Below are 72,089 nucleotides of genomic sequence, written 5' to 3'. Positions count from 1 at the left end.
CCTCTCCAAAATATACCCAAAAACCTATCCAGATCCATATAAAAGTACATCATGTATGTTTCGTGGTTTTGTACTCAAAAGTACATCATGTATGTTTTGTGGAGGTGTGTGGTGGGGTGTGGAGGTGGTGGAGGTGTGTGGAGGTGGTGTAGGGGTGTGTGGAGGTGTGTAGTGGTGTGTAGTGGTGTGTAGGGGTGTGTGGAGGTGTGGAGGTGTGTAGTGGAGGTGGTGTAGTGGTGTGTGGAGGTGGTGTAGTGGTGTGTGGAGGCGTGTGGAGGTGTTGTAGTGGGGTGTGGAGGTGGTGTAGTGGTGTGTAGTGGAGGTGTGTAGTGGTGTGTGGAGGTGTGTGGTGGGGTGTGGAGGTGGTGTAGGGGTGTGTGGAGGTGTGTAGTGGAGGTGTGTAGTGGTGTGTGGAGGTGGTGTAGTGGTGTGTGGAGGTGGTGTAGTGGAGGTGGTGTAGTGGTGTGTGGAGGCGTGTGGAGGTGGTGTAGTGGTGTGTGGAGGCGTGTGGAGGTGTGTAGTGGGGTGTGGAGGTGTGTGGTGGGGTGTGGAGGTGGTGTAGGGGTGTGTGGAGGTGTGTAGTGGAGGTGTGTAGTGGTGTGTGGAGGTGGTGTAGTGGTGTGTGGAGGTGGTGTAGTGGAGGTGGTGTAGTGGTGTGTGGAGGCGTGTGGAGGTGGTGTAGTGGTGTGTGGAGGCGTGTGGAGGTGTTGTAGTGGGGTGTGTGGAGGTGTTGTAGTGGGGTGTGTGGAGGTGGTGTAGTGGTGTGTGGAGGTGTGTAGTGGTGTGGAGGTGGTGTAGTGGGGTGTGGAGGCGTGTGGAGGTGTTGTAGTGGTGTGTGGAGGTGGTGTAGTGGGGTGTGGAGGCGTGTGGAGGTGGTGTAGTGGGGTGTAGTGGTGTGTGGAGGTGGTGTAGTGGTGTGTGGAGGTGGTGTAGTGGTGTGTGGAGGTGTGTGGAGGTGTGTGGTGGGGTGTGGTGGTGTAGTGGGGTGTGGGTGTGGAGGGATAAGATGAGATGAGTTCTGTTCTGATGAGATGAGATCTGTTCAGATGAGATGAAATGAGTGGGGAGCGGACAGATGCATCTCCTGCAGGGACATCTCTCTGGAAAAAATAAATCAATTGGCAAATGTTACACAAACAACTCAGAAATCCAGCAAAAAAAATTAAGACATTGGGTATTTTACAAACACAATATGCAACTAAAAACAAGAAAGATGCAGACATACACAGAGTACACAACAGGAGAAATATAACATGCCATACATACCAAAATGTATGCTAATAGTATTATGCGTGTGTGAACGAATACATGCAGATATGTAGTTTACATCAGTACACAACACAGCAAAAATAGCATGTAGCTAACGTTAGCGAACTTGCTAGCAGGCTTGCTAATTTGCCAGACAAATACATAGGCAAGCCAATAATTTAGGAACGTACAAAAATGCATACCAATAGTATTATGCGTGTGTGAAACCATCCATACAGATATGTATTTACATAGTTTACATTACGAGCACACAACACAGCAAAAATACCATGTAGCTAACTTTAGCGAGCATGCTAGCAGGCTGGCTAATTTGCCAGACAAATACATAGGCAAGCCAATATTGTGAGAACATACCAAAGTACATACTAATAGTATTATGCGTGTCTGAAAACATAAATGCAGATATAGATACTTACATGTCATGTCTAGGACACAATCCAGCTGTTCCAATTGTGTCCATGGGCAAACTCCACGTGTTGTGTTGAATGCGCAAAGCTTGTGCTTGGAATGACTTCTCTGGCGCATGGAAAGTGCACCAATCACACCGTAATATTATTCAAAGACAGGCAATGGGCATACCATTGTAAACATGAAAATGAGTACTATTGGATAGAATATGTGTCAATCAGTTTGTAGTAACTGGATTGGAGAAACAGGCATTTTGAATGCGGTCATCTGTTACAGGAAGTGGTTGGTTTGTGGGCACTAGACATGAAAATTACGGTAGAACAAGGAATAAAATGTACTGTGGCCAATAAAAACTACACAGTTTCGTAGAAGAGATATATGGCTTTGATTATTCAGGTATGTTTAAAAAAAATATATATTTGTCATGGCCACGAGGAGCTCGAGAAGATTGAGATAATATGATATGGGAAATGGAGGCATGTTTTGTGCTGTGATGTGAGTACATAAATAAACCACAATAATATCCTCAGGTAAACTATTCAGTGTCATCATTTAGTTGTTTGGATAGATAACGATTTTTTCATGGCAGATAACAATACATTTTGGCAAAGATAGCATGTTTAAATGGACGATTAGTTTGAGGAGGCGTCAGGGGGTGGGGCACAGCAGGGGGCACACCAGGTTTTTCTTTTGGTCGTTTCTAATGAACTGTTGAACACAGGCATTTGATATTACGTGTGCCTGTGGCAGTTTTAGTGCTTTTTCAGAAAAAAAGTCTGTTTATGGTAAAATGTTTTTTATTTTTGTGGCTACATGCACGTAATTAAGATGTTATCAGCCCGGTTGCGCCGATGCTCCCGCTAGGGGGCGTGTCTGAACTAACAAGTTAAATGATTTAAGATACTTTATTTGAGTTGGGGCAGTTATGTGGCAGGGAGTCAAGTGCAGTTGAGAGGCGCTTGTCTCCAAGGCACAGATTACACTTAACTGTTATATTTTTCTCTTTTCACGGATACAAATAAAAAAGGCTGTGATTGGAATACGGGACTGGAGCTGTCCCTGACGGGACAAATCAAAATCACCCATAATATTTCGGGATGTCCCGGACAATTCGGGACGGTTGGCAACCCTACTTGCACCTAAGTTATAACATATTTGAGTGTGCTAACATTAGCAATAACGTCAGCTAGTTCGAGGTGTATGCATAGGCTAACCATTAAATTAGCAGCACATTTCCCGTATTTAACAATGATTACACATGGACTTACCTGAAAGTGATGCACGGGCATCATCTCGCAGTTTCTTTCTCTTTCGTTTGTCTGCCCCTGACTCCTGTTGTCTTTTTGAGGCCATTTTCGACAAGTTGACCTAGCCTACTGTCAAAGTTCGTCAGGCCACTGAGATAGGAAAGGGCACCCACGGCGGCGGGGGGGGGGGCACCAGCGTAACTTTTTTTAAGCAATTAAATATATCTCTTGCTCTGCCTGTTTTTTGATATACATGCCTAAAAGGTCCCTGATATTTCTATACTGAAATAATATCGGCATTATAATTATTATAACTATGATGATTTTTCAGTTGCCTATTTTTTGGTGCCCCCACAGGAGTTGGTGCCCTACGCACAGCGCGTAGTGTGCGTTATGGGAGCGGCGGCACTGCCCCCACCCCATATCGACCTACTAACGGATGGCGTCATACATGCGCTCCACTCAACCATTGACGCTGTTGCGCCACTAAAAAAGAGAATAAGAAAACTGAAAAGACTGGCCCCATGGTACACTGATCAGACTCGTGCACTTAAACAAACCACACGAAAACTAGAAAAAAAATGGTACTCCACCAAACTTGAGGTATTCCACCTGGCATGGAAGGATAGTCTTCTAAGCTATAAACGAGTACTTTCTGAGGCGAAATCGGCGTACTATTCTTCATTGATTGATAATAATAAAAACAACCCAAAGTTCCTATTTAACACCATTTCTAGGCTAACAAAAAACCACAATACAATCGAACATTCTGTTCCCATAAGCTTTAGAGGTAATGATTTCATGACCTTTTTCAATAACAAAATTCTAACAATAAGAGAACAAATTCATAGTCTCCTCCCCCTCTTTGACCTTACACCTCTTCCAAAATGCCCTATGGCTATGGCAACACCCCCTCAACCTGGTGCTCTCCTTGAATCCTTTGCACCCATTGACCTCCCTGAACTAAACTCCCTGATCCTCTCATCTAAATCATCGACGTGCCTACTAGATCCTATCCCCACAAAACTTCTTAAACATGCACTACCCTTATTAAGTGAGACATTACTTAATGTAATGAATAATTCACTAATTTCAGGATACGTCCCCAAATCATTCAAAATAGCAGTGATCAAACCATCTCTCAAAAAACCTAACCTTGATCCTGATAATCTAGCTAACTATAGACCCATATCTAACCTCCCCTTCTTGTCAAAAATACTAGCTACAAAAATAGTAGCTAAGCAACTTACTTCCTTTCTACACCAAAACAAAATCGAAGAAATCCTCCAATCTGGCTTTAGAGCCCACCACAGCACTGAAACGGCCTTAGTCAAAGTCCTGAATGACCTACTAATCGCATCCGATCATGGGTGCACCTCAATACTAGTTCTCCTAGACCTTAGTGCCGCCTTCGACACTATAGATCACCATATCCTATTACAGAGACTTGAACATCACGTTGGCATCAAAGGCTGTGCCTTATCCTGGTTTAGATCTTACCTCTGTGATCGCCATCAATTCGTTCATGTCCATGAGAAGTCATCCAATCACACTAGAGTAAGCTACGGTGTTTCCCAAGGCTCTGTTCTCGGACCACTGCTCTTTTCCCTTTACATGCTACCCTTAGGTGCTGTCACAAGGAACCATGGCATTAACTTCCACTGATATGCTGATGACACCCAACTCTACCTATCCATGAAACCTGATGAAATTGTAAATTTACCCAAGATAGAAACTTGCCTGCAAGATGTAAAATCTTGGATGGCTAACAACTTCCTGCTCCTCAACTCTGATAAAACGGAGGTTATGCTTGTAGGCCCCGATCAATTGAGAATGACACTATCTAGCCATCTATCCACACTCGATGGCATCCCAACACCCAATACTAGCATCAAAAACCTTGGTGTAACTATCAACCAAGACCTCCTACTTGACTCACACATAAAACAGATCTTAGACATCATTTTTCCATTTACGCAATATTGCCAAAATTAGAAAAGTCCTATCCCTCCAAGATGCAGAAAAACTTATCCACGCATTTATTACTTCCCGACTAGATTACTGCAATGCTCTCCTGTCCGGATGCAGCATCAACTCAATAAAGAGCCTCCAACTTATACAGAACGCTGCTGCCCGTACACTCACCAGAACAAAAAAATATGAGCACATCTCACCTGTACTTGCCTCTCTGCATTGGCTCCCTGTCAAAAGTAGAATTGATTTCAAAGTACTCCTGCTAACATACAAAGCCCTAAATGACCTGGCTCCAAACTACCTTAAGGAATTAGTTGTCCCCTACCGCCCTCCAAGACCGCTCCGTTCCCAGAGTGCAGGCCTCCTTGTAATTCCAAGAATATCAAAAACCACAGTAGGAGGCAGAGCCTTTAGCTACCGAGCCCCCCTCCTCTGGAACAATCTCGCTGCCTCCATCCGAGATGCAGACACCCTACCTATATTCAAATCAAGATTAAAGACATTCCTCTTTAGTGCATCCTATAGCCACAAGTAATTGCGTCAACAAACCCATCACCTGCTGGGCCAGCCAGTCAGCAAGCATAACTAGACATCTGAACACACAAGAAAAAAAAAGAAAAAAGAAAAATGTATATCACTGGGCTACAGACAGCGTATGTTGTACCCTGCAACCCTAACAAAGCTTACGACTAAAATCTCCATATGTACCAAACCAAACTAATTGCTAAATGCCAGCATAACTAAACATAACTAATGCTAAACCAAACTAAATGCCAAACCAAACTAAATGCTAAATGCCAGCATAGCTAAACACATCTAAACGCATGCAATACCCCCCTAATCAACAAAACTGGACTACAGACAGCGTATGTTGTACCGTGAAGGAGTGCGGAAGATCCAGGGTACAGCACACGGCGCGTTTTGCGACTGTCACCAGCCAACTAAATACCAAATAAATTCCCCATACACCCAGCCAGGCAGTCTCTCTCTCTCTCTCTCCTTTCTTATCACATTGCTAATGCCTATAATAACCCACTCACTCTTTTTTTTTTAAATTTTTTTTTTCTCTCCTAATCTAGACTATTTTTGCTATGGGACGTTGCTGTAATCTCTCCACCCGGTCTACCTGTAGAAACCCTCGGCCAATTGCACCCACCGCCACCGCACTGCCGTACACTTACTCTACCTCATACCCTATGCTAGCATTTATATACAATATATATTATTGCCACCATCGACATGTTTCTCTGTTCCTACTCCCCTTACCCCTGTAATAGTAACCCTATCAGCACAGTGTATACCCACTAAACTGGACTTGTCTGTATCATGTATTTACCACCGGATGTCTGTATAGTTCTGTTTTAGGACTAGGTCTTACAATCCCTGGTTGATTTGCACTCCTGAGATGTGAAGTGGGTTGACGCAGACATGCAAGGTGTTTCCGGGTAAGAGTCATGGTGCTGTCTGTGGGACAAAAGGGTTAGAAAGCCTCATTGGAGTCATCAGGTGGGCACCCTCCTTCTCCGGTGTTTCGATGATAGGCCCACAACACCTCCAGAGGGCTCATCGGCAGCACCTGGCGTCCCAGATGTGCCCCCCTCTGCTTTAACCCTTCTGCGCCACAGATGCTATTTTGGGGCCCAGGTGGCGTCTCTCCTCTTCACCCACAGCCACCGGCTTGCCCATTCAGCAGCTCTTGAGAGGGCTTTGATGGCTTGGCGTTGGGATTGGCCTCGAATTCCCAAATCCTTAAGCAGCCTGGTAGTTGTCTTACCCACAAAGCCTCTGCAGCCGACTTCCACTGGGCAAACTTTGGCCTTCCAGCCACGTTGCTCAGCATCAGCTGCCAGCTCCGCGTACTTAAGGCTCTTTCGTTCGTAGGCCTCCTCTACAGCGTCCTCCCAGGGCACAGTCAGCTCTACGATGTACACCTTCTTAGTTGAGGAGGACCAGAGCACGAGATCTGGTCTGAGGTTCGTAGTGGCGATCTCTGGTGGAAAGTAGAGCCTTGGACTCAGATCCACCACAAGCCTCCAGTCTCGCGCTCCTCCAAGCTGACCGGGGTCTGATGTTGTACTGGCCTGGGTCTTGGTTGGCTTTGCACCTTCACAGACGAAACCTCTTGCAGATCTAGGACGGGATGATGGAGGTAGGGCATTGATGGTCGTTCGTCTGGTCTCCAGCATAGCTGCAAGGCACTTCAGCACTTGGTTGTGCCGCCAGGTGTAACGGCCTTGAGTCAGGCCTGTCTTGCAGCCAACCAGGATGTGTTTAAGGTTGGCTGGAGACGGGCAGAGCGGGCACGTTGGGTCTTCTCCGTACCATTGTTGAAGGTTACTGGGAGATGGCAAGACATCATACGTTGCTCGTAAGATGAAGCTGGTGTGAAATGCTTCCATACTCCACAGTTCCTTCCAAGAGAACTTCCTTCTCTCAACTCCCTCCCACCTCATCCACTGTCCCTGTTTCGATTGGGAGACAGCCTTTGCGCACCTTGTTGCCTGCTCTTGCCGGCGCACCTCCTCAACGACCAGACCTCTTCGCTGAGATGGAGCTGCCTTGTGCCAAGATGGTCTGCTCTCTCCGAGGCCAAAGCCTCCTCTCCCCTGTTGCACAAGGCCAACGATGTCACGATGCCTTAGGTCTGCCTTTGCCTGCTGTGTAGCTGCGCTTGCAGTCCATTTCCTTCCGGTCGCCAGAGTAGGAGCTGTTTGGGCTACACATAGGTCACGGGATTCTGTTAGTGTCATTTCCAGCCTTACTTTGGAGCACTTGAATTCCTCTGTAAGACTGGACACAGGCAGCTCCAGAATGCCTCTTCCATACAGCCCTATGTTGCTGAAGCACCTGGGAAGACCCAGCCACTTTCTGGCAAACGAGCTGATCAACCTCTCCAGTTTTTCAACCTTTGAGATAGGGACCTCATAGATGGTAAGAGGCCACATCAGCCGGGGTAGAAGACAGAATTGAAGGCACCAGAGCTTTAACCTGCCAGGAAGCAGGGACTTGTCGATACTCTCAAGGCCGCAGATTGTGTCCTGCCTAAGCTGGTGCACTTGATCTTTGTCCTTGAGGTTGGCGTCGTACCAGCGCCCTAAGCTCTTCACTGGCTTCTCTGACACAGTTGGTATGGGTTCCTCGCCGATGAAGAAGCGTTGCTCTGACAGCTTGCCCTTGACGACTGATATGCTCCTGGATTTGCTTGGCTTTATCTTCATCCGGGCCCACTCGAGGTTCTCCTGGAGCTTTTTCAGCAGTCGTCTTGTACATGGCATGGTTGTTGTGAGTGTGGTCATGTCATCCATGTACGCTCTGATGGGAGGGAGACAAAGACCAGCTTTGAGCTGCTGGCCTCCTACCACCCATCGAGAGGCTCGGATGATGACCTCCATTGCCATGGTGAAGGCCAGAGGGGAGATGGTGCATCCTGCCATGATCCCTATATCCAAACGCTGCCATGCTGTGGTGTACTCCTCAGTTGTGAGGCATAGCTGGACATCCTGGAAATAGGATTTGACAAGAGTGGTGATAGCCTGTGGGATGCTGAACAGGTCAAACGCAGTCCACAAGAGACTATGAGGAACAGAACCAAAGGCGTTGGCGAGGTCCAAGAACACGTCTGTTTCTGCCACACCACCTTCGTTAGCTTCCAGAGAAAGCGTAACACATCTGGTGCATTTTTATAAAGCCGGTAAGGGACTCCGTTGGGCCCAGGAGAGGATGCAGCTCTTGCTCGACGAACAGTTCTTTCCACTTCACTCCACTTGGGAGGACATACGTCTAGCTGGTGTTCTGGAGGATGTATTGGTAGCATATCCGGTGGAAGGGTGATCTGTTCGCACCGGTGGCTGTCAGTGTGGATTCTCTTCAGATGAGCTTCAAGATCTCTCCTTGTTGTTATGAGTTTGCCGCTTTTCTCTTTCGTGAAAAGACTCTTTACAAACTTGAAGGGGTCTTTGAAGAAGCTCGATCTTGCATGCTCCTTCCTTTTACGCCTCCTTCTAAGATTCTCAGCTCTCCTCAAAGTTGACAGCCTGTTCTTGATTTCTGCCTGCAGCAGGTTTATTCCCTCCTTCTCCTCCTCTGGAGCTTTCCTCCACTGCTTCTTCAGCTGTCTTCTCTTCTTGACCAGGCGCTCAATCTCCTGCTGTCTCCTGGACTTTGTTGGGGTGGTTGATGTTTTTTTCCTTTTCTCTGTGATTCCAAAGCGCTCAGCACCATAGCTGTAGATCAGCTCTCCCATCTTCTCCAGCTTTTTAATCGCAGTTCCCCTCAGTTGTTCAAAGAGTTTGCTGATGTCTGTGTTTATCGCTTCCCACTCCTTTTTCTCACAGGATTTAGGCCACTTGATAAGTGGCTTTCGCCCTGGGATCTTTGTTTCAGTAGCGAGCTGAGGTAGGCTGGGCTCATGGGGCTCTGCTGTGCTTGGCTCCTCTTCCTCTGGACCCGGGGGATTGATGTCCTGCAGACTTTGGTTTTTGTCCTGCTGCTGAACTTCACTTGACTGACTCGACTTGCTTCGTAAGAAGTAGGGGTCGATGCGAGGTCCCTGTCCGACTTCCTTCAAGCACTTTTTTCGACCTTGATGTATTCTAAGGCCTGCATAGGATGTTACTTTCGCCCAGCCACAGCTGCACCTCTGAAGCTTGCTATATATATTATGTACATCTACCAAATGCAGGCTATGTACAACACCTGTTGTTTCCCTTCCCCTTCTGCCACACAACCCTCCCCCCATCCCCCCTTCCTATCTCCACCCGGCCGACCTCAAGCAGATGGGTTCCCCCTTATGTGCCGTGGTTCTGCTTAAGGTTCCTTCCTGACCAACAGGGAGTTTTTTCTTGCCCGTGTTGCCATTGTGCTTGCACTAAGGGGGTTTCAGGCTCTGGGCTCTGTAAAGCGCCTAGAGACAATTGTATTGTTATGGCGCTATATAAATAAAATTGAATTGAATTGAATTATTAGTTGCTAGAGTAATAAGTAAAGTGGATAAGGGTTTGATACCAGTCCGACTCATAAATATGACGGAAAGTGCTCACACTTGGAGGCAGGGAATGTCGTTGGGCACCTTCTGCCCTGATGTTTTCGTAGAGGAAGGACATATAGATAGAGCTGGAACTTCTACAACTCATACCGGTTGGTCTACAGAGTCACTTGTACAGACACTTGGTCTACACAATAGAGGTTTCAGTGAATGTGATATGCAGGATATCAATAGACTTTTGTCCACTCATTTGTCTGTTTTCAGTACAGATGACTCTGATTTGGGAAGGACTCATTTGATCCTTCACGAAATTGACACAGGGCAAGCCCCCCCTATTAAAATGGCACCTCGCCGTGTTCCATTACATCTTCAACAGGAAGTCACGGACCATATTAGAGAGATGCATGGGCATGGCATCATACAACCCTCTGTAAGCCCTTGGGCTGCACCCGTTGTTCCTGTTAGGAAGAAGGATGGGGGTTGCGTGGATTATCGCAAACTGAACGATGTCACAAGGAAGGATGCCTATCCGCTCCCACGCATCAATGACGCCTTAGATAGCCTGACACATGCAAAGTGGCCAGTGGTTACTGGCAGGTCGAGGTGGACCCCAAGGATCGACCCAAGACCGCTTTTGCCACCAAGAGTGGGTTGTGGGAGTTCAATGTTCTCCCCTTTGGCTTAACAAACGCACCAAGTTCATTTCAGAGATTAATGGACCTTGTATTAGCTGATTTACAGTGGACAACATGTCTTGTGTACCTTGACGACATCATTGTGTTTGGGCAGAGCTTTCAGGAGCATTTGAGTCGATTAGGTGAGGTTTTGAATAAACTGCAAACAGCTAATCTGAAAGTCAAGCCATCCAAATGCAATCTGTTCTCTACTAAAGTAAAATACTTGGGCCATATTATTTCCGCTGATGGCGTAATGGCTGACCCCGCTAAATTGGAAGCTGTACGTTCATGGCCAGAACCTACAAACCAGACGGAGGTGAGAAGTTTTGTTGGTTTGGCCTCTTATTATCGGCGTTTTGTAAAAAACTTTGCAGAGATTGCGCGATCTTTACATGCATTGACAGAAAAGGGGAGACGGTTCAAGTGGGATGAGGGATGTCAGAATGCATTTGTTGCTTTGAAAATGTGTTTGATTTTAGCTCCCATCTTGGCCTACCCAGATCCCCAAAAGTCCTTCATTCTCAATACAGATGCAAGTGATTGTGGGATAGGGGCCGTTTTGTCCCAAGAGGATAGCGGTTTTGAATGAGTCATTGCCTACGCTAGCCGTGCATTGACAAAAACGGAGCGTAAATATGTGACAACCAAAAAGGAACTACTTGCAATGGTAGCATTCACAAAGTTTTTTAAGCATTACTTACTTGGGAGAGAATTTATTTTAAGGACTGATCATGATTCCCTTCGCTGGCTACACAATTTTCATGGGCTAGAGGGCCAGTTGGCCCATTGGGTAGAACAGCTGGCCAGTTTTCAGTACTGCATTATACATCGACCAGGCAAACAGCATGGGAATGCTGATGCATTATCTCGACTACCTTCCTTGGTAATCAGTGAGGCTCAACGGACATCTGAGCAGTCAATGAGACCATCAGTAACCCCTACCTCTGTTAGGACACTACAAGAAACACTTGCGCAGGACCCCCTCCATGGAGGCTCCAGGGAGATGGCAGCTAGGCCCTCGTTAGAACCGGGAGCTCTTGGGGTGGTAAGGGATGAAGATTTAGGTGGAAAGGAGCTTCAGAGGGCCCAACAAAGGGACCCAGATATAATGCTCTTGATACAACTTAAAACCTCTGTGGGGGATGGGGGAATTGAGACCGTTTGCCCGGCAGAGCTGAGGAGATTTGCAGGGGTATGGAGACAGCTCCAAGCACCGGATGGGATGTTGATGCGAGTGCCAGTGGTGCAGGGGGCTACGAGTGCTGGGAATCAAGTGGTCCTTCCTAAACCATGGTGCCTTTTGACCTTTCACAGTTGCATAATGAATCGACGGGCGGCCATTTAGGTGTACAGAAATTGCGAGGCAAGGTGAAGAACCGCTTTTACTGGCCAGGGTGGTCTGGGGATGTTAAGTGGTGCCTGGAATGCAGGGAATGTGCGTCACCCAAAACTGTAGGCCAAGCGCCTCGTGCCCCTTTACAACCATCTGTAACATCACGTCCTCATGAGCGGGTTGCCTTAGACATTATGGGACCTCTACCTGAAACGCCGTTGGGAAATAGATACATCTTGGTCATTAGTGATTCTTTTTCTAAATGGACCGAAGCCTTTCCTATGAAGAACCAAGAGGCACGTACAGTTGCAAAAATCCTGGCAGAAGAATGGGTACGTCGGTATGGCACACCGCGTACCCTTCACTCTGATCAGGGCAGGAATTTTGAGTCACAGTTATTTAAAGAACTGTGTAGATTGTTGAGTATACATAAAACCAGGACTAGCCCATACTCACCTCAGTCAGATGGAATGGTAGAAAGATTTAATCGAACATTGCTATCCATGTTGGCCCTATTTGTAGACGCAAACCATCTGAACTGGGATGCTCTGTTACCCTATGTCACAATGGCCTATAGGAGCAGTGTGCACTCAAGCACTGGGTTTTCCCCCTTCCGGGTGCTCTTTGGTCAGGAGATTATTTTGCCAGTAGATAGTGTTGAATGTGGACAACCAAGAAAAGTTTCAATCTGTTAATGATTATGTTTCCAGAGTGAGTGATGTTTTATCCACTGTTGTGGAAGCAGTGAAGAAACATCAAATGAAGGCCTCTGAAGTCAAAGTTTCTCTTTTGGTTGCCAAAGTTAATTTCCAGTATTATTCTGTCGGGGAGTGGGTTTGGTTGAATGATAAACCCCGTTTCTTTGTTTTAAGTCCCAAGTTACAAAGAAAGTTTCGGGGACCTTATGAAATTGTTGAGTGCATTTCAGAAGTGTTGTATAGAATACAGCCAGAAGGGGGTGGTACAGATAAGGTTGTCCACTTCAATCGGCTAAAATCATTTGTGCCTTCTTCCTTTTCAGAGACCCCGTTGACAAGTGGCATAGAAAACCCGTCTGCAGCCACAGCCAGACCCTCCCAATCAGGCACCAGACCCTCCAAATCCGCCCCTGGACCCTCTCTGTTTAAAATACCGGTTTAAAAAAGGTGGTGGCAGTATCAATATCAGTAACCAGGCAGTTTCATTACAATATGTTCAGGGCTGCACTGTTTGTGTTTGTTGTTAGTGAAGTACCTAAATGATTCCATTGAATTTCATAGTGAATATTGAGTGACTTACAAGTTTGCATTCTGACATAATTGAAGTGTGTGTGAAGGAAACAGCACAGATCAAATTTTGCCCTTCTTGTTTTTCTTCTTCTTGCAGCAGCACTTCTTGACGATGCAGAAGCAGCACGAGACGCTGAGGAGGACGGCGACGATGACAATGGCCGCGATGGCCCAGGTGGGCACTGTGATGGAGAAAGAAAACAGACCACAGACCACAGACACAGACACTTGCTGGGAAACCAGTCATAGCCATTGCTCTCGGACATTTTAATTATAACCGCCTATACGTGTATTTGGATCTAAAGGTGTTATGAGCTCACCGTGAGGGAAAAGGAACATGACATTATATTTTTTTTAAAAATCATTACAAATACCATTTAAAGACAAATAAAAAAGCATCTCACTCACGTGGAATTTTTGTCATCTCATTGAGAAACTTGTTCTTGATATCACCGAACATGGCTTTGTTGACATCTGTGGAGATGACATCGGCTGGCGTGGAGCTCCCTTGGCCCGGGGCCACTGTCATGGCACCCGTCGGCTCTGAGGTCACCATGGCATCTGGCTTGTTCTTCAGCAAGTTGAACTTCATCTTCAGTGGTCAGATTCTAACTCGGTTCCTATAGAAACAGAATACAGCCCCATTATGTATATGGCCCGACATAGACAATAGTCAGGGTACAAACACTAAGCATTATTAACCATTCGTGGTCTGTTTTTGCACTTGCATTGGTATGCTTATTTCATGGCTTGAGAAGAGGTGTAGTAGGTATTGCTGTATCCCACTGATAAAGAGGACCACCTGGAGAGGTGCATGGTGATACTACAGGTCCATCCCAGCCATGTTCACTTCTTGATTTCATCCCATAGAAAATGTGTCCTGATCAATCATGTAGTGTTTTCAGTAAAGCTAGTCTGGCATTGTAATACACAAAATACAGCCATTGTCAGCATGGTTGGTAAAATGAAGGAGACAAGGCAGCTAAATCTCACATCAATGCATATGAAGGGTGTTTTTCTCCCTGAGTACTGGGTCATGCTCAGTTGAATAACTGTATAAATGAAGAAATGTGTGGCCCTGCAGGGAAGCTTTACACAGATCCCAGAAATTTCTTGACGGCCAGATTTAGCAAGACCACTTCAGCATTTAAATGCCCTAACTGAAACTAGTTTCATTTGGGAAAAAAACAGTGCAATATGGCAGAGATCTCATTTCAAATCTTTAATATAGCCAGTGGCTGTTCCTATCAGGTTAGATTAGATTTCAGTCCCCTTGGAATACACCAGAGAAAACATATTGATACTGTTTAATGCATTACTGTTTATTAACTGAGATGACAACTCATTTAAGTTTGACTGATTGGTTGGCACAGGCTTGATTATCCCTGGACCATGTCGGAAATACATACAACACTCTAGGCCCAGAAAGCCTATTCTACGCTGAAAATAGAAGTGTCATCTCAAGACAACCAATGAGGAGGCAATAACTGCAGCTCCCTATGCAGCTCCCTGTCATTGATTTGGGCATATGACCTAAAATCTCTCAGGAATTGGTACAGCCACTATAGATCAGCGTAAAAAGCCACATTTGTACGCTTCTCTTTGGGGAAACACAATAATCACTCTTGGAATTGGCTTGTGACGCAGCTGTTATCAGAGAGGGCCATTAGCAAGGCTGGGCGTTGCTCCTATTTGAATGTGACGCCCACCATGATGTATGCACCATTCACTCCTCCCTCTTTTGTCTGAGGGGGATTAATCAATCAGGGGAAGAGATAGTGACCAATCTTCATTTAAAGCTGGGAGAGGCCAGCCAAATGAGCATTACTTCTGCAGCAATGGAGATAGCTAAGAGTAGTGAAGGGGTTATAAGCACAGCTTGTTTTAGTATTGTTAACAAATTCATGGAGAACGCCCTGGTTGTTTGTGGAGAAACAGATTTTCTTAGTGGACCAAAGGAGGATTTCACGAGAGTAAAATGCTGAACGTTGTATTAAACATCAGAAACCTATTGACTAAAAGAACATTCCATACAGTCACAGAATTATAAGGAGAAGGCCTCAGATTAATGCATATTTCCTTCGGGATTAATAAAGTATCCATCTATCATCTATCTATCTATCTATATCAACTTTTTGGATATGAAAGTTCAAATTCACATAAACTTCCAATGCATTTAAGAAACCCAATGTATTTTGATCAGAAGTCAGAGGAGATTCAAGGCCTACAACACCCTCCCCCATAGTGAAAAGCTGCTTTCTCCATCAAGATAGATAGATAGATAGATAGATAGATAGATAGATAGATCCCCAAAGGGAAATTGCAGTGTTGCAGCCGCAATTCACATAAATCTCATAGGCCTATAATATATATATATTACAGCAGTCCCTATTACAGCTGAAAGAGCCTCCAACTGAAAACACACTGCTGTTTGATCAGTAGGTTGTGCAGGGTATGTGAAGTATTGTCTATTATGTTGGGCAGTTTGTGCAACATCCCTCTCTTAACAACCTCCTCTAGGGGCTCTAGGGGTCCGCAGCACAGAGCCAGCCTTCTTTATCAGCTTCTTCAGTTTCTTAGTGTCACTGGTTCTGATGCTGCTGCCCCAACAGATGGCTGCAAAGACAATTGAACAACAGCACAACAATTGCAACAATAGACTGGTAAAAAGAGAAGCAACATTTTGCTGCACACATTGAAGAACCTAATCTTCCTCAAATAGAGTCTGCTCTGTTCTTCCCTTCCAGGCCAGTCTGTTGTCAAGGTAAACACCCAGGACCTCCACCTATTCTCCAAGGATGGAAATGGTGTTCAGCTTCGTCCTGCTAAAATCCACAACCATCTCCTTTGCCACATTTAAGAGGAGATCCCACACCATGCCACAAAGTGGTCCACCAGGTCCCTATACTCAGTCTCTTCTCCACCACTGACACACCCAGCAAGTCAGTTTCTAGAGATGACAGCACTCTGTGTTGTATTATACAGGGTGAAGAGGGAAGGTGAGTGCTGCTGTGCTGCTAACCACCTGCTCAGACACACATCCCCTCAGTTTCACAAACTGTTTTGTCTGTCTGTCAATTAGTCAATAATCCAGGAGGCTGTGAATGTGTCTACCTACATTTTTTAGAGCTTCGGTAACAGCGGTAAAGGCAGGGATGTGTTAAAGAGCTTATGGATATTTCTTTATAAACTAACCACTGTTTATGGACAACATCTATAGGGTAATTACATGAGACGTTAAAATCATCAACACATTTCATTATTTATTTGTCTTTTGAAAACTGTTCCTACCGAAAAAGTGTTTTTTTGTTTAAGATTACTATGTTGGAACAAACACATATTACTGCCTTCTGTGTTTAACACAGAAATTTGACATGAATGCACTTCCTCAAATGGTGCCAGAGATCCCGGGAGGGACAGGGGGGACGTGTCCCCCCCTACCATAAAGTTGTCCCCCCCAAAAATCATTGTAAACACAAATAAATCATTTTTAATAATATAGTAATATTAAATAAAAGCCCGACAACACAAGCGGTGCTAATTATAAGCGTAAAACAATGTGTTTTTTAAGTGTTTAAAATCATTATCCCCCTACTCCTCAAAGTGGTTTGGTTCACATGCTATTTCCAACGGGCGGGACTACCGTCAGCTCCCTGTTTCAGTCAGTCCAGTAGCCTACACACCATGGGTCGGCAGCAGGCAGCCCCCGGACCAATCCTGTCCGTCAGCTTTTTTTTTTGGCCTGTCAGATTATTCCAATCGTAGCCGAGTTGTTGTTGACCCTGTTGACAGGCTCACACATTAGGCAAGCTGATGCTTAGCAGAAATGAGAGAGAACACCAGGGCACCATGATTTCAATTTTTTATTTCATCAGTCGTCTTTAACTGAACTTCAGGCCGACAGAAGTGTTGCAGCAAGATATTTGCGTTAGAGCGAAATAAAAAAAACATAGGTTTATGTTTTGCAAAATGCGACAACTTTGTTGAATCGTGGGTTTGTTTGTTTGACTGTTCTCCTGAAAAACACATAGTTGACATACAGAACCCCCTAGAAAATAATATTTCATGAGGAAACCTTCATATTTTATTTATTGAGATGAGAAGAACAGTATGGAAGGACAGGAATTACAGTCACTGCCAAATAACAGAGCAACAGAGTTGGATTTAGAGAGAGAAATAGAAAGATGAAATTGATATTTTCATTTTTAGAATTCTTTTGAAAAAATAAGCTTCAATGTTGATGTCAGATAGACTCATTACAAAATAGTGTATTGCATTTTACATACTAACATTCGCTGTTCAGGTCTGTGTAAGAAAAAAGGAAGTTTCTTTTGTGGTTGATGTAGCAATCTGTGTTTGTAAGAAAAAGGAAGTTTCTTTTGTGGTTGATGCAGCAATCTGTCTTTATTCCAGTGAAGTGCGCAATCTTTATTCCAGTAAAGTGCGCAATCTTTATTCCAGTAAAGTGCAGTAACGAAGCACGTGGAACATACCCCGGATTCAGCGGAACTGTTCCAGACAGTTTTACAAAATCAAACGTCCTGTATGAATAAATGCATGCTGATAACTTCAGTAAACTCAAGATAAAACAAGACTTGTGGATTCACTTGAAATTCATCATCTTTATTCTGCAAAGACAAGTGTTAGCTAGCTGTCTGCAAGGTAGCAAACGCAGTACGAAGAAAGCATACAGAGAGAGAGGGCGATAGGGCCAAGACAGTAACTTTTTCATGTCCCCCCCAAGAATTACTCTCTGAAATGTTAGCATGCATTGTCCCCCCCTACAAAGAAATGGTATCTCCGCCCCTGGCCACAGTACTTCTAGAAACCTAGTCTATCCACATAAACTTGCATGGGACCTTCAGGAAGTGTAACTGTATCCATCTGAAGACTAACATTCCTCAAATTTCGTAACTGTATTCCATACAATAATCAACATTATATGCAAGAAGATGCTTCAGAGCCTTGTACCTCTCAAGATGAAAGCTGAGATTGCAACTCACCGAGGGTTTTTGCTGCGGTCCCCTGGATAAACTTCCTCACAGCGGGTTTAGGAGTCCTTAAGATTAAAAAAGTGTCCAGTGTCTTCTCTCAGATCATCTCTTTTATTGTTCCGCTTTGAGGGAATTTTGTTGGACTGTGCACAGGAAAGGGAGTGAAATAGAGGAACTGACTGACTTACAGGGGAGCGGCTAAGACAGACTGATGCCCAGGAACTGACTGACTTACAGGGGAGCGGCTAAGACAGACCGGCTAATGCTTTTCTCCCATTAATTATGAATGTCCCCGAGGAGGAGGCTGAGCAGGGCAGAGACGGAGGGCTGCCTCTCACATTTGTCATAAATGAAAGTGGGGGCGCGGTCATAGGAGATGCGTATGGTCAGCACAAAAATCACATGAAGCCACCAAAACATTTGGTTTGGGGAAAAGGATTTGTTTTTGTTGTGATGGGTTTATGAGTTCTTTATGCCATTGATACAAAATTCATAAGTGTGTAAGCATTTCTCTTCAAGAATAAACATCTATGAATGTGTATTTCAATTTCAAGGAACCTTAACAAGGAAATCTCAGTTTTACACTAATGACATTTAAAATGTGCGTACGCTTTTGGCACAGAGCTCAGCCTCTAGGTTCCTTGTCGCAGTTCACTGCGACATAACAGTATGGTACATGACACTAGTCATGAGCCTAAATCGAAGCATTTATCCATTCACACCTGAAAGGCCGCGAGATCTGTCAATGCGCACTCCTGAGCCCGGCCCCTCAGGAGTCTATATCTTGGATTACGCATCAGATCTCTGTCTCTTTGAAAACTTCGCAAGATACGAAGTGCCAGATCCGAGTGTATCCTCTACGCTACCAAAAGTCAAAGAGTTTTGTGTGCTTTTGCTCTCTACGGGTTGGTGAGTGTCCGGGTTCTTTAACCCTCACTAGCTCAGGGCGCTGCAAAATTTGTTGGCTCAACTTCATTTTGGAAGTAATAGCTGCTATCCTGGCTGCCTAGCTGGCTAAGTTTCTGACTAGCCTGCTAGCTTGCTAACAACGTGTTCGTTGCTGATAGTGTGCTTGTGTTTTAATACTCTTCTCTACTTTGAGATAAAAAAAAAAAAAAAAGATGTCCAGACACTACCCCGACTGCGGGCACACCCCTGTCAAGGGTGACCGCCACCGTCGGTGCGTGACCTGCCTCGGCAGGGACCACGCAGTGGTCGCGCTCTCGGGCGATGACCCTGTCTGTGCCATCTGTGCTAGCCTCTAGCTAGCTAAGGCTACCAGGCGCCTTGCGCTCTGGAAGCGCAAGGACGCCGAGGGGGCTGCACCGGCTCCATCCGGGGCTAAAGCACCTGTAGGACCGAGTGCGCCTCCAGCCGTGGGCTCTGTGAGTGAGAGCAGCCGCCTTGCAGCTGCAGCTCCACTCTCGGGCCTCTCCCCGTCACCGCCGCCTGCCAGCCCTGGGGCTGCGGCCAGCGAGGCGGAGGAGCTTCAACCGAGCGGTGCCCTGCCCGAACTCGAGCTGGACATCAGCCTGGATGATGATAGTCTGCTGGACTACTCCGATGAGCACAGCTCAATCGCAGAGGCAATGCAGACAAGCCAGGACATAAAGATGCCGGTGGATACACCCCCTACTTCGTCAAGGATTCATGGCCAGCAACTCCACGAGGTTGCGCTGAGAGCAGCCAGCTGCCTCGGGCTCCCTCTCCCTCTCCCTCCCCCTCCCAGTGTGCGGTCCTCGCTGCTGGACGAGGAGTTTTATGCTGGCCCCGCCGCGCCAGTTCCCAGCTGCATCCCCTTCTTCGAGGAGGTGCACGAGGAACTGCAGGCGACATGGGCGACCCCCTACTCGGGCCGGACTCCAGGGCCGGGGTTCGCGCCCTACATGCAGCTCCACAGGGCTAGTGAGAGGGGCTACCTCTCCTTCCCTCAGGTGGAGGATGCAGTAGCGGGCTACCTCTCGCCCGCCTCCCCCACAATGCGCCTCGGCCAGAAGCCTCTCCTGCCTATGCGGGTGGCCAGGCACCAGGCTCAGCTGGCAGAGAAAGCCTACTTGGCTGCAGGGCAGGCTGCCTGCACAACCAACACGGCTGCGGTGCACCTCACAGGCACTGGGGAGGGTGATGGGTGCCGCGGTGGCTACCCAGAGGTCTCTGTGGCTATCACTGGCTAAGCTCTCAGACAGAGAGAAAGCACCACTCCTCGACGCCCCGGTCTCTGTCCAGGGCGTCTTCGGTGAAGCAGTGGTCACAATGGCTGCCAGGTTCGAGGAGCAGCAAAAGAGCAGAGAGGTATTCCAGGCTTGGATGCCTCGCTCTAGCGGCCCGGGTGAGACGTCCTCCTCAGGACACACCACACCCGCACTGAGCCTGAAGCGAAGCGGGTTCCGCTCGCCAGCTCCTCCAGCGAAGGTGCCCACCAGGCGAGGCTGGCAGAGACACCCCTTCCGCCCTCCAGCTCAGCCTGCAGCACAGCAGCAGCCAGCTGCGCGCCCTGCCCAGGGCGCAGCCCAGGCCCCGCGACAGCACTCCGCTCGCCGCGGGCGGGGCAGAGGTAAGCCTCAGGCTTCCTGATGGTGACAGTCAGCCAATGGTCACACAGGGGGGAGCGGTGGAGCCCACACCGCCTCCACAGAAATCAGCCCGTCGCTCACATGTGAAAATCATGTCCAGCACGGTAAGCAGGTTCTCACAAGCACCACACTCATATGTCCTAACTCCTGTCCCAGATGGCGCAGTGCCCAGACATGCTTGTGAGACTCCCCCCGCGATGCACACAGTGCAATCGCACCCCCCAAATGTTTTCAAAAACATGAGGGGGCAACCCCAGATCTCGTCCCCCTCCCTAGGCGGAGTGGGTGTAGATCTAGGTTTAGACTCATTGAACATGAGCGGGTTAGTTCCTGACAAATTCAACTCAAAGCACAACCTGGCTGGTCGTGTGGAAAGTTGGCGCGCATGTGCAGTTTCACCATGGGTGCTAAGAACGATCACAAAGGGTTACGTGCTGCAATTCGCCCGTCCCCCTCCGCCATTCAGCAGAGTGATCCAATCTGTGGTGCAGCAAGAAAAGTCTCACTTCCTACGGGAAGAGATAGTCTCCCTGCTCAGAAAAGAAGCGATAAGCATAGTTCCTCCCGAGGAGGTAGCTTCAGGCTTCTACAGCTGTTACTTCCTGGTCCCAAAAAAGGACGGGAATTATCGGCCAATATTAGATCTACGTGTGGTAAACAAAGCACTCATGCCACTACGGTTCAGAATGTTGACCCCACGCTGCCTTGTGCAGTTTATAAGGCCAAACGATTGGTTTATCACGATAGACTTAAAAGACGCATATTTCCACTTTCCGATCCACCACAGACATCGGAGGTATCTGAGGTTTGCATTCGGAGGAATAGCGTACCAATTCAACGCACTCCCATTCGGCCTAGCTCTAGCGCAGAGGGTATTCACAAAGTGCGTAGAAGCAGCCATCGCCCCATTGCGTCTACGCAGCTTACGCGTATACAATTATCTGGACGACTGGTTAATAGCTGCTCATTCAGAGGCTGCAGCGGTGCAGGACGGCCATCTAGTGGTGGCGCACCTGCATCGACTGGGCTTTGTGATAAACAGGGAAAAAAGCGTTCTGTTCCCAAAGCAAATTACGCATTTTCTAGGCATGGTTCTAGACTTCACCTCCATGGAGGTCAGGCTGTCTCAAGAACGAATAAATGGCATCAAAACATGCGTGCGCCAGTTCCGACTGGGACAGTCAGTCTCGTCGCTGTGCTGCCAACGCCTGTTAGGAATGATGGCGTCAGCCGCCATCGCACTCCCGCTGGGGATGTTGCGTATGCGGCCATTCCAAATATGGTACCTGTCTATGAGGCTCAACGCAGTCACAGACAGGCACCGCAGAGTAGTGGTGTCTTCCAGATGCAGGAAAGCCCTGGCGATCTGGAGAACCCCCTGGTTTCTCGCCGCGTCGGGCACTATGGGCATAGTGTCGCATCGCGTAGTGGTGACCACAGACGCCTCCACCATGGGGTGGGGGGCAGTCTGCGAAGGAAGAGGCGTGAACGGTCTCTGGTCTGTGACAGAGGCCGCGTCTCATATAAATGTGTTAGAGCTGCAGACAGTAGTCCTGGCTCTACGACACTTTCTGCCCAGACTGAGTGGTCAGCATGTGTTAGTGAGGACGGACAACACTGCGGCCTTGGCGTATATAAACCGTCAAGGCGGAGTGCGCTCCCAGTCATTACACCATTGGGCGACTCGCCTGCTCCTGTGGGCAGCGAGGCACGTCCTTTCCTTCAGGGCAGTTCATATACCAGGTCACCTCAACTACGGTGCGGACCTGTTATCGAGGGGCGATCCTCGAGCAGCAGACTGGGGTCTTCACCCACAAGTGATAGAACAGATCTGGGTGCGTTTTTTCAGGGAGCAGGTGGACCTGTTCGCAAACAGGCAGAACACCTGCTGCCCGCTCTGGTTCTCACTAGGAGGCGACAACCCCCCACTAGGCATAGACGCGCTGGGCCACCAGTGGCCAGCTCTACGCCTATATGCTTTTCCCCCGATCCCGCTCCTCCAGCAAGTGCTGTGCAGGGTAGCGGACGAGGGCAGAGAATTGATATTGATAGCCCCCCACTGGCCCAATCAGCCGTGGGCGGCAGATCTAGTCAATATGTCAGTGCAGCAGCCTTGGGAGCTGCCTCTGTGGAGAGACCTCCTAACGCAGGCGCACAGGACAGTGTGGCACCCCCATCCGGAGTGGTGGCGTCTCAGAGCGTCAGGATTGTCGGATGCGGTGGTGGCTACAATACAGAGTGCCCGAGCTGTGTCGACACGGGCGCTGTATACGCTGAAGTGGCGCAGTTTTGAGCGGTGGTGTGCTGCGCGTCAGCATGACCCCATTAACTGCGCGCTGGGCACTATTCTAGAATTCCTACAGCAGTTGTTTGATGAGGGGAAGGCGGCTTCCACTCTCAAAGTGTACATGGCTGCCATTTCAGCCTGCCACGCAGGCATTAATGGCAGTTCTCCTGGCAGTCACCCGCTAGCGTCACACTTTATGGCGGGGGTGAGACGGCTCAGGGTGCCAAAGAGACACCTCATACCCTCTTGGGATCTGCTAGTGGTGTTACGTGCTCTCACAGGGCCTCCGTTCGAGCCCCTGGAGACAGTGGACATAAAGTTTGTCTCTTTAAAGACTGCGCTGCTGCTGGCGTTAACGGCGTGGCGCGTCAGATCAGCTATTTGTGTGCTTTGGTGCACGTAAAAAAAGGCAGACCTCTATCATAACCGAGCCTCTCCCATTGGATAGTAGAGGCTATATGCGCACTCTACGCGGGGGGTCTCGTCTTCCTGGGCCTTACTAAAGGGCGTCTCAGTGGAAGATATTTGCAAAGCTGCAAGCTGGAGTTCTCGCCACACTTTAATTAGATTCTATATGTTAGATGTGGCTGAACCTAGTTTTCTTCATAGCGTTCTGCGGGCAAGCGATCTCTGAATCCCCTGGCCTGAGAACGATGTATATGATAAGTGTGTTCATTGGTGTCTACATGTTATGTTGCACATGATCCTTCACGATCCTTGCCGCCTATGATAAAGGTTGCCCTGTTAATATGTTCACCGCCAGCGGCCGTATGAACCTCTATGAGGGCAAAGGCTTCAATAAAGCTGGTGTGTGTGATTGGCTGCCACTGTATTATCACGCGGGAATGTATAGGGTCCCATACTGTTATGTCGCAGTGAACTGCGACAAGGAACGTCTCGGTTACTTACGTAACCTCGGTTCCTTGAGCAGGAACCAGACATAACAAAGTTGGCGTGTACAGTGTGACCTTGGTTTGATATTCTTGCTCAGTTTTCATTCCAAGACAGAGATCTGATGCGTAATCCAAGATATAGACTCCTGAGGGGCGGGCTCAGGAGTGCGCATTGACAGATCTCGCGGCCTTTCAGGCGTGAATGGATGAATGCTTTGATTTAGGCTCATGACTAGTGTCATGTACCATACTGCTTTACTGCCATCCTGCTCAAGAAACGAGGTTACGTAAGTAACCAAGACGTTTTTCTGAACGAAACATTTAATGTATGAGTAAAAATTTAAGTAGGGTGAAAAGAGAGGATTTCTAAAAGTGGACATATTTCTTGAAAACATCACAAAATTAATGAATTGTTATCTATTTATTTGAAGGTAAAGGAGTGAATTGCTATATGCTATGATGTTTTCTTTTGGGACATCTATTCCCTCCAGTCACATCAGCACCTAATGGAGGTGTTGAAATGGATCCACCACTCTTTGTTTGTTTGAACAACACCACCCCCTAATGGAAATACCACTCTACTGCACTGATGAATTCACTAGACTGAACACTGAACCTGCACCTGATGAAGACTGTTCAACTGTCTGTGCATTCAAACAGTGTCGGTAAAAGTAGGCCTACTTACAGAGACACCATGCTGACCTGAATGACAAGAATTTAACTCAATTTTACATGACTTCCTGGTTGGGACCTTGTGCACTTATACACAATAATGTTATAAAGCTCTTGTAATAAACCTCTTTCAGTAGCTTTGCAATAATATTGGTTGGACTACCTTTTTATTGAACATCTGGTGTTGTTTACTAATTCAAATTCAGCACATGGCCAGGTGAGACCAAGGCCCCATGTCAGAATTTAAGCCAAGTAACATTGCATCCAGCAGGTGGCAACAAATCTAACTGGTAAACCTATTCTCGTATGGAGCACCATCATCTGATCCGACACTGATAGAAATATCTACCCCATAGATTGTGTAACAGAGAAGGTGTCGTCTATGTTTCACAGGATATAGACCTATAGACCTATTGAAGGCTATTTATGTTTATATTTTTGGTGTTTACTTGCATGCATCACAATACATGAAATAACCCTTAGTAAACCATACCGTCAAAATAAAGAATGACATCATTTAGGGCTTAATGGAAGTTGTGGTCAATTTGTAAATACTTTCCTTGAGCTTCTTGAGGACTACAAGTGCAAGAAAGTTTCAACTAAAAGGCTTTGGCTGTTAGGCTACATGAAAGAGGCCAACTGGAAAAAACACAGTAGTCACCAAGTAAGCTAGCTATGCCCCAAATTGTTGACCTCAACAAGCAAAACGTGTAGCCTGCTGTTCATTCCATGATGGAATTACTTAGTAAGTCAACCAATAGTTTACCTAAGAGTTAGCCAGCTAGCCAATCAGTAGAGTACATTAACATTAGCCTACTGAAGCTGACACCAAAGATTACTAAAAATAAATTCTTACATTTTTTCACTTTACCTTTTTATTTGAGGCCACATGGATGTGACTTTGATTGGAGACAACATAAGACACTGCTCAACAGCATCAAGACAAGTAGATAAGGTATGTTAGGCCCAACCCTGTGGTGACTTACCTTTGACGAGGGTTGCCATCTGTCCCTTTTGATAGCCTACTCGATTGTCCGGTAGGTAGCAGGACGTTTTTTACAAGTTGTATGCCCACATACATTGCTATGTTGAACTTGTGCAGTGAACAATGTTGACATTATATGAACATTGAATATTAAAGGCTACCACCAAAAGGATGTATCACATATTTGACACCCACCATAAATATACCGTATGACAAGAAATACAATTAAGACCTACAAAGACAAAACACTCGCAAAGTAATTATTGCAAAATGACTCATAAGGTCAGGTTTATTTCTAAAGCATATTTAAGAACAACATTAAAAAAACACAACATATTTAAACACAACATACATACCCTCATACTGAGTTAAAAGCCAAGGAATAAAAATACATTTTAAGACAAGATTTAAAAATAGGCAGTGAAGAGGCAAGCCACTTTCAAAATTGTTAAATTATATAAAAGGGCTTGATCTTTGAGTAGAGCCTCTGTTGGAAGAAGCTAACAATTCCGCACACCAAAAAACCCAAAGATGACAAGTTATATATATATATATATAACTATATATATTATAAAATAAAGAAACAGATGTTAAGTAAGGTATTGAACAATGAAATGAAGCTTATAATAAGACAAATCTACCCTAAAATGACTGGTATAAAACAAAGTATAACACAAAGGCACTGACTTTCATACAAACATCAAACAGAATCTGATTTACGTATGAAAAATCCTTTCGCAAGATCTGAATACATGAATGCAAGATCTTGAAAAGAGAGATGGTGTACTGGTGGAAACAAATCAGGTGTGTTCTATTGGCATTTGTTTCTGCACAAGAGCTGCAATACTGCTGTTTATACGCTATAATACGCTATACCTTCGGGCATAGAGAATTAGACATCTTGGATGAGATGTGAGGTTGGAACATTCACAGGGCAGATATGGTCACAAGCCTAAGCTATTTTGAGACAGAGAATAAAAGGCAGAAGGCTATTAGGAAGATGGAACTTAAACAAAAAAAAAATAAACAACTGAGTCATCTTTCAACAGTAAATAATGATGTGAATCAATACCTTTAAATTATATGAATCCATCTGTTTCCTTTTCATTTTGGCTTTCTTTGGCTAGTTTGAGGAAAAAGACATTTTGTTGCAATGATATAGTAGCTATTAAAGAAGACACTTGTGATGTATGATTTACAGTAGTTTTCACCGCCTTTCTATTAATGGTGTCTGTACTCTGGTGCCAAAATCTACAATATCTGAAACACTGCAATTGTAATACAATTCTTCACAGTGAAGATTGTTGTCTGAAACTAGCATGTTGACTAGCTAACGGACAATACCAACAACAGCACAGTTGGCAGTGCTAAAAGGTAGCTAAGCTGCTAACTAATGTACCTTGTTGATATACAGTAGTTGGGTGGCTATTGGGAATGATAGGTATCTTCACATCGCCATGTTATACAATTAGCAAGCTAGAAAAAAGCATACCTTAAAAGTGATAAAATCCTGCCTGTCACTTTAAAACAAACTGTAAACTGACCTTCTTTCAGCAGCTCCTCAGCAAGACATGGATGCTCTTCAGACTCAGTCTAAAGGATAATAGTAAACTAAAATAAAAGTAATTATAATACACACCACTATTAGTACCAACATAGGCCAAGACAAATATATATTCTTCATTGTCATTGAGGACTGAATAAAAGATATCGGCAAGACCATAGGATGTTACAAGGATAACAAAAGTATTTGTGCTCCCCCAGGATATGTTCACAAACTGATATCAAATTTGATGCCAAAACACAAAAGGTTTAGTACAGATACTGAGCCTGACCTAGACTGCTTCTGTGTAAACTGATGCAACACCTACTGATTCCCTACATGTAAAATCTTACTGACTTACTACCAAAGTGAGACCATGTATGTGCCATCGGCTTCTGCAGCCCTGTAAGAGCAGAATGTGCACAAAATCTATTTTACATTTTCTACAGTACAGAAATTGACATCCATCTCACCTGTTGTTTGAAGTTTATCAACACTTTCAGCTGCGCATAAGTCTGCAGTCGAACCATTATACGCACCTAATGGATAATTTAATAAAAAACATACAGTATGTATATGCATGTATGCTGTCTTCATATCTTTTGTGTCCATGTCCTTTAACGTGCTGACAAAATTATAAATAGGAGAAATGTTCTTGGCACTTACGTGTCTTTAGTTCAGCCAATACCATTGAACATTTAAATATGAATGATAATGATAATGATGATAATGACATAAAAACAGGGAGAACATATTGACCTGGCTTCCGGGTCACCTTCAGAATGATACAGCCCAGCACAATAAGGACAATGCCGACAACCAAACAGCCCGAAATGGAGAGAAGGATTTTCCGTTTCAGAACTGTAACGGCAAAGAAAAAAATAGCATTTAAATGCATTGCCATATAAGGTATGGTGTAATTGCTAGACCTTCACTCACCAATGTTGTTTGCTATAAAAGCTTCACTGAGTGCTGAATATGTCGGACGCTGGAGTCGGGCCCCTCGGCACGTGTATTCACTCTGATACGTTTCCTTGGTGGATTTCACATGAACATCTGCAGAGATGTCTGCCATCTCATTGCCGTCTCTGTACCAAGTGTAATTCCATTCAAAATCTTTGACCTGTACATCACACCGTAATGTCAAACTATCCACAGTGAGAATGTCTGCCCAGTCAGTCTCCAGGGTCAGCACAGTATCAGGACGAGCTAGCGGTCAGGACCAGAAAGAAATGGCCATACTATTAGTACTATTCCAAGGAAGACTTCTTGAAACTATAAAAAAAAAAAAAAAAAAAGGCTTATTGGGTCACTGAATTGTGATTTAATGGTTAAGGTATCGATAGTATTGTAAATAAACGTACACAAAACCTGTATTTGTATAGGCCCGCTGGGTTCTGACTGATATACCCCTCTCTGAGCTCTACACCAAAATTCGTCTTCATGTTTTGCAGAAGCAGACTTTATTGTATAATTCGTTGTTGTTGGGTCAGTGTTCGGGATTGGCCCTTGAAGATTCTTTTTGAACCACTGATACTCCCAGCCTGTAGAATCGATCTCTACTTCACACATGAAGGTCACCTGCTCCTCCACATAGACGGAGGTGTAATTTGGGTGCTGACTTAAGGTAGGCACAGCTTTGTCATCTAACAAAACAAAGATGTGGTTAAAACTATCTGTTCAATACAACCAAGCAGATTGTCACATTATTTCTAGTCATTATTCAGTTTATGCATTTTAGTAGATGCTTTATTGTAACAGGAATCAGACCTTACCATAAACATAAACTGTAATACCACTGCTGTGTGCAGTTATTACTTGTCTTTTGTGAATTCCTCTACAAGTGTAACTTCCATTGTTTGACTGATCCACTGATTTGATTTTAAATTGATTCTTGATTGTACGGGTTTGTTTTAGTCCATCTTTGTACCAGTCATAACTCCAGTCCTTCGAGGACGGCTGAATGTTACACTTCAAAATGACCTCCTCTGAGGGAAACACCTTGGCCCAAGGCGACTGCAAACCAGCTTAGGTTGAGGAGGTTCTGTGTAGGGAATGCCAAGTTAAGAAATATTGTTAATAAAGCAGTCATTAAAAAATTGCATTACAAAAACACGTTAGGGAATAACATTGATATAGTGTACATCTATTTACCTTTGATTGTTAACACGTGTGAGTCACTGAGTTCAGAGGTGAAAGTCCCTCTTTTGACTTGACACTTGTATTCTCCACTGTCTGATGGTTGAGCTGAAGACATTGTATAAGTGATCTCACTGGCCTGATACACTGGAGTGTTTTGGTCGCCGTCTTTATACCACAGATATGTCCATCCTTCTTGCTCCTCCTTAACTTGACAGGTTAGTGTGACCTTTTCTTTTGTGTAAATCGGTGGGTCACTGGGATCCTCTGACAACAAGGGCTTTGGACGGTGGCCTAAGAACAACAGAAACAGATGTTGTACATGTACATTTTAACATACCATTTTGACCATGTTACTTATTGAATGGAGGAGAAAAATTACAATTACCATAAACATGAACTTTAATGTCGTTGCTGGGTTGGGTTTCCAAAGTGCGTGGTTGGTGGACTCCCACGCAAGTGTAGACTCCAGAGTCAGTGCTGGATACCGGAATGGAAAGCATGGTGCAGTCTCCGCTGTTTAAGTCCTGGCTATCTCTGTAATATTTACAAATCCAGTCTGGAGAAGGAGGCTGAATGTCACACTTCATGTTCACAACCTCAGATGGGAAGACTTTAGTCCATCTGGACTGCAACTCCAGTTTTGTTTGAGGCACATCTAGAAGAGAGACAAGTTAGAAAAAATAATCCTGATCAGAAACCTGATAAGAGTCGGTGGAGTATGTGCTGTGAAAGAATCAGTTATGAACTTCATGAAGAAGGTACTCTTGAACAGAGTACACATGAAACACATGAAAAAAGCCCATTGTAAGTAACACACACATAACTAAAGCTATAAACAAGAAAAGATGTACCCTTGATCTCCAATGACAGAGAATCACTGTATTCAGATTTGAAACCAGCTCTCTCAGCTTGACACCGGTAGTCTCCACTGTCAGCTGGTACCACAGAGGACAGGTTGAAATGGCTTCCAGTGTTGGTTCTAGGTGTTTTATCTTGGCCTTTATACCACAAATATGTCCATCCTTCTGAATCTTCCGTAATCTTGCACTTAAGGGTGACTTGTTCTTTTGTGTACAACACACTGCCAGATGCAGAGTCCTGTGTCAATAAGGGTTTTCGGACTACTCCCTGGTAACAAGAAAGCATTTAGTCAGTGAGACTGATCATAGTAATGTAATGTGCACAAAGAGAAATGTTGCACTCACCATAGACAGAAAGGTCAACACCATTGCTAGGGTTTGTCTTTACACCCCGCTGTTTGTGAACTCCCACACAGGTGTAACGTCCTGCTTGCGGAGAACTCGTGGAAAAACTGCTGTCATCAGTGCTGGCAATCACTGTGCCATTTCTGTCCCATTGGTAAGTCCAGTCACTTGAAGAGGCCCCAATGTTACAGCTCAAACGCACTGCCTCTCCTGGGTAGACTTTAGTCCTTCCAGAAAGAACCAGGTCTGGTTGGGGTGGTTCTAAAGGGAAAATTAAACAGCAGCTGGCAAATGCTGACAAAAGATCATGTATTTATGAATGTATGTCTGTATGCAAATTATTTTACATCCTTACCAACAACTGATAAAGTTAGAGGATCGCTGAGCTCCGAAGTATCGTTGCCTCTCTTAACTTGGCACTTGTACTCTCCATTATGTGAGTCAATAGTGTAGATTTGGTTAGAACTGGAGAGAGTTGCATCCTTATACCAGATGTATTCAAGCCCAGAGGAGTCACCTGGGACACTGCAGTCAAGTGTGATTTTCTCATTTATATACATCACACTAGTCACAGGAGTTTGGGTTATTTGGGGTTTTGGAATATTCCCTTGAAAAAAGAAAAGGAATAGTATAGCACTTAGTAGAGCAGGAAGTCACAAGAGTTTAGTGCAGTGGTTCCCAACCTTGGGGTCGCATGGAATTGAAATGGGGTCGCCTGATATAGTAAGTGATCAATACAAAAACATATAAATAATTTGTTTTATTATAAAAATAAAAGCACCACACACAATTCAAAACAACCCCTCATAAAAATCGAATTCAAATAAAATGCGGGCACTCGGCATATCTTGATTCACACGACCACACATATCAACATAAACATAAACATAACATCAAACATAAACCGCGCGCAAAGTAAGCTAGCTAGCAAGAAAATCAGAGCGAGAGAAATACAATTAAGAAAATGGAAAGATTTCTTGACCCACGCGAGTCGCCAACATCTTCAAGTGAAACTCAGAAACAGACACCAAAAAGACAGCGAAAATATGATGAAACCTTCCTTCAGTATGGATTTACTAGCATAACTGAAAACAACGAGGAGAAGCCTAAATGTCTGCTGTGTAGTAATGTCCTGTCTACCGAGAGCATGAAACCCAACAAGCTCAAAAGACATTTTGAGACAACACATAAAGAATATGTGGGAAAACCAAAATCTTTCTTGATAGAACGCAACAGGAGCTGCATTCGCGAGTGGCGGTGGAGGAATTCTGGTTTGGCGCAAGAGAAGAGTACCCTGAGATCTCACAGTGTGCTTTAACTCTTCAAGCCCCAAGGTGCCCCGTGGGGAACTTTTTGGTATTTTGATTAATATATTTAAAAATCTCTGCGAGTTTTTGTCCTAGAAACATAAAACTAACACCCACAGCAACCTTGAACCCTTTTCTTTTAAAATATGTAAAGTTTGAAACTAAAATATAAATAATCACTTTGTAAGGACAATATTACGAATCCCTTGCAAATTTCAGCCTCTGAGTGAGGTTTCGACCCTCCTATTAGCAAATGACAACTATTCATATGATAAGGAGATGGTAATTCAGTGATCACTATTGGCTCATGATGTGTCAAGTAAACCTGTAGGAACAAAGACATTCCAGGCCCATTACGTCATGGCCATTGTTCTTGACCGAGGTGTCCCAGAATGTTCACACCTTTCTCATCAATATGCATAGTGGTCTAAGTGAAGAAAAGTGTTACATTGTATATTACTTAAAATTAGTATTGAAACCACACACACTTTCTGAATGCTCCACATAGGTGAGTTTATCAAACACCTATGTTTACAGGGCTCAGAGTAAAAAAGAAAACTTCCAAAATATTAACAATGTGTTTTTTTACAAAGTCTGAGCACCTCTAAAACTAGATTTAATTTTAGTGTCTTTAGATTTCATTTTAATAAAAAACGTTTTTTACTACATTCCTTTTACTCTCATTTTATTATTGCTGAGGTGTTCTAGAATATAATCATAAATGCCACTTTTGCCTCATGGTTTTTAGTTAGGTGAAATATACAAAAATATCAGGCATGGCAGACTACCTAACATAGTCAAAAAAAAGCCTTGGGGCTGGAAGTTCCTTTTGGAAGCACATATTTGTGTGAAGCCGGATTTAGTCCTTTTGTGTGCATGAAATCAAAGTACCGTTCGCAACTGGATGTAACGGCAGAGATGAGATGCACTCTGTCTACTATACCACCCAACTTTGAAAGGCTGCAGCGAGATGTGCAAGCTCAACCGTCCCATTAAATATGGTGAGCCCATATTTAGCTCATATTTGTAGCCTACTTAGCCTTGTCATTGTTTGTTCAGAATGAATTAATTTGCAGCCCATAAAATCCTCACTTAATGTGGTCTAAAATGAAAGTTTACTTGCAACATAGTTTGTAATTCTATTAGGCCTACTTGATTGAAAACAAATATTTTTTTGCAAAAAATTGTCAGTGTTTTGAATATCTGGGGTCACTACAGCTTTGTGATGTCAACGTGGGGTCACAAGCCAAAAAAGGTTGGGAACCACTGGTTTAGTGTGTGTCTATTTTAGATGCATTTCACTTTTAACATAAAACTGTCATAGTTTTGAAAATGTTGTTGAAATGCAGATGACACCATTTTGGCTGACACTTGCACTGACCAATGAATGAGTTATGTCTCTGTGACGATGTGACGTCACTACACATGAGTATGTGCTCTGACTGCCATACCAACGAGCCTGGCTCTTTGGCATTGCGGTCAGAGTGCATGTTTGGCTCCCTGTAGACTCGAGTCCGGGTGGGTCGACTACGCTCTCCCTACGCTACAGTCTCATTATATGTTAATGTAGTTCCACATTGGTGGAACGAGCTGCCTAGCACTATCAGAGCAGGGGCGTCCCTCTCTACCTTTAAGAAGCTCTTGAAGACCCATCTCTTCTGAGAGCACCTTCCACTCCTAACTTGCACTTCTACTAGTACTTAACTTGCACTTACAGCAGTTACATTTTTGCACTTTTCTATTTCTTATGTAAAATAGTATTGTTACGGCCCTACTAATAAGGCCAGGGGCTCTGCCCCTTTTGTGTTACGGCTGTTGTCTATCTGTCCTGCAGGGTGCTGAGTGCCGAACAGGTAATGGGCTGGCCTATAAGAGGCTGGGGTTTTGCCATGGAAGGTCTCTCTCTGCTCCAGACTTCTGCGTTGCCGTTGTAGGGTACGGATTGTTCCAGTGGTGAGAGCCTGGGAGAAGACGTCCGCCTACGGAACTCCACACTCAATGCTTCCTCCGTCCTCGTCGCGTTTTACACTATTGTTTGTTTACCCCTAGACACATTGCACGACACTTTCCTTTTAATACATTATACTGATTGTTTTCCCCATTGTAAATAAACCCTTTTTAAGTATCACTACGGTGTGGTCGACCCATTTTATGTCAGGGCTGCCTTGAGCCAGGCAGTCGTGACAGTATGTATTGTTACACTAGGTCTCTATTGCTCGTAGCTTGACTGTTCTCTCCCTTGTACGTCACTTTGGACAAAAGTGTCTGCTAAATGAAAATGTAATGTAAATGTAATGTATATTTGTATATTGAGATTCCAGATTCAGCCAGTCCTACATGTTTGGTTAATAAAACGGCAGATGCAAAAAAGCTACAAGGTAATTTGGGGATGGATAATTAGTGGAGATAAAAGTTAAAATGTAATAAACGTTTTCATGTATGAATTTACTGTATATCAGGTATATGTTAATGAAGGGGCATAATTCACAGAAAACAGCCTGGCTTTGCTGCTCCACCATAGAGATCTCACTCTTTCTCCTTCCCTCTCTCTATATTAGCATTGTAATAAAACTTGTTTTCTAGCAATATTATGCTATATAATGAGCGTCTGTGATCGACAGTGACTAAGATTTGAATTGGCGGCACCGGTGAAGTGTGTGAGAGGCCCTAGCATATCAACATAGCATTAATCGGACAGTAAGCAGAATGTTTCAAACAGGTCCAAATAGATTATTGTAAGAGACCTGGCAAAATCTATTCACTGTATGTACTACTTACTATAAACACTAATGTGACTCTCTCACCTCAGTTATTGTAATGCAAGTGAGTAGATAGGAGTAGCCAGACAGTTCATGAGAAGAGTATGTATGTCAAGGGTAGGACAAATGTTTCAATGAATGACTCATTCATAAGGACGAGATATTAAGCAAACCAGGCAATGAGTACAACTCAAGATGGCCGTTCTGATAATGGGCGCAGACGGTCAGATGAATGAGTAGAAGGATACCTTGTTAATGCCTCCTAAAATTACAGTGTCTACTTCAAGTCAGTGTTTCTAAATGCAGAGGCAAAACCAAACAACTCATCCAAACATTATTCACAATGTGCAATAATTGTATATTCATTCACAGCGCAAGGGTAAAATGAAATAAAATGTTCACAGCTTTGTCATGTCTTATGCGTGTACACATCCTGAAAAATGCGGTCTTACCATCAGCCTTTGACTCTTGCACCAAGCAGACAAGAACTGTAATGACTAAACACAGAAAGAGAGAATGATCCATTTGAATCCATAAATGGCATGACAAAGAAGTTGTTTCACCTTGTATCTTTTTTTTCCGCACTAGCTATTGGATAACTTGCATGATGAAATACATAAATTGTGTAAAACAGAATCATTTTAAGCTGCTTATATCTCAACCTCCACAGTTCTTCACACCTCTTCTCTCCACAAGCTTGACTCTTCTCTGAACTACCACACCTCCTTTCTCAACAAGCTCTGAGGCACAACACCACATATGGTATGTTACCTACTGCATGTGTCAACGTGTACACTACTTCCTTTCTGAATATTCTTCATTTTTTCAAAAAAAAAAAATATTATTTATTTATTTATTGCAATACAGTATACAAAAACATACAGACAAGTGCTCATCACATCAGCCATAAAACAACATAAGATAAGTAATATCAAATAAAATTAGAAATAATAAAAATACACAGGACAGATACATTACATACATTGGAAGCAAAGGTTCAATACGACAAGGAAAAAGGATGATATCATTCCACATTGAAGAGCTGTCTGTAAATTTTAATCATTCTATTACTTTTGGTTGTGGTTATTATGTCCAGCGTGTCAGTATACTGTGCAAATTCATGTGAGAATCTGGTAAAATTAGGGGTCACCTGTGCATATCTGCTTTTGTGTATATGGAATTTGCCAATATAATCAAATTAGTTATTAATTCAAAATGGTTATTCTTATGAACAAAATAAGTGATGACACTTTTACAGTCAATTTTCACATTAATTTTAGTTTTACACAATATACTGTATATCTTTCAATCTGAGTCCAAAAGGTAAGTGAACATGAGCAATGGTAGAACTGATGAGTTAAAGATTCAGAATCCCTATTACAGAAGGAGCATTTATTTTCAATATCTGAAAATTTTGAAAAATACAAATTTGTTACATATATATTGTGTACAATTTTAATGTGCACTTGTTTAATTGTATTAGTAATACAAAATGTGTATGGCAAAGGCCATGCTCTTTGCCAGTCATTGTCATTAAAGATGTTATTCCAGAAAGCTTTCCCTCTGGGACTAATCCTCCTTTTTTAAATAATGTGTTACGTATGTGTTTATTGTTGCATTTAATATCCATAATGTCTATACCATTTACAACCAAGAGGGGTTCTATCCTTACTACTTCTTGAAATTGGAGGTGACTCTTCAACAGGTGGGATAGGCCATTAGGAATGGCTTTTATCACAGAGTAAAATTCTTTACTCGTTACAGGAAATTACTTCGAATCGATCATAGCTAAGCAATAAACCATTGGTGTCAAATAGATCATTTACATATAATACACCTCTATCAAACCACTTCTGCTTGAAAATGTACTTTTTACCAACAGTTATGTTAACATTATTCCATATGATTGTTTTGTGTGGGGAAAAGTTCTGTGTGTTCTGTGTGTAATTTCCATGGGCAATTTTATGGGCAATTTGGTAGTCTTATAATACAGGTGAGTAGAAAGTGAAGACCGCCCAATTGTTTAAATATATTGTTTGGAATAAAGTACCAGATACAGTCTGATGCTCTAAGACATTCTTTGATCCATTTTATCTTGAATGTGTTATTTAAATCAAAAATATTTAATAAATCAAATCCCCCTTCTTTCCTGGGCCCAGAAAGTATATCTTTTTTAAAGTAGTGGTGTTGGTTTTTCCAAGCAAAGTTGCTAAGTATGTTGTTAATTTCTTTAGATGTTGAGTCTTGAACAGGGCAGGATAAACAAGTCTTGAGATGCCTTCAGCCTTGGTTAAGAGAATTCTTCCAAAAATAGATAGGTCACGTTGAAGCCACATATTCATAATGTTTTTAGTTTTTTTTTAGTCTAGGAAGGAAGTTAAGCTGTTGTCTGGTTAACATATCTTTGGTTACATAAATTCCCAAATAATTGACAGTTTTTTTCAATGGAATGTTGCATATGTACTCATCATCTGTATCAAATAGACTCAAGATTTCACATTTCCCTATATTAAGATGTAGTCCTGAAGCTTTTGAAAACTCATCAATGAATTGTATAGTTGGTCCAATTTGGTATTTGTCTCTCATGAACAAAGCTGTAAAGGTAAATTCTTTGCAACTTGGCTTAAAGAAACGCCATGCATCTGTTACTGATCATTTCTCACATAGATAAAGTGTGGCTTTAAACTGCGAGTTTTGAGAAAATCTTTCTGGAATTCTGTCTACCGAATCATCTGGAGCATCATTGAAATCCCCGCCTAAAATCAAGTATGCATCTTCATATTTTTTTGTAAATCTTTTAATTTGGAGTAAATCTGATTGAACATCATTTTTGCATGGGCTCTCTCATTGTAACCATATACATTACAGATCAAGAAAAGAGAGCCATCCTCAGAAATTTTCAAAAATATCACCTGTAAACTTGTTAAATAAAGAGCCGACACCTGCAGAGCGATGAGAGGCATTAAAAAAGTATGCTTGATCTCCCCACTGATTTTTCCAAAATGTACTGTCTGTATCACTAGAATGACCAAATATCTTGAACTGACATATTCTTCAAATTGTGCGTGACGTGATGCTATATATTATAATAATAGAGGCCTTCTACCCAATGAGTTACGCAAACAGTATGGAGATACTAAAACAGCGTCTTGACAAGCAGTGGAGCACTGCCTGCACACTGATGCGTCGCATCGTAATGTGTATGGCCCTTAAATATATAATAAATAAAACACTAGCGACCTTGATTTGCACTATAACTGTTGTGTTGGTGAAGGGGAAAAATGGTCCATAGAATTCACAATTATGCCACTTTCAATTGTATTTGAAAATGTTTTATCGGATGGCCTGAACTATATTGGCACATTATACCTCCCGAAAGGTCCTAAATGTTGTGTTGACAACTTGACATGCATGGTTAATGTCATTATTGCACTTACATTTGTAAAGATTTTCCTTTAATTAAAAATAACTAGTTTTTGGATTGGATTTATGACCCCTTGTCCTTTTTTGCACTGTATAGGAGCGACCCCCATCAAGTTGTTGGAAGTAACTAAGTAACTTTTACTTTAAGTACATTTTAAATGAACTACTTTTTACTTTTACTTGAGTAGATTTTTAGATGGGCAGTTTTACTTGTACTTAAGTAAAATTTCGTCAAAGTAAAGGTACTTTTACTTGAGTACAATATTTCATTACTTTTTACTCTGCAATTAATGTATTGCTATGTGAGCAAGTACAGACGGACATTAAGCAACGCTTTTACCTGTTATGAAGAGTTCTTCATGACGAGCCATGTTGTACCCTGTAACTGCTCTGACGGTCGAGTCGAGTCACCCCACTTCTACAGTGTGTGATTCGGCTGTGACATCAAGTTGTGGTTCTCTGTCGTGTTCATAGAGCAATGAGACAGGAAACTAAAACTGACTTTCTTTTTGAATGAGCATTCAAAAGGCTGACATGCACAGGAGGGGCTGACAGGCTGGTCTAGTGGTAGCATGTTAGCAATTAGTGTCACACAAATCATGTTACGAAATAAACATGTGTCACAGTGATGTGACATGTATTTAAAGTCTGGCACTTGTCATGAAAAACATTTGAAGATTTAAAACTTCATCTTCATACTCAAAAACAAATTCCTGTGAATATGCAGAATTTTGCAATGCATTTCTGTGAAAAATGAATTTCGTCCACTATAGAATGTAATCCACCTTGCGGCATTGCATTTCACTGATCAGAAATATCAAGAGATATGAATTCTCCTTTGAATGAGCCAGCTGGTCAAACCAAATGTGAGGGTTGCAGGTTCAAAATGCATTTGGCACAAACCATGTATCATATCTCAGATAAAATCCTCTGGTCTTTGCTGGCTGCACAGTTTTCATTTTTTGAGAGTCAGAAACGTAAAGTTCTGAACACTATGAAAAATAACGTTTGCAAAAAGCTGATGTCGTAAACTTAAACCTTTTAAACTAAGTTCCTGGATTTTAATGTTTACAGCCCTGGCGCCTGTTAATCTTTATATGTTTATTATAATAATATAATGGTATGGTATTTACCATACAAAAACTCTGTCAAATTATAGGACCAATTACTTCCATGATAACAGAAGAGCTCTTGAGTTCAAAACAGGAAAAAGTGGCATGGGCTTGGGCCACTAATGTTAGTGAGAATGTTAAGTAATGCCTGTACTTGTGTTTGTAATATGGGCTTTCATTTCATCTAATGTTAGTGAGAAGGTTAAGTAATGCCTGTACTTGTGTTTGTACGATGGGCTTTCATGTCATCTAATGTTAGGTGTCAGATCATGTAAGTGCGCACATAACACACATTATATATTTTGAAAAGACACCTGATGTATTTTCAGAACAGAAATTGGTCTAATTGAGAATGGAGGTAACTCTTGGAGGTAACGTAATCATTATGGCTAGAGAAATTCATGTTGGCTAGTCTCTAGCTATTATAGATATAAATAAATAATTTATAAGAAATACCTTATTTATCTGAGGCATAGAGAGAACTGTTGTAAATGTAGTATAGTGTAGACTGAGTACAGTCGAGACATGGGTACAGTTGATACACCCGAAATAACTTGCATACGCAGCAATCCTGAGACGTGATTTTTATGCATATGCATTTGATGCATACTAACGTCCTCTTTGACCACAGGAAATTTGAGCACCTAACCCATCTCCTATGGAGATACCGGCCAAAGTTTTTTTACCTAGCTAACATTTTGATTGTATCATGTCCCTTCTACAATGAATATGTTATTAACCATACGTCATCAACAAACGCGACTTACATCATTGCAAACTTTATTCTGTGCACTATAAATCTACATATTCCATGTTATCATGTCATGCAAGGTCATTGTATAATCTAGCGAAAAGCGTGAGGTGGTCAGCGGGGTACAGTTGAGACATGTACCCGCGATCAGCAGGTTAGAAGTCAAAGTTAGACAAAAAACCAAAACCAAGCAAATGAAAATAAAATGTTATATTTTTGATATTAGACCTGTCCTATATTAATGTGTGTCTTTTCAAACATGAAAGTGATAAGAATTATTTATCTTGGGGTCTAAATAAGTAAGGTGGGAGATCGGGTACAATTGATACAGCTTGATTGTGATATAGCCTGTATTTTCAATCGTTGGTCAGTCACCGTCAATGGGTTTAAATGGGTGTCTCAACTGTACCAGGGTACCGTCTCAACTGTACCCCACATGGGTACAGTTGAGACAAAATCGCACTTCATGTTTATAAGCAAATTATGAATAAATTAAATAATGATTGATAATATTTTAGTATACAATCAAAGGAAACGGCATATAAAATATCACTTATTTTCAGTCTAGTTTTTGTGCAGTAGTGAATAAAGCAAAAAGTGTCTCAACTATACTCAGTCTACCCTACCCCCATGACTTTTCTGTTGTCCTGTCCAAGATTTTGTGGCCTTCATTTTATTAGTTACTATGCTGTTGCATGTTTGAACCAATAGACGGCATTCTGAGCTAATAAATAATGCAGTTCTGAACCACTTTAGTAGGCCTAATGAAAGAAAAAAAAGACTGATAACAAGTGATAACTGTTATCTGTGATAGGCTACTGTTATAAGTGATAACTGTGACAACAAATTCGTAGCCTAATAAAAACTTTCTCTGCGCAAGTGAGCAAGGCCTATTCAATTTCCTCTGGGATGTTATTTCACTCTAGGTATTTTTCCCCTTTTTAATTAACTTATTTAACACGGCCTCATACCTTTCAAGTGTCATGTTTCATTACGGTTTTTTTTTCTCCCCACGTCTGACGTTTGAATGCAAGCCCAATGACATGATGTGATACCAGGACTAGACAACTGCTAAGACCAAATGATGGCGCTGTGTTTGCTTCTTTATCATTTAATTAAATTGTAGTCAGTGGGAAAGTTTTTTAGCCTATTATTAGTAGAATCATATAGCCTATTACACATGACAAGAGCTGTGCATGGCCTATGTGTGGACACTGTAAAAGGCTGTTGCGGACTTCGAGCATGAACTTAAGAACATCGGACACACTTGACAGGTAGGCCTATGATTCTCTGATAATATGCATCATACTGTGTTCGTTACCGGTTTCTCCTTAGTGACATGTCAATATTGACATTGCAGAAAGCATGGGGAAGTCTGTAAGAACGGAGGCATGGCCATCTCCCCAGGTCACTATCAATTCATTTTTGAGGTGCATGCGATCTTTTTTTTTTAACCAGTGGTTCTGCCATGGTAGCCTACTACAATAGTTTGTCTGAAATTAGTAATATTAAAACACCAAAACAACGTAATGTTAAACCATTTGTAACACAGCCAAGACACTTAGATCTATTTGCCATTTTAAATCGATGGCGATTGGCGAACATGAAGACCGCATGGTTAACGTCGTTGGGCTAAAACTAAATTAATTTAACGTCTTATCTCTGCATTACTCGTCAGTTTACCTTTCAGTGATTTTTAACTTGGCTTAATGTCCTCACTTGAAGAATTGGCCAGATGTGGGCGAGAAGGTAGAGTTAGGTAAGTATGAATGAAAAATCGCTAACCGAGACCTAAGCAGCGGTTGATTCTACTGACTGCAGAGTAACCTAGTACTCTCTGATTTCGAGGGTCATACAGAGGATAGTAACGGCAGGGGGTCTGTGATTGGTCAAACTCCTCTTCTGCTTCTTGCTCCGCTGCAGCTGCCCATGTACGCCTTGGCGACTCGGCACAAACAGACTTTGAAGGTTGAACCCGTTGAAAACTGGCAATGCATTATTGAGCGTTATGCGTACTTTTAGAGCATCAACTCGTACCAGCGTACTTTGATGTCAAAATGCGTACCAGGTACGCAAAATGCGTACATGTTGGCAGGTCTGCAACAGTGTAGTCAATTAAAGGCACTCTCTTCCACTGATATAACAGTCATAATATACATTTTGATGAGCATTCATGCATTTTCATATATTGCAAAGCAAATAGTCAATGATTCAATTCATTTATTTGACACACACTGAGAATGACGAATAAAGGACACAGTCAGGAAACAAAACCAGATGAGGAGAAACATATTATCAATTGGGTATCAAGCAAAAGAGATGTTACTGTGCAGTTCAACTCTCTTCTGTCTAGCATACTAACAGCTGTGTGGAGTTACAATGGAAGGCAAATAATCATTAAAATAACAAATATTCAAGGTAGTTGGAGTCTCCTCTGGGCTTCTTCCTCTATGTATATACAGACATCTCCTCTTGTCTCAACTGCCTTCTGGAACATTCTGAGAAAACACACAAGAGGAAGGGCGCGGTTAGGTACACAGGGTTCAGTTCAGCTGAAAACCACAGTGTGCTAGTGATGTCCTGTGTCCAGACATTGAAGCACACCCCGGTGTCTGACTGGGGTATTCGACATATTGAATCTTAAATCTAACGCAAGATCGCAAGTTGGAAGGATCTAGATCGCAAGTTGGAAGGACCTAACCTGTATTTGGTTTGATTATGAAGAAGAGGCAGATCATATATAAACAGAAAAGAAAACCTACACATATACAGTCACACAAACACACACTCACAAACACACATTCTCTCTGTCACACGCACAGATGCTGTGTTTATGTGCAAACTGGAGAACCTGAGGCAGCACTACCATTATTTGTGATCATCAGATTCACCAAAGATTACTGCTTTACTATGTAATAGTTACAGCAGTTGTGTAGAAATTATAATTGTGCAGAAAGAAATCCATGATGATATTTATATGACTGTACTGTAGGGACAGTTCCATCTGACCAAAAACAGGGCCAATTATTTTCCTTTTATCACAAACACAGACACCCCCACTAATATTAATCTATGCTTGGTCTTGAACATACGTAGATCTCTTATTTACCTGCCATGAAAGTGGACATCTTTAATTAGCCAACGGTTTGGATGAACATACTTATGTCGTTTCACATTTCAACAACAACATCACCACCAACAAGAATCAGCAATGCTATTTCAAACAACAGAAATCTGTGGCTATGTGCAAGTGTAACAAATATGGCCTACTAATTTGACCAACTATTTCTTATTTTCTTTCATCTGTAACAAATCCCAACTCTACATTACTGAGAGACACTGTAACACAAACTTAATATATCTTTGACATCAAAGTAAATTCATGTTTTGAATAAGGTAAGACCTTAAAACAATATTCATCAGATCCTCACAAATAGGCCACTTCACCAAGCTCAAGCAACCTCCTCGGGAACAAGTGATAATCATAAAAGAATGTTTTTTGTTGTTTTTTTTTCTCTCAGTGTGTTCAATCCAAAACCCTGCGTGTGATTTGTAGTCCACAAAAAGTGGATAATGGCTAAATGTGCTCCAAACTGCGTTATTTTCATTCAGGTATGGTGTATGTAATCAGTTTTGTATTGTAGTGATGATAGATAAATACTGTTTTCATCTTCACCAAACTGTAGTGAATATTGAGTGACTTACAAGTTTGCGTTCTGACATAATTGAAGTGTGTGTGAAGGAAACAGCACAGATCCAAGAAGTGAGAGCAAAGGCCAAAATAAATCTATAATTAATTAAAACCAGAGTGAAAATCCACCATGATATCACAGGAGCCAGTGAGAGTCTGTAAGTGAAACAGTGGGAACAGGTGACTGTGATGATCAAGAACAGTGAAGAAACTGATGACTACATAAGCAAACACAGAGAGGGTCTATGCGACTGAAAACACAATAAATATCCAGACTGCTAAGAGCAGAAATGGAAACGCTCCAGCACAACATGACTGCCACATTCATCTTTTCTCTTTCCTTGTGAGCAGCACAACGGAGGAATTGCTAATTGCTAACGAGATGCTAGCTAAACCTAGCGAAAACCTGTTGAAATGTGCTTACTTTGACACTATGACAAACGAGTGAGTCAACAACTTTCCTAACACAGTCAAACATCAAGCAAGTGCAACACAAGAAGGCAAATAAGCTACTTACTAGTCAGGCAGAGAGTAGTACCCGGGCGGCTTCCAGAAACCTACATAACGCAGTAGTATGCCTACGGATGTGGTATGGCAATGGCACAGAGGCCATTCTCCATATTAAACGTCATAGCGCAAGTGTAGCGGCCCAATTTTTTAAACTGATATTTTAAGGTAAAATTGCTAATCCTAACCCTAGCCCTAAAGTACAATTGCTACGTATTGTTACTTTAATAAATCTAAATTATTGAATCTGTTAACTGTTAGAAATTATGATTAAGGTTCATGGGAAAGATATATTGTGGTTGGCTGTGTACTATTACATCATGTACACTTTCCTCCGCCTCCTTTCCCAAACTTCTGAGCGTTTAGATGAATTATTTGGGTTGTGGAAGATCTATCAGCTGTTTCTATCCATCCACCCGTCCTGCCTCTGTTCTCCCCTCTTGTCCTGCTCCCTCCTCTCTCTATCGCTTAAATGGGGTGAAGAGGAGGATGTAATCTACAACCATAAAATGAACACATTGTTTTTGCAAAGCATATATACAAGGGCGTAGGTTTCCATATTAAAAAAAACGTAGTTGATATTATGTTGAACAGGCAAACTTTATTAAAACATATTAACATTTGTGTACTAACTTATGGAACTCGGAACTGATTTAAACATATAAGAACAATAAAACCTTAGTTTAAATACAAAACAGTATTCTGCACCAAAATAAACAATGTTAAATAATTAAATAAATGAATAAATAACGTTTTTAAATGTTTTAAAAAAAGTATTCACTTCACTTCTTTATGTTGTCCTTTTTTTGATATCCCAAACATATGTCTATGCCAATATACAGTAACAGTATATTCTATATATTATGTTGAACAGGCAAACTTTATTAAAATATATTAACATGTATGTAATAACTTGTGGAAAATGGACAATTCAACGTCTCACCTGAACCCTGATGCTGATTCACCATCACCCTGCTCTACATCTGTAGCTTCAGGTTGCTGTAATTCATCAATTTAATACAAACATTAACCATGCTTAGTTGACTGCTGACATTGGTCGAGAGATTACAGGGAACAGAGATAGCCTTATTACTATCCAAGAGATCATATAGGCTAACTTATCACCAGTTAATATCACTTTTGAGTTGCTAGCCTGCTGGTACTAGTCTAAACTAGCATGGTCCCATTATGTGGGCACGTTAGCTTTATCCTTCTGGCTTCAACAAGACCAGCTGCTCCTAACACACTGGTCGAAAGATTGTGTCGTATTTTTACCTACTTATGACTGTATTGTTGAATAATGTGTGTATTGCTGGTACTGGAAAATGGACATTGTAACTGCCAGAGAGTTTTTGTGTTTATTATTTTTGATTAACACATTTTCTTGATTATTTTATTTTAAGCATACTGTTGAGGTAATGTACATTTGCCATTATTACTGTTATTATGTAATTGCTGAATGCAAGTGTAGGAATTGGAATGTGTTGCACTGGGGAATTGAATTGGTGGCACACATTTGACCAAGCAGGTGGCAGCCACGGCAGTCCTGTGTAGCATGCTCATACAACATCAGCATCATTAGTGCTCATTGATAGTTAAGAAGTTAAAGTTTAAGGTTTAAAGAAAGCTAAGAAAATGACAACAAGTTTCACCTACTCCCTTTGGTTGTGCGGCCAATGAGGTATGTGTATATGTCATTTCAATTTATATTACGTTTAGCTATATGTTTCATTGTGTAGTGTGTAAATTCATATGTTTTATGTCTTTTTAGTTCTCACGGCAAAGCAAGACCTTATGTATGTTGTACATACAATAAATTGCCTGTCAAAAGAATTCGCAAGTTGTCATTGAACCGGGGGGAGCTACAGACATCTCAACAGATAGAAGAAGCAGTTAGATGAGAGTGCTGTCACATGGCAGAAGGGCCTTTTCTGATAAACCACGATGCAGAGATACCTTTTCTGATAAATCCCGTGGTAGAGATACCTTTTCTGATAAATCACGTGGTAGACATGCCTTCTCTGATAAACCACATGGCAGGCAGGCCATGACAATGTCACAGGCCATGATGCTTCTGAAAGGCCATGACGAGACCACAGGCCTTCAGATAGGCGCTTCTGAGAGGCCATGACGAGACCACAGGCCTTCAGAAAGGCGCTTCTGAGAGGCCATGACGGAGTCACAGGTTCCTCTAAGACGCTTCTGAAAGGCCACAAGAGGCTACAAGATAGGGTTTTGAGATGCTACATTGACCAGCTCAGCAGCAGTTAACTACTCTGAAATAAACCGTTCAGTATATTTATACCTGTTTGCCTTGAGAAGTTTCTTGAGAACTCTTAGAATTTTCCACGACAATTGCAGACGCTAGGGATAGATTTAATGCGAGCAAAAGTTACATGCTCTACACCACGTGTCAAACTCAAGGCCCGAATACTGCCCGCCACGTAATTTTATGAGCTTCTCTCTCACAATGCATGTCGATTTTGTGAACCGCGAAATGACGGCCTCCTACCGCTAGCAAGCAGTGTTTCCATATCAACGTTTAACTAGTGATTGTGGATGGATCAAACTACATGTGATTGAGTTGAAAAAAATCTACAAATAATCCCAAAAAGAGAAAAATGTATGTAGAGGGAAGGCAATTTACAGTTTTTCTCGATTGCTTAAACACAATTTTGACTGCTTTGTTTTGTTTTTCAATACACCTCACACAATTAGCACAACCACACACCCAATGAGCAAAACACCCCAGATCCATTGCAAAATTAAACACTCTTGTAAAAACTATACACTAATTTAACAAAACCATATTTTGTTACCATATGAAACACACACGTTGCATATGACTGAATTCTGTTTGTACCACTTACACACTGCTGTTATAAACCTAAAACACTTTTAGCAATTGTACTTCTCAGTGATTAGAGTAGTGTAAGTGAAGTACACAGAGAAAGTGCAAATATACAATAAATTCAACAAACACTACACAAGACCAATGCTGCAGACTGATGAAAATATTATTTAATTCTCTCCATATACCCAAATCAGTCAACATGTCAACATGGATAATCACTATAAAACATGTCCCAGTTTTCATGCTACTTCAGTAGTGTGCATAACACTGTAAGCTCAGCAAATATCAGACAAACGTAAAATGATGTTTCCAGTACAGGTTACAATTCCATTAAAAAAAGAAAAAACTGAAAATACAGTACAAATAAAGTTGTTTCATTTTACCCTGATGTCTTTTTAGGATATGTGTCAGTGTTGACTGAGAGACCTGATGAACATTACTGTATTGAAAATGGCATGGTCACGATAATGTTGGCTTAAATTTCTCTGAGCCTGATAGCATTATTGGCCAAAACCATGTTTATGATCTCTCTCTCTTGTTCTTGCGTGAATATGGGCCCCCGTCCTCCTTTCAAGTTTATTTGATAAATTTGGTCTTCTTCTTCTTTGAGCACGTTTTCCTCCTGCTTCAGGTCTTCCTCTTTCTCTACCTCCACCTCGACCTCAGCCTCTGGCATGGCCTCTGCCACTTCCTCTTCCTCCTCCTCTGTGGATTCCCCCTCTCACCCTCACTCTTCTTCTTCTGACTCTTTCCATTTTGGTTGAAGACAGATGAACTCATCTGCTGCATTTCTAGTGCCAAAACCTGTTTAGTGTGTCTACAATTAAGCAATCATGTGTTTGCGCACTTGATGGCTGTATTTATTTGACAGGCTCATAGGTGTGGTAATTTGACAGTCAGCGTTTTGGAATTGCAAGGAAGTGACCTCTTGATATACTTCTGTGTCTAAAGCATTCAAGTGTGCAAATCACTTGTGTGTATTGTTTCGCAAAAAGTGTGATGTTGACATGTGCTTATAGTGGTGCAAATCTGAGCTGTTGTTTTGTTCCTTGAGTAAAGGTTTTGATAATTGTGTAATACTTTTGATTTTAGTGTTTATCCAATCGTAAAAAACTGTAATGAAAGATGGAAAGACGAATACATGTTTGTATTTCAAGGAGAAAAAACGTTGTGTCTTCTGTGTTGAGGCAGTGTTGGTGATGAAGGAATACAATTTACGACGGCATTTTAACACCAAACACCAAGTATGCTAAATTTAGCTTTTAAGAAAAACATAAAATTGTCCAAGAATTAAAAGGCAGACTGCAATCGCAGCAGAATATTTTTACGAAAGCTACAGCCAAAAATGATGCAGCTGTGAAAACTAGCTTTATTGTAGCTGAAGAAAATCGCCTGAGCTTCCAAGTGTTTTTTCAGAGGGTGCATTTTTGAAGCAGTGCATGCTAAAGGTACAGTATGTGAGCAGGTGTGCCCCGACCAGATACAGACTTTAAAAAATGTCAGTTTGTCAAGAAACACTATTGCAGACCGAGTTAAGGAACTAGCAGGCAATCTAACAACACAACTAGCCGAAGAGGCAAGCAGTTATGTGGCTTTTTCATTAGCTGTTGATGATAGCACAGACTTCTAAGTGTGTTTACAGGTGTATGTGTTCATACAGCCAAATGTTTACTCTAACTAAAACCTCTCATTAGTTGGTTGTATGTCCTCTGCAAGGCTGTCTGCAGCCATTTGTTTTTGTAAAATGCCACATCTGTCACACATGTTCTTAACAGCTAACAATTATTTGTTGTACCATAGTTGTGACAAAAAAGCTTTGAACAAAGTTAATGTAATAACTTCTGTTTCATATTTGTCTTTGTTATTCTTAACCCTAAATAAAAATAATTTATGTTATAATAACAGAGAAATGTGCTTACATATATTTTTTTAGGGCTGTCAATAGATAAAAAAAAAATTAACTAATTAATCTCACATTTTGAAATTCATTAATCTAGAATAATCGGGATTAAAAGTTTGTTTTTCTTTATCTTATAAATTAACGAGTAATCACTTCAGACAGCGTGTATTTTAGACACTGTTGTTTAAATTTTTTCTCGATTGCTTAAACACAATTTTGACTGCTTTGTTTTGTTTTTCAATACACCTCACACAATTAGCACAACCACACACCCAATGAGCAAAACACCTCAGATCCATTGCAAAATGAAACACTCTTAACACTAATTTAACAAAACCATATTTTGTTACCATATGAAGCACACACGTTGCATATGACTGAATTCTGTTTGTACCACTTACACACTGCTGTTATAAACCTAAAACACTTTTAGCAATTGTACTTCTCAGTGATTAGATTACTGTAAGTGAAGTACACAAAGAAAGTGCAAATATACAATACATTCAACAAACACTACACAAGACCAATGCTGCAGACTGATGAAAATATTATTTAATTCTCTCCATATACACAAATCAGTCAACATGGATAATCACCATAAAACATTTCCCAGTTTTCATGCTACTTCAGTAGTGTGCATAACCCTGTAAGCTCAGCAAATATCAGACAAATGTAAAATGATGTTTCCAGTACAGGTTACAATTCCATTAAAAAAAGATCAGAAAAAAACTGAACAGTACAAATAAAGTTGTTTCATTTTACCCTGATGTCTTTTTAGGATGTGTGGCAGTGTTGACTGAGAGACCTGATGGACATTACTGTATTGAAAATGGCATGGTCACCGATAATGTTGGCTTGAATTTCTCTGAGCCTGATAGCATTATTTGCCAAAACCATGTGCATGATCTCTCGATCTTGTTCTTGCGTGCAGGGGCGGAGATCCCATTTCATTGTAGGGGGGGACAATACATGGTAACATTTCAGAGAGTAATTCCTGGGGGGGACATGAAAAAATTGCTCACGAGAGATAGCATAACTTAGCTGCTAAATACCGAATTCTAATAACATTTACTAACAGAAATTCGACGTCATTTTTTAATTCTCTAAACGGCATTAAATGTACTAACACAAAATATCTACTCACAGACAAATAATGTCCAAAGTTCAAACGCAAACGAAGGCTCTTCAAGGAGGAATTCAGCTGCATGAACGTCTTCTCCCGTGGTAGATCAGTTCAACATTAAAAAGTAAACTAAACAGCGTCTTCTATCGCATCTACTGTCCACAAGGTGGCAGTGTTTATCTAGCTACAGCTACTAAAGCTAATACATTTAAGCAGAGCATTTCTAACGCTCCTTTGCAACTTGGCTCTGGCTCTATGTTAATCGCTGCTAGACGCTCACTGTTCTTGTGCTCCCACAGCTCATTCACTTTATAATACTGAAACGAAATCTAAATGATCGAAATAGTGCTTCTTTAACTACTAATAATTGACCTTCATTGAGAAAAACGGAACAGAATCTGCAAATCATACAAATCAAACTACTGACAGAGATGGCAAGTGTAAACAACCATCAAAACACCTGCTTTCTATATTTTTTATAGCAGTAAAATGCACACATTCAAATATACAAATGTTTGTACATATACACAATTTGAAATATGCATGACCAAGACCATGCACGTTTTCTTTGCCCTCCGTTCTCGTACCTTCGTGTGCTGCATATCTCATTGGACTAATCTCCAATGGCGACGAGGCAGCCTACAGAAAAGAAGTTGACAGCCTGGCTTTCTGGTGCAGCCAGAATCACCTGGAGCTGAACGCCTGTAAAACAGTAGAGATGGTAGCAGACTTCAGGAGGAGCCCAGCCGCAACCATCCCCCTCATCATGTGTGACTCCCCAGTTAACACTGTGGAGTCTTTCAGATTCCTGGGAACAATTATGGCACAGGACCTAAGGTGGGCGGAGAACATCACCTCCACAATCAAGAAGGCCCAGCAAAGGATGTTCTTCCTTCGGCAGCTAAAAAAATTCAACATGCCGCAGAAAGTGATGGTCGAGTTCTACACAGCCATCATTGAGTCAATCCTCACCTCATCTATTACCATCTGGTTCGCTGCCTCTACTGCAAAGGACAAAGGCAGACTGCAGCGGATCATTCGGTCAGCCGAGAAGGTCATCGGCTGCGACCTGCCGTCTCTCCTAGACCTGTTCCACTCCAGGACCAGCAAGAGAGCATGCAAGATCATCGCTGATCCTTCCCATCCCGGTCACCACCTATTCCAAAGACTCCCATCTGGCAGAAGGTTCCGGGCTATAAAGACCAAAACCTCGCGCCACCTGAACAGTTTTTTCCCCACGGCAGTGGTGCTCACAAACAAGCCCCCTGCATCACACTGACTCTGGGTTTGCCAATTCCAATTCACAATTATTTATTATTATCTAATATTCTGTATTTGTCTTTTATTCTTGTTTTTGCTATTTTGTTGTTATGTTATGTGTTTTATGTCCTATGCACCAACCACCAAGATAATTTCCTGTATATGTAAATATACTTGGCCATTAAAAGAATTCTGATTCTGATTCTGATTCTGATTCTGATCAGAAATAGTCAACAGAAAAGCGAATTATTCTGAGACAGCTCCTGTTACCATGGAAACAACAAACAAAGCTAGCTTTAGTATCTATATAGCTACTGCATATCAGAAATGGCTAACAGAAAAGTTTTGTGGAATTACAGTTTTTGAAAAGGAAACATATAATTGTCAATTCCACTGTTAAATCATATGTTTCTCAATACAATATTTCAAACTAAATATAGAGAGCAGACTGACTGCCAGTGTCTCACTATTTGATTTGTATGCTATAGAATGTAGAATTGATGTGAACGCAATCACCAACGATTTCTCACAAATTCAGCCCTTAAGAACATGGGAGCAATCCAATCTGGCTGATTTATGACTGATATTTAGCGTTCTTAAATTCTGTTCAAAGTTAAGAACGAATCCCAGATGAGAAAACTTTCATGATTGCCAGAATTGTCCCGGGAACTTCGAAAATGGAGTTTAGAAAAAAAATCTTATTTACATGTTCTTAACTGCGTTCGAGAATGAGGTCAATCTCTTTACATATCGTGTATCATAGCGGCAATGACAGGGGAGAGAGGAGGAAACAATCTCACAATCTGACCATGTACTGGGCTGATTGACTGAAACACGGAGCTGCCGGTAGCCCCGCCTGTTGGAAACAGCGTGAACCAAACCACTTTGAGGAATAGGGGGATCATGATTTTTCAACACTTAAAAAACACATTGTTTTACGTTTATAATTAGCACCACTTGTGTCGTAATGCTTTTATTAAATATTAATATTTTTTTTACACGTCCCCCCGTCCCCCCGGGATCTCCGCCTATGCTTGCGTGAATATGGGCCCCCGTCCTTCTTTCAAGTTTATTTGATAAATTTGGTCTTCTTCTTCTTTGAGCACGTAGAGAAATATTAATATTTATTTTATTTTATAATTTTATAGGCTCTGCCTCCCCTGATGCACGTCCCTGCTATGATGTTTTCTTTTGGGACATCTATTCCCTCCAGTCACATCAGCACTTAAATGAGCCGTTGTTTTGCTCCTTGAGTAAAGGTTTTGATAATTGTGTAATACTTTTGATTTTAGTGTTTATCCAATCGTAAAAAACTGTAATTGTATTTTTTTCGTCCTCTCTCGCCGTCATACAAGGAATGTATGCGAGACACAACGGTGCCCCTCGACGGTAAAATATTTTTTTTCAGTATAGATAATTTCTATGAGGTGTCCAGAACAACATACTAAAAGTCCTAAGAAATCCTAGTTAAGGAAATATGTTTAATTCTCATCAATCTGAGATGTGTGCTAATAATGCATGGCAAAAATACACCTCAAAAATTTAGTTTTTTCCTTTACTCCTATCAAAATGAAACTTTACACAATGAAAGTACCCATGAAAAGTAACATTGTTTGTATTACAAGTTTCTTTGAAAATGAATTTTAATATGCAAATGAGCTATACACTAATCGAATAAACTTTAATCGCACAAGCGACACACTTGAATACATGGAGGCAACAAAGGACACACACACACACACACACGCGCGCGCGCAGGCCTGAGGTCATTTGTGAATTTAGCTTCTGCATTTATCCCATCCCGGACTGTCCTTCCTCCAGGACCCCAGCAGCTTTTTTTTAAATGCCAGGTGAGGTGAACCGTCTGTGTTGGTCAGGGACCGACAAAGAGTGTTCTGTTCTTTTGCATGTTTTTTCTGTTGGGGTATTTTAGTGGAGGAAACCCTTTGTGAACACGGGGAGAACATGCAAACTTCACACAGAAAGGCCCGGGAGATAGCCCACCTGAGCACTGCAGGTCTGGGGAGGACCTGCCCCCCAGAGCCAACAGCGCCCCATGCGGGAATCGAACCCATGACCTTCTTGCTGTGAGGCTGCAGTGCAAGCAGTGCAAGCACCTGAGCCACCGTGCCACGGAAGCAGAAACTTTCCCTCTGCTCTCTCCATCTTCAACTACCGTCTTAGTCTCTCCTGTCTAACTGACTGCAGGCATGCGGCGGTTTCGTGTCAGGGGTCAACGCACACCGTAAGTAAACAAAGTTGCGTTAACTGCGTTAAAATATTTTTAATCTCGGCCACAATAATCTCATAGATTAACGCGTTAACTTTGACAGCCATAATATTTTTACATTTATATAAATGTATATAAATGCATGTAGAGTATTTTTACACTTGAATAAACAATAATTAAATGCAGGGACAGTTATTTAACAATATGTTAGGGAGTAGTTACATTTATACAGTCTTACAGTTACAACCAGCCCTTTGAGGGCAACCATAATGCTGATGTGGCCCAGTGTGAAAATGAGTCTGACACCTCTGGTCTTACAGTTACAACCGGCCCTTTGAGGGCAACCATAATGCTGCTGCCGTAATGCATAAGTTGTTCTCTGGAAACAGTAATCGTTGAGGGAGTGCTGAAGACCGTACAAATAAACAAAAACATAAAAAGCACGAGAGAGCGCAACACCGTGTCAGCCATCCGCAGCGCCATCTTGGTGATGGGTTTATGAGTTCTTTATGCCATTGATACAAAATTCATAAGTATGTAAGCATTTCTCTTGAAGAATAACCATCTATGAATATGTATTTCAAGGAACCTTAACAAGGAAATCTCAGTTTTACACTAATGACATTTAAAATGTCCGTACGCTTTTGGCATAGAGTTCACCTTCTAGGTTTTTCTGAACTAAACATTTAATGTTGGAGTTTATGAGTAAAAACTGGAGGGAATAGATGTCCCAAAAGAAAACATCATAGCAGGGATGTGCATCAGGGGAGTATATATGTCTATGCCTTTTAGCTCCGGCATTGGACTAAATAGGTTCTACGCATGCGCATACGCATTTATAGCACAGATCAGTAGAGAAATATTAATATTTATTTTATTTTATAATTTTATAGGCTCTGCCTCCCCTGATGCACGTCCCTGCTATGATGTTTTCTTTTGGGACATCTATTCCCTCCAGTCACATCAGCACTTAATGGAGGAGTTGAAGTAGATCCACCACTCTTTGTTTGTTTGAACAACACCACCCCCTAGTGGAAATACCACTCTACTGCACTGATGAATTCACTAGACTGAACACTGAACCTGCACCTGATACAGACTGTTCAACTGTCTTTGCATTCAAACAGTGTCGGTAAAAGTAGGCCTACTTACAGAGACACCATGCTGACCTGAATGACAAGAATTTAGCTCAATTTTACATGACTTCCTGGTTGGGACCTTGTGCACTTATACACAATAATGTTATAAAGCTCTGGTAATAAAACTCTTAGTAGTAGCAGTAGCTATGCAACAATATTGGTTGGACTATCTTTTTAATGAACATCTGGTGTTGCTTACTAATTCAACTTCAGCACATAGCCAGGTGAGACCAAGGCCCCATGTCAGAATTTAAGCCACGTAACATTGCATCCAGCAGGTGGCAACAAATCTAACTGGTAAACCTATTCTCGTATGGAGCACCATCATCTGATCCGACACTGATAGAAATATCTAGATTGTGTAACAGAGTAGGTGGCCTCTATGTTTCACAGGATATATACCTATAGACCTATTGAAGACTATTTATTTTTATATTTGTGGTGTTTACTTGCATGCATCACAATTCATGGAATAACCCTTAGTAAACTATACAGGTAAAATAAGGAATGACAACATAATTTAGGGCTTAATGGGAGGTGTGGTCAATTTGTAAAGACTTCCTGGTGAGCTTCTTGTGGACTACAAGTGCAAGGAAGTTTCAACTAAAAGGCTTTGGTTGTTAGGCTACATGAAGTAGGCCAACTAGAAAAAACACTGTTCATTCCATGATAGAATTGCTTAGTAAGTCAACCAATAGTTTAGCTGAGAGTTAGCCAACTAGCCAATCAGTAAAGTACATTAACATTAGCCTACTGAAGCTAACACCAAAGATTACTAAAACTAAATTATTGAACTCTTAAAGCACTTTACCTTACTCTGTTTATTTGAGGCCACATGAATGTGGCTTGGATTGGAGACAACATAGGACACTGCTCAACAGCATCAAGATAAGTAGCTACGGTACGTTAGGCCCAACCCTGTGCTGGCTAACCTTTGACGAGGGTTGCCACCTGTCCCTTTTGATAGCCTACAGAATTGCCCGGTAGGTAGCAGGACATTTTTTGTTGTATGCCCACATAAATTGCTACGTTGAACTTGTGCAATGAACAATGTTGACATTATGTGAACATTGAATATTAAAGGCTACCATCAAAAGGATGCATCACATATTTTATGTCCACCATAAATATACCGAATGAATACAATTAAAACCTACAAAGACAAAACACTTGAACTTGAAAAAATGACTCATCGCAAAGTAATTATTACAAAATGACTCATAAGGTCAGGTTTATTTCTAAAGCATATTTAAGAACAACATACAATAAACACAACATACAATAAAAAAATTAAAAAGCCACCCTCATACTAGGTTAAAAGCCAAGGGGGAAAAAAATAAGTTTTAAGACAAGATTTAAAAATAGGCAGTGAAGAGGCCAGCCCCTTTCATAATTGTTAAATGATATAAAAGGGCTTGATCTTTGATTAGAGCCTCAGTTGGAAGAAGTTAGAAGCTAAAATTGTGTCATTTATGAACAATTAGCTCTAGCATTTGACATGTCAAACAATTCTGCATACCAAAAAACCCAAAGGTGACAAGTTATATATGTATATAATATATATATTATAAAAATAAAGAAACAGATGTCAAGTCAGGTATTGAACAATGAAATTAAGCTAATCATAAGGAAATTCTACCCTAAAACGACTGGTATAAAACAACGTATAACACAATGGCACTGACTTTAATATAAACATAGACATCAAACAGAATCTGATTTATGAAAAATCCTTTCGCAAGGTCTGAATACAAGAATACGAGATCCTAATACAAAAATACAAGATTTTGAAAAGAGAGATGGTAGCCTACTTGTGAAACAAATCAGGTGTGTTCTATTGGCATTTGTTTCTGCACAAGAGCTGCAATACTCCTGTTTATACACTATAATATGCGATACCTCCTGGCATAGAGAATTAGACATCTTGGATGAGATGGGAGGTTGAAACATCCACAGGGCAGGTATGGTCACAAGCCTAAGCTATTTTGAGACAGAGAATAAAAGGCAGAAGGTTATTAGGAAGATGGAACTATTCAACGACGGAGTCATCTTTCAACAGTAAATAATGATGTGAGTCAATACCTTTAAATGATATAAACCCATCTGTTTCCTTGTCATCTTGGCTTTCTTTGGCTAGTTTGAGGAAAAAAACATTTTGTTGTAATGATATAGTAGCTATTAAAGGAGACACTTGTGATGTATGGCCTGCCTGTCACTTTAAAACAAACTGTAAACTGACCTTCTTTCAGCAGCTCCTCAGCAAGACATGGATGCTCTTCAGACTCAGTCTTTTCTAAAGGATAATAGTTATAAAATAAAAGTTATTATAATACATACCACTATTAGAACCAACATAGGCCAAGAAAAATATGAATTCTCCATAGTTATTGAGGACTGAATAAATGATATCGACAAGACCATAGGATGTTACAAGACCATAGGATGTTACAAGACCATAAGGTGTTACAAGGATAACAAAAGTATTTGTGCTCCCCCAGGATATGTTCACAAACTGATATCAAATTTGATGCCAAAACACAAAAGGTTAAGTACAGATACTGAGCCTGACCTAGACTGCTTCTGTGTAAACTGATGCAACACCTACTGATTCCCTACATGTAAAATCTTACTGACTTACTACCAAAGTGAGACCATGTATGTGCCATCGGCTTCTGCAGCCCTGTAAGAGCACAAATTCTATTTTAAATTTAAAATTTTCTACAGTACAAAAAGTGAGAAATCCATCTCACCTGTTGTTTTAAGTTTATCAACACTTTCAGCTGCGCATAAGTCTGCTGTCGAACCAATATCCGCACCTAATGGATAATGGAATTAAAAAACATACAGTATGTATATGCATGTATGCTGTCTTCATATCTTTTGTGTCCATGTCCTTTAACGTGCTGACAAAATTATAAATAGGAGAAATGTTCTTGGCACTTACGTGTCTTTAGTTCAGCCATGGTGAAAAACAAGTCTGGTGCCGTTTTGCTCTCTTTTACTGTATCAGTGTTTTTTCAACCATAACGAGAACAAGTACAGCAAGTGATAATAATGAATATTATTGAACATTTAAATATGAATGAAAACCTTTTTTTCTTGATATGGCCAAACACAAACATAAATACATAAAAACAGGGAGAACATATTGACCTGGCTTCCGGGTCACCTTCAGAATGATACAGCCCAGCACAATAAGGACAATGCCGACAACCAAACAGCCCGAAATAGAGAGAAGGATTTTCCGTTTCAGAACTGTAACGGCAAAGAAAAAATACCATTTAAATGCATTGCCATATTAGGTATGGTGTAATTGCTAGACTGTCACTCACCAAGGTTGTTTGCTATAAAAGCTTCACTGAGTGCTGAATATGTCGGACGCTGGAGTCGGGCCCCTCGGCACGTGTATTCACTCTGGTACGTTTCCTTGGTGGATTTGACATGAATATCTGCAGAGATGTCTGCCATCTCATTGCCGTCTCTGTACCAAGTGTAATTCCATTCAAAATCTTTGACCTGTACATCACACCGTAATGTCAAACTATCCACAGTGAGAATGTCTGCCCAGTCAGTCTCCAGGGTCAGCACAGTATCAGGACGAGCTAGCGGTCAGGAACAGAAAGAAATGGCCATACTATTAGTACTATTCCAAGGAAGACTTCTTGAAACTATTAAAAAAAAAAAGCAAACTGGCTTATTGGGTCACTGAATTGTGATTTAATGGTTAAGGTATCGATAGTATTGTAAATAAACGTACACAAAACCTGTATTTGTATAGGCCCGCTGGGTTCTGACTGATATACCCCTCTCTGAGCTCTACACCAAAATTCGTCTTCATGTTTTGCAGAAGCAGACTTTATTGTATAATTCGTTGTTGTTGGGTCAGTGTTCGGGATTGGCCCTTGAAGATTCTTTTTGAACCACTGATACTCCCAGCCTGTAGAATCGATCTCTACTTCACACATGAAGGTCACCTGCTCCTCCACATAGACGGAGGTGTAATTTGGGTGCTGACTTAAGGTAGGCACAGCTTTGTCATCTAACAAAACAAAGAGGTGGTTAAAACTATCTGTTCAATACAACCAAGCAGATTGTCACATTATTTCTAGTCATTATTCAGTTTATGCATTTTAGTAGATGCTGTATTGCAGCAGGAACCAGACCTTACCATAAACATAAACTGTAATACCACTGCTGTGTGCAGTTATTACTTGTCTTTTGTGAATTCCTCTACAAGTGTAACTTCCATTGTTTGACTGATCCACTGATTTGATTTTAAATTGATTCTTGATTGTACGGGTTTGTTTTAGTCCATCTTTGTACCAGTCATAACTCCAGTCATTCGAGGACGGCTGAATGTTACACTTCAAAATAACCTCCTCTGAGGGAAACACCTTGGTCCAAGGCGACTGCAAACTCAGCTTAGGTTGAGGAGGTTCTGCCATGTTAAGAAATATTGTTAATAAAGCAGTCATTAAAAAATGGCATTACACAAAGACGTTAGAGAATAACATTGTTGGTAACACACTGTGAAGTTCTGCACCTAATATTAGTGTATAGTTTGTCCATAATGCTGTGAGGGCTTGGTGGTTAGAGCCAGTAATGTTAAAATTTGTGTTCCAGTTTGCATGTGTTTCCCTGCCTGTGTTATGTCAGAGTGTATTCTGTTGCCATATTAGTTTGTGTATTATGTCTAAATGCCCTGGTGTAGTTCTTCTCATGTACTGGCATCATTGTCTACCATTGTCCAGTGTTCTGTTTCTGTGTATGAAATCCCTTTCCATCTCTCCCTTCTGTATAAGTTCTTGAATGGTTATTTGCCGTGTAAGTTTTCAAAAAAAAGCAAGACATAAAAGACAAACCTTCACAAGCGCCTTCACAACAATACCAACGAAACAACTTAATTGAAAAGAGCTGACCAGAACACCTTACCTTTAACAGTTAAATTAAGGGATTCACTGAAGCCAGAGATGAGGCTGCCTCTTTGAACGCGACACTGATACTGTCCACTGTTCAATGGAACCACAGAGGAAATGATGTAACTTCTCCCACTGGTATTGCTGACTGGTGTTGCATTTTGGTCTTTGAACCAGACATATTGCCACCCGGTGGACTCTTCCATAACCTGGCAACTTAGAGTGACCGTCTCCTTTGTGTAAATAACAGGGGCCATGGGCTCTTTGGACATTGCAGGCTTTGAGAGAACGCCTAGTGGTGGACAAAAATCACATTCCTTAATCACATTACAAAAATGTTTTATCTGATATTCAAGTGATATTCAAATAGTCATATTTACCATGAACATGGATGCTTATACTATCACTAAGTACAGTTTCCACATGTCGTTTGTGTACTCCTTGGCAAGCATATTGTCCAGTGTGGCTGATGCCAACAGAGCTCATTGAAAGTGTATCAGCATTTTCACCACTGAGCTGTACTTGACTTCTGTACCATTTATAAGTCCAATCTGATGAGGGAGGACTAATACTGCACTTCATGCGCACAGTCTCAGTGGGGAAGACTTTATCCCATTCAGACAGCTGCTCCAGTTTTGGTACAGGTGGGTCTGCATAAGACACAGAGGAAAGATCAAATGGTTTAATTATGCATTGATGTCAGTTTCACCATTCTCAAGAGTTTGGTTGAATGGTTTTGAATCTAGGCCACAAGAACTCCCACATTTGGATTTATTTTTCCTGGATATAGTGTACATCTATTTACCTTTGATTGTTAACACGCGTGAGTCACTGAGTTCAGAGGTGAAACTCTCTCTTTTGACTTGACACTTGTATTCTCCACTGTCTGATGGTTGAGCTGAAGGCATTGTATAAGTACTGTCACTGGCCTGATCCACTGGAGTGTTTTGGTCACCGTCTTTATACCACAAATATGTCCATCCTTCTTGGTCCTCCTTAACTTGACAGGTTAGAGTGACATTTTCTTTTGTGTAAATCGGTGGGTCACTGGGATCCTCTGACAACAAGGGCTTTGGACGGTGGTCTAAGAACAACAGAAACAGATGATGTACATATACATTTTAACATACCATTTTGACCATGTTACTAATTGAATTGAGGTGAAAAATGACATTTACCATAAACATGGATGCTAATACTATCACTAAGTACAGTTTCCACATGTCGTTTGTGTACTCCTTGGCAAGCATATTGTCCAGTGTGGCTGATGCCAACAGAGCTCATTGAAAGTGTATCGGCATTTTCACTACTGAGCTCTACTTGACTTCTGTACCATTTATAGGTCCAATCTGATGAGGGAGGACTAATACTGCACTTCATGCGCACAGTCTCAGTGGGGAAAACTTTATCCCATTCCGACAGCTGCTCCAGTTTTGGTACAGGTGGGTCTGCATAAGACACAGAGGAAAGATCAAATGGTTTATTGATGCACTGATGTCAGTTTCACCATTCTCAAGAGTTTGGTTGAATGGTTTTGAATCTAGGCCACAAGAACTCCCAAATTTGGATTTATTTTTCCTGGATATAATGTACATCTATTTACCTTTGATTGTTAACGCGCGTGAGTCACTGAGTTCAGAGGTGAAAGTCTCTCTTTTGACTTGACACTTGTATTCTCCACTGTCTGATGGTTGAGCTGAAGACAGTGTATAAGTACCCTCACTGGCCTGATACACTGGAGTGTTTTGGTCACCGTCTTTATACCACAAATATGTCCATCCTTCTTGGTCCTCCTTAACTTGACAGGTTAGTCTGGCCTTTTCTTTTGTGTAAATCGGTGGGTCACTGGGATCCTCTGACAACAAGAGCTTTGGACGGTGGTCTAAGAACAACAGAAACAGATGTTGTACATGTACATTTTAACATACCATTTTGACCAAGATACTAATTGAATTGAGGAGAAAAATGACAATTACCATAAACATGAACTTCAATGTCGTTGCTGGGTTGGGTTTTCAAAGTGCGAGATTGGTGGACTCCCTCGCAAGTGTAGACTCCAGAGTCAGTGCTGGATACCGGAATGGAAAGCATTGTGCAGTCTCCGCTGTTTAACTCCTGGCTATCTCTGTAATATTTACAGATCCAGTCTGGAGAAGGAGGCTGAATGTCACACTTCATGTGCACAACCTCAGATGGGAAGACTTTAGTCCATCTGGACTGCAACTCCAGTTTTGTTTGAGGCACATCTAGAAGAGAGACAAGTTAGAAAAAATAATCCTGATCAGAAACCTGATAAGAGTCGGTGGAGTATGTGCTGTGAAAGAATCAGTTATGAACTTCATGAAGAAGGTACTCTTGAACAGAGTACACATGAAACACATGAAAAAAGCCCATTGTAAGTAACACACACATAACTAAAGCTATAAACAAGAAAAGATGTACCCTTGATCTCCAATGACAGAGAATCACTGTATTCAGATTTGAAACCAGCTCTCTCAGCTTGACACCGGTACTCTCCACTGTCAGCTGGTACCACAGAGGACAGGTTGAAATGGCTTCCAGTGTTGGTTCTAGGTGTTTTATCTTGGCCTTTATACCACAAATATGTCCATCCTTCTGAATCTTCCATAATCTTGCACTTAAGGGTGACTTGTTCTTTTGTGTACAACACACTGCGAGATGCAGAGTCCTGTGTCAAAAAGGGTTTCGGACTACTCCCTGGAAGCAAGAAAGCAATTAGTCAGTGAGACTGATCATAGTAATGTAATGTGCACAAAGAGAAATGTTGCACTCACCATAGACAGAAAGGTCGACGCCATTGCTAGTTTTGGTCTTTACACCCCGCTGTTTGTGAACTCCCACACAGGTGTAACGTCCTGCTTGCGGAGAACCCATGGAAAAACTGCTGTCTTCAGTGCTGGCAATCTTTTGTCCATCTCTGTGCCATTGGTAAGTCCAGTCACTTGAAGAGGCCCCAATGTTACAGCTCAAATGCACTACCTCTGCTGGGTAGACTTTAGTCCTTCCAGAAAGAACCAGGTCTGGTTGGGGTGGTTCTAAAGGGAAAATTAAACAGCAGCTGGCAAATGCTGACTAAAGTTCATGTATGCATGAATGTATGTCTGTATGCAAATTATTTTACATCCTTACCAACAACTGATAAAGTACGAGGATCGCTTAGCTCCGAAGTATCGTTGCCTCTCTTAACTTGGCACTTGTACTCTCCATTATGTGATGGGTCAGCAGAGTCAATGGTGTAGATTTGGGTAGAATTGAAGAGAGTTGCATCCTTATACCAGATGTATTCAAGCCCCGAGGAGTCGTCTGGGACACTGCAGTCAAGTGTGATTTTCTCATTTCTATATATCTCACTAGCCACAGGAGTTTGGATTATTTGGGGTTTTGGAATATTCCCTTGAAAGAATAAAAGGAATAGTATAGCACTTAGTATAGCAGGAAGTCACAAGAATTCAGTGTGTGTCTATTTTAGATGCATTTCCCTGCAGATGCATTTTTTTAACATAATGCTGTCATAGTTTTAAAAATGTTGCTAAATGCAGATGACACCATTTTGAAAGAATCAGCTGACACTTGCACAGACCAATGAATGTGTTATGTCTCATTATATGTTAATGTATATTTGTATGTTGAGATTCCAGATTCAGCCAGTGCTACATGTCTGGTTAATACAACGGCAGATGCAAATGCTACAAGGTTATCGGGGATGGAGAATTAGTGGAGATAAAAGTTAAAATGTAATAAAGGTTTTCATGTATGAATTTATTGTATATCAGGTATATGTTAATGGAGGGGCATTCTCCACAGAAAACAGCCTTGCTTTGCTACTTTACCATAGAGATCTCTCTCTCTCTCTCTCTCTCTCCCTCCCTCTTTACATACTAGCATAGTAATACAACTTGTTTTCTAGCAATATTATGCTATATAACGAGCATCTGAATTGATCGACAGTGACTGGGATTTGAATTGGCGGCACCTAGCGTGAGAAGTGTGAGAGAGGCCATAGCATATCAACATAGCATTAATCGGTCAGTTAGCAGAATGTTTCAAACAGGTCAAAATAGATTATTGTAAGAGACATGGCAAAATCTAATCACTGTGTGCACTACTTACTATAAACACTAATGTGACTCTCTCACCTCAGACATTGTAATGCAAGTGAGTAAATAGGGCTACCCAGACAGTTCATGAGAAGAGTATGTATGTTGAAGAAGGACACTGCAGTTTCAAATGTTTCAATGAATGATTCATTCATAATGATGAGATATTAAGCAAACCAGGCAATGATTACAACTCAAGATGACCTTTCTGATAATGGGCACAGACGGTCAGATGAATGGGTAGAAGGATACCTTGTTAATGCCTCTTAAAATTGCAGTGTCTTCTCCAAGTCAGTGTTTTTAAATGCAGAGGCAAAATCATCAACTCATCCAAACATTATTCACAATGTGCAATAATTGTATATATTAATTCACAGCGCAAAGTTAAAATGACCGTGTTCACAGCTTTGTCATGTCTTATGCGTGTACAAATCCTGAAAAATGCGGTCTTACCATCAGCCTTTGACTCTTGCACCAAACAGACAAGAACTGTAATGACTAAACACAGAAAGAGACAATTATCGATTTGAATCCATAAATGGCATGACAAAGAAGTTGTCTCACCTTGCATCTTTTTTTTCCGCACTAGCAACTGCTATTGGATAACTTGCATGATGAAATACATACATTGTGTAAAAACAGAATCATTTTAAGCTGCTTATATCTCAACCACAACAGTTCTTCACACCTCTTCTCTCCACAAGCTTGTCTCTTCTCTGAACTACCACACCTCCTTTCTCAACAAGCTCTGAGGCACAACACCACATATGGTATGTTACCTACTGCATGTGTCAACAATCAGCAATCAGTTTTATGGAGCCATTTACAGTGCCATTGTCATGTGGAAATTCTTGGCAGTTTGCTAGATATCACTTCAACATCTAGAGTAGCCACACCTAAAAGGTTACCCAGGTCATACTTCTGCCCACTACTTCCTTTCTGAATATTCTTCAAAATGTACTTCTTGATACTCTCTGCAGTAATGTATTTCTATGTGAGCAATTACAGACGGACATTAAACAACACTTTTACCTGCTATGAAGAGTTCTTCATGACGAGCCATGTTGTGCCCTGTAACTCCTCTGACGGTCGAGTCGAGTCACCCCACTTCTACAGTGTGCGATTCGGCTGTGACATCAAGTTGTGGTTTTCCTGTCGTGCTCATAGAGCAATGAGACAGGAAACTAAAACCGACTTTCATTTTGAATGAGCATTCAAAAGGCTGACATGCACAGGAGGGGCTGACAGGCCGGTCTTCCTCACAACAAGGGAAAAAGCAGCAATTTGAATACTGATGACCGGCCACATTGTGAAGTTATTAGTGCAGACATGAAGGAGTCATAGTGGTCGCATGTTAGCAAATAGAGGAAGTGTCACACAAATGTTATGAAATAAACATGTCACAGTGATGTGACATGTACTGTATTTAAAGTCTGGCACTTGTCATAAAAAACATTTGAAGATTTAAAACTTCAGTCATTTTCCACATGCAGCCAAATACATTATTTAATACATACAATCCTCGTGTCTGTTTCTAAAAATCACTGTCACTGACAAGATGAGGAAATGTACCAGATAGCTATAGAGGGGGAATCTTGCCATCTGTGGAAGGGACACCACGTCAGCTATGGGGCCAAACTGAAAAAGAATATGTTCCTCATACTACTGTATTGTAGCTCAAATCTGTATACTCAAAAACAAATACCTGTGAATATGAAGAATTTTACAAGATTCCAAATTAAATTTGGGTGAAAAATGAATTTCGTCCACTATAGAATGTAATCCACCTTGCGGCATTGCATTTCACTGATCAGAAATATCAAGAGATATGAATTCTCCTTTGTATGAGCCAGCTGCTCAAACCAAATGTGAGGGTGTTAAAGAAAGTATTAGTATATGTGACGGGGCACCTGCGTGACCCGCCACTGCAGCCTGTAGGCTGCTGCCTTACTGGACTGGGTGCAGGGGTTTTGTGTGTGTGTGTTGCATGTTTGATGTTCGTGTCTTAGTTCAAGTTAAAATCAGCATACATTCAATGTCTTGTCATAAATGTTCCGTTTATTTAGTTTAACAAAACACAGCAAACTATCACTTTGCATTGTCCGTCTTACCGTTGTTAGTGTCTCGTCTTGCGTCTGTTTGTTTGGGTGCGTGAATATGGCGCAACCAAGCGCGAGTTTTAAAACGTTATAACTTCCGGGGTAACTCGAGTTATTAGGAAGAATGTATTTTGAGCTGCTTTATTATGGGTCGGCTATGCCGTCACCGAGCCAAGTTGCTACATATGGCCTAGGCCATTTTCCCAGCCATGTGGGACATTGTTTGTTTTGAGTATGGCTGCTGTGAGCCACAGGTGTTGCTGCCTGAGCCTTTGACACACCTGCCGTATAATAATTGGCATGAGCCAATTGGAGGTCGTGTCTAGGCTACTTAAACTCGCCTTTCCTTTTGTTCGAGAGAGTGATCGCGTAAGCCTTAGGAGCTCTCACTGACCAGCTAATGTGGTCCTTTTTACATAGTCGACTATTTATTGTGCATATTTGTATTGAGGCTATGATGCCAATTTTTTTGTCTTTGAAAAAGTTTAATTTCTATTGCTTTATTTTTTGTATATAGTAATGTCCTTGTTTTACTGCCTTATTTGAGGAAATAAAAGCCTCCTCACTCTAACATCATCTACCTCCTGAGTCCTCCATGAGTTTCCATCTAGCTCTAACCGTGACGGCTATCTCGACCTTTCACAGTATATTTTATCATGAATGTTTTAACTAAAAGGCTTGTTCCAAAATGCTGTGTCTGCCTGTTCATATAGGTTGGACACTTAGTATTGTATTGTATTTTATTTTATTGTATCTTATTTTTTGTAAATTGTAAATTGACTCGTTGCTAAGCAGAAGTAAAATTCAGCTAAACTGCACTTATCCTAAGTGTATCCCAGAATCCTGACTGTCATACTGTGTAAACATTGTGTTCAATAAAAGGCTGATGTGTCGGCAAAGACGATAGGGAGGGCTTGGTTAAGCGGCTCCCTCCGCCGAGGGCCTGGCGTAAACAACAAGCAAGTCCAGTCCACTTCTATGCTTGTGGTGTCTTTAATCTACTAACTAAAAGTTTAGGGTCTTTTCCTTGACAGAGGGTTGCAAAATGCATTTGGCACAAACCATGTATCATATCTCAGATAATATCCTCTGGTCTTTGCTGGCTGCACAGTTTTCATTTTTGAGAGTCAGAAACTTAAAGTTCTGAACACTATGAAAAATACTGTTTGCAAAAGCTGATGTCGTAAACTTAAACCTTTTAAACTAAGTTCTTAGATTTTAATGTTTACAGCCCTGGCGCCTGTTAATCTTTATATGATTATTACAATAATGGTATGGTAATTACGATACAAAAAATCTGTGTCAAATTATAGGACCAATTACTTCCATGATGAAAGAAGAGCACTTGAGTTCGAAACAGGAAAAAGTGGCATGGGCTTTACATGTCATCTAATGTTAGTGAGAAGGTTAAGTAATGCCTGTACTTGTGTTTGTAATATGTATGCAGTATCTTTAGTGGTTGTAACATTTTATTATCGGGAGTTTATATTTACAGCCATAATAAATATCAAGATTTATGTGCACTCTTTGGATGTTACAGAAAATAAACACTGTCAGTAAACAGTCAACATGGCACGCGGTCTCTGCACACATTTACTCACTGTACCTGTTAAGTCTCGACTTTTATGTCCTGTCTTCATACAGACAAAAATGAACTGAGAACCCAAACAGCAGTTTGCTACGGTGACCCACTGGTAAAAAAAAAACTGCTGTTCTCAACTCCACCCATGATGTGGTGAGAGTCCATTTTTAATTCACTGAAAACATCCGATGGAAATGTACAGAATGTTCCTTTTCATCAATGCACCTGTAACCCTGCCATTATTGGTAACTGTCATAGCAGTTCTATGAATATTATGACTATGATGATTTTCATGAGATCTTATGGTCAACGGTTTCAGTAGTGCCACTCATTTGACCCAGCTACTGAAGCACACAACACACTATGTTAAACTCACACACAAGCTCTACATCAACAGTGTAGTCAATTAAAGGCACTCTCTTCCACTGATATAACAATCAGAATATACATTTTGATGAACATTCATGCATTTTCATATATTGCAAAGCAAATAGTCAATGATTCAATTAATTTATTTGACACACACTGAGAATGACGAATAAAGGACACAGTCAGGGAACAAAAACAGATGAGGTGAAACATATTACTCTTTGAGTATCAAGCAAAGAGATGTTACTGTGCAGTTCAACTCTCTCCTGTCTAGCATACTAACAGCTGTGTGGAGTTACAATGGAAGGCAAATAATCATTAAAATAAAAAAGAATCAAGATAGTTGGAGTCTCCTCTGGGCTTCTTCCTCTATGTATATACAGACCTCTCCTCTTGTCTCAACTGCCTTCTGGAACATTCTGAGAAAGCACACAAGAGGAAGGGCACGGTTAGGTACACAGGGTACAGGGTACAGAGGGTTTCAGTTCATCTGAAAACCACAGTGTGCTAGTGATGTCCTGTGTGTATGACCAAACACCCCGGTGTCTGACTGGGGTATACAACATATCGAATCTTAAATCCAGCGTCTAGATCGCAAGTTGGAACTAACTTGTATTTGGTTTGATTATGAAGAAGAGGCAGATCATATACACACAGAAAAGAAAACTTACACATAGACCGGCACACTAACACACACACACACACACACATTCTCTCTGTCACACGCACAGACACACTGACATTTGAATACACCTATACAAACATAGTTTGTTGACATTTGCTCATCATGTGGATTCTGGGGTCATGGCTCTCATGCTGTACCTACTGACACGCTGTAAGATAAAGAACAGATACACCCTCTTCCTGTGTTAAAGCATCCATCTTACTCAGGTACTTGTTGTGGGTTTTGTTTGACTGCAGTGCTCATGCACTAAACACGCACTTGGCTTCTTCCTTAGCATGCAAGGTGAACGCAGCAGCCTGACAGACAGGCAGACCCTGTGCACATTGAAATAAAATTATGCAAGCTACACAATTTAACTTAGATACTGCATTCATTTTCAAACACTCAAATTCTGTGATGTTCTGTTAATGAGATAAACCACCAATTTAAATGGTAGTATTGACCCCTGACCCCTGTTCCTCATGGGGGTTTAGTTGCTCCAAGGGGACGGCACCACCATTTGAAGCCAGCAGATATGTACTCTTCCTCCCACCTCTGATGAGGAGTATGTTTTTTTGTGTGTATGTATGTGTGTTTGTGTGTGTGTTGGTTTTGCTTCTCAAGTCATGGTAATATGAACAAGTTGGCCTTGTAGCTCCTTCAGAGAAGCACAGCAGGGTCTGGTGTCATTTTCAGACTCTCAGCCACTCCGAGGCCCATTCAATGGGAGAGGTCACATTCCCACAGTTTAGAATCAGCCCATGTATGCCGCCGCCGTCGCCGCCGCCCCCCTCTCCTTCACAGGCAGCTGCTTTGACATGCTGAGACCCCCAAATAGAAAAAAGGGGGCACGAGAGCATGTGCAAAATGTACCAAATAACTCCTTCATCTTCTTTCACCAGGCTGCACTTCTGCTTCTCCTTACAGACACACACACTCTCTCATACACACACTCACATGCACTCAGGCGTTCCTAACACCCCCACCCCATCACCTCCCTCATTACTGCTTAGTCAAGGCGTTACCCATCCTGCGTGGTGGGGATCAGGTGATCAGGTGCTATCGCTCGTAAGATCTCAATGTACAGAAATGATGTAATCCAACCCACTCAGCCTTATGCCTCTCCTGCCGTGAATCTTCACTATGTTTATATGCGAGCCCTCTACATACAAATGCTTCCACCCTTAAAAAAAAGCCCTGTTTGCACAACCACAATAAACTGATAGTACAACATGTCCACATGACCGCAATTATGTATAGCACTGTGGAAGCATGAGAGAAGACATGTTTGATTTTGGTATGGCAATTTGACTAACATTAATCCTCTCCACATTACCACTTCCAAATGCGGCCACTGCAGCTATGCTCTCGACAGACGACCCCAGTGGAAAAAGTGCTCTTGGTTCTTCACTTAATTTGATGTCAGACACCTGATAGAACCGAAGCCGCGCTTGGCCCAGTCTGATGTGTCCTTGTGAACATGTGGTGGTTGTGATGTCATATGTGTCGGAGAGATTTGCGGCGTGAAACAGCTAGCATGCCACAGAAACATAGTGAGCACATCATTGGATTAGTGGACTATGGCGGTGCGGTACTACAACAAAAAGTTTTGGCACTGACCTCTATCTTCCAGGTAGTGATGGGTCTACTTCTTCTCAGCCTCTACAACAGTGACCTCTGTTAAATACAAAATAGGGTTATAACTGAATTAATAATATTTCAATAACAAAATGAACTACAGATAATAATATACTTTATATTTATATTTATATTTATTTATATATATTATAACTTTATCCATAATGTAGTAAGTATACATAGACACACATATATACATAACTTTCAAACTTGTATGTATCATGGCTATAAAGCATACAGGTAATTGTATTTGTAAGTACCAGTGGACACTGATTGACATACAAAGTTGATAGAAAGTGTTCCTATCCCTAACAAAACATAGCCTAAGAGGATCTTAAAGAGGACCAATTATGTCCCCCCATTCCTTTAGTGTGTTTTATAGATTTTAGTGCATGTAAACAGTCTGCAAGGTGACAAAGCCCTAAGTACACACGAGGGGGAGTCACTCTCTCCCACAGAAACCACTTTTCTCAGCTGCTTGAAACACCTCGTTGGAATTCCAGCCCTTGTCCTTAGTTACAAGATGACACAGTCTCATGAAACAAGCTTTATTGCCTGCCTAGCTTACCAATCACACACACTGGGTTCATCGGGAGGGAGGGGGCATTCAGTCAGCACTTACGTTTGACCTCCAGTTTGCACGAGACGGTGGCCGTCCCCTGAGCGTTTTTAGCCCTGCAGGTGTACACTCCGCCGTCGAAGCTGCAGGGCTTGCGGATCTCCAGAGAACACACTCCCAGGTTGCTGATCTGTCTGAACTTGGGGTCATCGCCAATGACCATCATGTTCTTCAGCCACTCAATCTTGGGCTGGAAAAGAGCACAATGAGCCCATCAGACAGCTCTCTACACAAATCTCTAATCTTGGAATCCACAGTAAAGGTATATTAGAGAAAGGGTTTTTGTTATGTATACCACTAGACTCCTCACAGACTTTATTTATGCAACTTAATTCATACACCATTTCCACTGAGTGTCTGCGTGAGCTCCATAATAATGTTCTTTGTGAACAGGGAAAGAAAACATTGAGGATTTTATTAATTCAAATTCTTTTGAATGATAGTACAGTACAGGCTAGAATGACAATCAACATATTTAAGTTCAGACTTAGTACAGAGAGAGACGCACAGACACTGACTGCTCAGCATAACTGACATGTGTCATAATTGTGGGTTTCCTAAAAGAGAAGGTTGACCATTTGTGATATGTGTCAGGGCCATGGCAGCTAATGATAGATATGTTTTGTTGTAATATGCAGAACAGCTGTTACCGCAATGAGTATCTTCTTAACAAGATGTACAGCATACACTTCCCATGTGTTTAGACGAAGGATTACTTTCTTGACCTTTGGTGTCACAAAGCCCAATAAATTCAATCAGTAAGGTGATAATGTGTCTAAACTGGGCGAATTCTCTATTAATAAGCATATTTGTACACAGAAATGCTGCGTTGTTGGCCTACACCAAATGCTAGGCATGCTGTTCACAACGTGATGCAACAGTCCTGTATATCATGTGCTCAACCATGGTAATCATGAGCTAAACCAGAACCAAACAAGAGTCAGGAGACAGGAAAGCCACATGCACTGCTGGTTAACATAGCATGTGAACAAAAATAGAGCTCGATTAAATAGACCGCAGACACAGCTCTCTGAGAAGATAAGAAACAACACTATGTCTGCATGAGGTGTCCACTGAGTAGCTCTGACTTTCTTTAGATTCTATAGCTATTGGTCGGCTCAACACCTCTTTAAATGCCAGTCGATTCAATGTCAGTGTCGCTCCATACCCAGGTAGATATCTACACGAGGTGTCATGGACAGCTTTAATTGATGAAAGCCCCTGAAGTCCATTTTGAGTCGTTGCTATCTGGATCCCTGTTTGGGTGGAGCATCAAACTATTCTGACCTCTCAGAAACACGAAATTACTTCTGCACCATTCAAAAGGGAAGTGAAATGTCCGAATCAAGCTGTCTTTAAAACACAGAAGTGAAGACAAATCTTTTTTAAATGAAGAGCAGTTTCAGTTATACCATGATGTGGTTCTATTTCTGTTTGCAGAGGACTCTTGTGCCCAAGACCAGCCCTCCCTCTGCTGGGTGAGAGACCCGTTACAGTGATAATGGCCAGGACAGCACACTTACCACATCACATGGAGCTGACTACTGTACATGCTAGGCTTTGCTGTGCTGTGC

The 72,089-nt window shown here is 41.7% G+C and overlaps 3 protein-coding genes and 1 long non-coding RNA gene across 6 annotated transcripts in view; all 4 read right to left on the bottom strand.

Moving 5' to 3' along the window:
* Nucleotides 1-27,866: 27,866 nt before the first annotated feature.
* Nucleotides 27,867-29,073, bottom strand: LOC122132869. The gene is made up of 4 exons (XR_006152382.1): nt 28,883-29,073; nt 28,472-28,753; nt 28,047-28,316; nt 27,867-27,968 (listed from the first exon to the last, which is right to left on the bottom strand). It is a non-coding gene; the product is annotated as an uncharacterized LOC122132869 (long non-coding RNA).
* Nucleotides 29,074-29,116: 43 nt separating this feature from the next.
* Nucleotides 29,117-30,487, bottom strand: LOC116220220 (titin). Its single transcript, XM_042707673.1, has 3 exons — nt 30,455-30,487; nt 30,101-30,377; nt 29,117-29,904 (listed from the first exon to the last, which is right to left on the bottom strand). Exons 1-3 carry the CDS (start codon nt 30,476-30,478, stop codon nt 29,600-29,602), a joined length of 606 nt encoding a protein of 201 aa, XP_042563607.1. The 5' UTR covers nt 30,479-30,487; the 3' UTR covers nt 29,117-29,599.
* Nucleotides 30,488-55,713: 25,226 nt separating this feature from the next.
* LOC105889840 (basement membrane-specific heparan sulfate proteoglycan core protein-like) lies at nt 55,714-64,624 on the bottom strand. Its single transcript, XM_031566568.2, has 20 exons — nt 64,577-64,624; nt 63,998-64,042; nt 62,577-62,840; nt 62,222-62,482; nt 61,869-62,144; nt 61,403-61,672; nt 61,030-61,308; nt 60,605-60,874; nt 60,232-60,510; nt 59,807-60,076; nt 59,443-59,718; nt 58,679-58,948; nt 58,268-58,549; nt 57,843-58,112; nt 57,664-57,765; nt 57,455-57,511; nt 57,261-57,326; nt 56,750-56,803; nt 56,593-56,643; nt 55,714-56,490 (listed from the first exon to the last, which is right to left on the bottom strand). The coding sequence occupies exons 1-20, from the start codon at nt 64,605-64,607 to the stop codon at nt 56,486-56,488; spliced, it is 3,678 nt and encodes a 1,225-aa protein (XP_031422428.1). The 5' UTR covers nt 64,608-64,624; the 3' UTR covers nt 55,714-56,485.
* Nucleotides 64,625-67,718: 3,094 nt separating this feature from the next.
* mybpha (myosin binding protein Ha) overlaps nt 67,719-72,089 on the bottom strand; it is a 17,763-nt gene continuing 13,392 nt past the window's right edge. For all 3 annotated transcript variants that reach the window (XM_042707672.1, XM_031566570.2, XM_031566571.2), the window contains 3 exons: nt 70,519-70,705; nt 69,879-69,935; nt 67,719-68,013 (listed from right to left, as the gene is read on the bottom strand). In XM_042707672.1, the coding sequence (XP_042563606.1) occupies nt 69,904-69,935; nt 70,519-70,705 (219 nt within the window). In that variant the 3' untranslated portion in view covers nt 67,719-68,013; nt 69,879-69,903. The remainder of the gene's footprint in view (nt 68,014-69,878; nt 69,936-70,518; nt 70,706-72,089) is intronic.

The sequence above is a fragment of the Clupea harengus genome, chromosome 4 (assembly GCF_900700415.2).
Source record: "Clupea harengus chromosome 4, Ch_v2.0.2, whole genome shotgun sequence".
In the NCBI taxonomy this organism is placed as follows: domain Eukaryota; kingdom Metazoa; phylum Chordata; class Actinopteri; order Clupeiformes; family Clupeidae; genus Clupea; species Clupea harengus.
This window is presented reverse-complemented; position numbering and strand designations above follow the sequence as displayed.

Coding starts and splice junctions, on each gene's coding strand:
- LOC116220220 (XM_042707673.1), bottom strand. CDS start 30,478: ATGGTGTTGACCTTTCTGTCTATG. Junction 30,378..30,454: donor TGTTGACCTTTCTGTCTATG/GTGAGTGCAACA, acceptor TCTTGTTACCAG/GGAGTAGTCCGAAAACCCTT. Junction 29,905..30,100: donor TCTGTCATTGGAGATCAAGG/GTACATCTTTTC, acceptor TCTCTCTTCTAG/ATGTGCCTCAAACAAAACTG.
- LOC105889840 (XM_031566568.2), bottom strand. CDS start 64,607: ATGGCTCGTCATGAAGAACTCTTCATAGCAG. Junction 59,719..59,806: donor TATAAGCATCCATGTTCATG/GTAAATATGACT, acceptor GTCCACCACTAG/GCGTTCTCTCAAAGCCTGCA. Junction 56,644..56,749: donor TGAGGAGCTGCTGAAAGAAG/GTCAGTTTACAG, acceptor TCCTCAAACTAG/CCAAAGAAAGCCAAGATGAC.